A 72089-nucleotide genomic window follows, 5' to 3' on the forward strand; every position below is an offset into this window, starting at 1 on the left:
AGGCAAGCTACTCCCACATTGGACAAACAGAAGAGCAGGGACAGCATTGCCTTTCAAAGCAGAGCACTTTATAAGGTTTTAGACCTGAAATATGATTTAATCTTAAAATACCTGGAGGTCAGAATAGGTGTAAATCAGAGTATTTCACTGCTTTCTTCAGGAGCTGACAGTTTGTCCATGCCTTTTATAAATATAGTTGAAGGGAACATTCAGTAAAAATAAGGTTCAGAGTTCACCATTTAGTTTTTTCCACAGCTCAACTCAGAGTGTCAGTTATCTGCAGGTCTACCTAACACCCTTGCGTTCGGAGGTGCCAAATCCAAATATAACCCATTCAACTCATCTTTGATAATTACCCAGTAGGGATTTAGCAGGACATTTCTCATTATGCCAATCCAGTATTTCAGTACATTATATCCCTACTGAGTAGGTGTCTTTTTTTTCACCCTCCTTTATCTTTATCTCTCTCTAGGATTTCTTCTGCCTAAAGCCTTCAAATCATATTAGCTGACTGCTATATTTATTAGGCATCCTCAATACATTAAAACATTGTTCCCTGTGAAATGTGCTGTTAAGTATTACCTTGGTTAGTAATTTAATTTAATAGGATAGTGACAACACATTGACATTGTGCAGGTTTGTGACCTAATGATTTATGAGACAAGTTACATTTGCAGACACATTGATTTTGGTAACTGTGCAATGAACAGAAGTGAAGAACAATTTTCACTTTACTTTTTTTTTTTTTAACATCTTTCTTCCTCCTTTCCCAGTATTGCTTTGTACATGGAATGGCCGCTTTAAAAGCTCACTGATACTTTGAAAGAGGTTTTAGGTCATGGCATTACTTTTATGAATGACGCTTAAAGCCTTCATAGACTTGAGAAGCCCTGTGCATCCCAACAAGTGCCAATTAATGTGTTGCACATTGCTGGGCCTTAAAAGTGGTATGATAAAATGCACTGACTGTAGTAATCCCATTTAAATGATAGTGATAACTTTGTGCCTTGACGCTCAGATGAAATAAGGAGGACAAGCACCGCAGCAACCCCATCACATGCAGAGTGCTTTCCTGCATCAGCTGGCAAATGTGGGTGGCCACGTGCAGGAAAAGCTGGCCCTGATTCACTCGGACTAAACCTACTGGGAGCATCTGGTAGAAATCACAATCCTTCAGTGCTCACAGGAGCAGTGCATTGCGACACCAGCCTTACAGAAATCCCATCAGGTAGATCAGAGAGGGTGAATGGAGAGGAGTCAGGACACGTTACGGGAGATAACTCTATAAACAGAACAGGTGATGAAATTGCCCTGCTTTTTCCTCATCTGGCAGCTGTGGGAGCAAAGCCCGTGAGTTTTGTAGCAAGGGAGAGAATACACAAACATTTGCCATCAAAAGTATGCTGCCGTGAAGGGGAAAAGTTTGTGTGTGCCACAGCCAGAACCCGACATCCAAAAGGGGGAGGTCTGAGAGTGGAGATGGTGTCTGCGACAGCACTGCCGCCAACACTCAGGTTTTTCCACAGATCAGAAGCAACCGGGGAGCAGCAAACCTCAAGTGTAGACCCACCAGGGAACACCTTACCTGGATGCTGCTTAGCTACAGCCCTGACACAGATGAGAGAGGGGGCCACACAGCAGCACAGGTGGTACGTGGTTCCCCGAGGAGAGGGATGCTGTGGCACCAGCAGGCACCAAGAACAGAAAAATCAGGAGTTAGTCAAACACTCTCTTCCTCTGGTGGTGTATAATTGAACTCATCCACAGCTAGGAAACCATGTAAAAGTCAATTAATACTGGCATAGTACAGCCAAATGGTGAGCATCTTCCTCTACTACATGTTCAGTGACAAAAATCACATGTTGCTTGACCAATAAACTAAAGCTGAAGTTCATGGATGACACCATGCTAAACAAGACTGCAATACTGCAGTACCTATCTTAAATCTAGAAGATCTATTTTGCTTTTAAAATTTATCCCAGTCTAAATCTTCACAGCTGATCCACATTTTCAAAAGGATTTATCAAACCTCTCCCTCTCTTCTTCTCCCAGCTCATGTCCTCATCGTGACACCCCTGCATGTACTTGCTCAGCAAGTCATTTTCCTCTGCTGTTAGCAACTCAGTTCTGTTACTTACTTCAACCTGCTCCAATTTATGTCATACAGCCTCACATTTATACCCACTTCACATTTATTTAAAGATATGTTCTCTTCTTCATTAAATATCTTTTCTAGCTTCAGTCTGATATGGATTTTTTATGTCCATGACAGCATTTCAATATGATTTTAAATATAGGTTTGTCCACTTTGTAAACTCCGTCAGATTACTTGTACCCTTATCCTTTTTCATTTCTGCTGGCATTTCCTTGTTAAACAATATGGTTTCTAAAACGAGAAAACAAAAAGATTTGGGATTTTTTAGAGATGTATCTTTCTATGCATTTGCACATCCCCAAATAGATGCATCTTACTTGCACAATGCTATTAAGAGGATTTCTACTTGCCTCAGTATCGCATCAATCAGAAATACTAGAGCCAGCTCCGCAAGAGTCCTAATGAGAAGCAGAATACAACAGATGACACCCAATAAGTGCAATGCTGTGGCCCATTATTTGAGCTAGCTCATTCAGAGCTACCTTGAGTATCTTTAACAGATACTTTAACATTGCCCTGCCCAGACATAGCATAAAAGACACTTTAACGCCAACGTGTGAGACATAGGATTAATGATGGAGGAGATATAAGAGAGAAAAAACTCTCAGGAGCAATAAGAAAAGGGGAAGACAATGCCAGAAAAGCCTTTTGACTTCGCTACTCCGTTATAGCACATTTTCTCGTTAAAATCACAAGAAACGTAATCCTAATAGCAGGGATTGGGATCCTTTTGCTGCAAAAGCATAGGACCTTGCCACCAATCTGGCAGAACCATCGATTCCCACCATCACCCATGTGAATTTGACATGAGGTTTGTAATGTTCAGTTGGCTAAGGAATAAAAGTTTATAGAAAATGTACATTTCCATTACCTCAGTATAACAATCTTATCCCTCTTATATCATTAAATTAGATTTTGAAATAAAATTGTTTTTAGTCTTCTGTGAAGCTACTGGTGGAATGAAATGCACGTGTCACTGTGATGCACGTGCCTCTGTGAATGGGATGATTATCCACATTAAGAGAGATCTGCAGAGGTCACCAGTGTTAAGTTGCTATTCAGTTAAGACTGTTTCAGCAAAAACTGAAAAAATTTAATTTTTTTTTTTTTTTTTGGGACAATAAATGGAATTTGAATAAAAGTAGTCACTTAGCAAGTTTATCTGCTTCCAGCTCTACCAAACACCACAACCTCTCGCTGGTTTATGTTGGAGGATCAGGGCTCTGTTTCTCTGTCACAGATTCCCCGTGTGAATCTAAGTGTCTGTCACTTACAGACAGATCTAATTAGGTGCTTACAAGTGCTGTAATCTAGAACACAGACCGAGACACCGTGGGCCCCACGGGGAAGGAGGCATCTCACAGCAGTGGCTGGAGTGACAGCAGCCACAAGCAGAAGGGCTGCAGCCTGTTTTAATGCAGTAGTCTCATGGCTGGAATATTCAGATACAGGCAGAAGACACCAGGATTTTATTTCTTCTCCCACCCTGGGGCCTTTAAACCCTGATCTACTTAAACTGGCAGACTACATAGGTTAAATTGGTTTTATCCCTTTTACATGCTTCTCCTCTGGCCCTGAAGTCTTGGTTATTAGTTTGTACACAACTTCTATAAATAACATTGAAGAATTATGAAGGGATGAGAATAATGAAAAGAAATTAATGCTAAAAAATGCCAAAAGAAGAGGATATATTTGAAATACAACTCAAGAAAAATTCTACAGAAAGTCCCATATTTGCCAAGAGGGAATAAATACATGGGGTTTATTCCAAGGGCCACAAGTTCCCATCACATATATGCAGACAATATATTAAATGTATTTGCAGAGGAACAACCAGATGCTCTCATCCACCATTTTAGTAAGATGCAAAAAAGCAAACAGTGATGGAACTGCACATCCCTTACAAAGGAGTCTTTCTAAGCTGCGCACAATTCTTAAATGATTGCTAACCTCCTGGTACTGTGATTATCACTGCAGTGAAAGCAATAAGCTAGTCAAACATATGGAAAATTAGAAATCTGAACATTTACAACTATGGTTATTTCACTCTGAAATAGTTTACTCACTTCAGGAAAATCTTTCAATTTTCAGACTTGTCAGTTCTATTGCAATTCTCCCAATATCCTAGGAAAAATCCTATATTTACTATTTGGTTGTAAGGTATGATTGTTGAATATTACAGAACTACTTTGATTTTCCTTCATTGTTTTTCTTGTCAGTGTACGGCTTAAAGATGCTCACAAATAATGGAGAAGGTAAATGCTAAAACATATACATACAGAATCAAGAGTGGTCAAAATTAGTTCTGAGAATCTGCTACTTTTACTATAAATTAGTAAAGACCAACTTAATGGGTACTTTATGATTTTCTATGTTAGCACCACTTTAACTCCTCACTAGAATTTTCCATTCCAGTAAAAGAACTCACATGTTTTGCTTTTGAGATCATGGGTTTCCTCAGAACATCTGGAAGCCTATCACCCACGGACACTGCATTTCAGATATCCCTTTACAGAAACACCACTGAATTTTATGGCACACCTATTTATTGATTTATTGTTTACAGAACTACGAATTGCAGTAGTACTCAGTTCACATTAAAATGAAGTATTGTTCAGTACTCTTACTGTTTATTTGGGGGAAACTAATGCTCAAGCTGTCCTTATCAAAAGGGCAGCGCTGTGGTAGGCACACATGCACAATAAAAACTGTTGCTGCTAAAAAAGACATTATCTTTACACACGTCTGCGCAACGCCTGGGTTTTATTTCCATTATCTCCAGTGTAATTAAACAAGGCAGAGTGACATGAAATATGACACAGAAAAACTCAGGGATTTCCCCAACATCAGTCATGAAATCTTCGACTGATCTGGCAAGAAAAGACAGATCTCATTTTCAGCCCAGTGACAAAACAATCTTTCTGCCAAATGCCAAAATTGATAAGTAGTCTTCTAGGCCATCATATGAGCCCTCAGAAAGAGGTTAGTCCATATTGCTGTGAATTCCTACATTGTTATATTCTATTTAAGAGAGTCTTGTTAAAGGTATATTAACTAAGCTTACAATACTTCTTCCCAGAGTCAAGTGTTCAACTCATCAAGTTTGCAACAGCCTGGGGAAGAATTATACATCAAGAAAACACCATATTTTTTTTCAAAATATACAAACGACTACTGTCAGCTATAAGATGAAATCTGCGTAGTGGACATGATCTATTCAGCCTTTCTGGAAATGAATCTTCTTGAAATACCTTAGGAAAACAATACTTCAAATCTCCCTTAATATATATGACCTGACAATGGGTTCTTCTATTTCTTTTATTTATTTTTTGTTAAGCAAGCAGCCAAATCCAGCCAAATCTTAGCTTTCAGTCTAAGATTAATTTTGCAGCCCACTACCTAAGGCATCCTTTCCACAGCAGAGGCATATCATATCTTGGGCACACACTGTCACAGTGCATCTCCCCTGACAAAAATCAGCACCAGCAGAGGTGATCCATCCATCCCAACTGTCAGGTCAGGCAACGCAGGAGGGCCCACAGCATTGCACTGCCACGTACGCACAGACACGCACTGACTATTTTCTGAAGCAGCGAGAAGACAGGACCACTCCTTGTGCTGTGTGATCTCAGGCAAACTCTTACATGACGGGACAGTGGAAAGATGGAAAGTTTAAAGATAAATGTGCAATCCATGGTACTTTAGTAAGAAACATTCAGAGGAGTTTGATTGGCTGCAGATGCACAGAAACCAAAATAGTCACCATTTAGTAAAACAACAGATGAGACTCTCAAACATATACTCAAGACATCAAAGAATTATTACAATCTTTTTCTGGGGTTTTGGGTGTATTTTTTCTTTCTTTCTGAGAGAAATACAGTCTGAGAAATTAATCTGGAATCATATCCCCAATAGGTAAGCATCACAAAATTGCCAATCAAAATTACTTTACAGAAATGATAAACACCAATGACTATGTTTTGGAAAAATATGAAAAAAGTAATTATGAAAAACACTTCTCTTAGAAGTCTGATCTAGTCTAGTGGAAAAGTGAGAATAAAAAAAAAAAAAGAGGTGCAAAACAAATCAATTACAAATCAAATACTCTAAAATGGAAATTACTAATTTCTGCAGGCAGTGCAATGTAATTTAAATACTTTTTGAACTTGATTATTTTTGGAATTACTTGGAAATGAAAATGAGTGTTCCTTTCTGTCTAACTGCAGTTTGTTCTTAAACTATATGTAAAGTTGTAGGATTAGATATATAGAAACTAACACGAAATCACAACTGATTTACCTGTGTTCTAGATGTTACAATAAAACTCCATATTACATCAAATGAGCAGACTGGAATATCAATGTACTGAATTTATGATACTACTGTGAACATAGCTTAGCAGTAATTGATCCAACAGAAGATGTATGTGTATAAAATCTAAATATAGGTTTAATAAATTAGACTAGCTTACTAATTTTCACTTTAGATGCCCATTTATAATCATAACATCTCAAACATGCAACACCACATATCTTGAAAACCCTATTTCTGAGCTGTCAGCTTGTTCTGCAAAAGTATATCTGCTTGGCATGTACCAGAATGCTTCCATTTGTTATTAGTGAAATAGGCGTACACTCACAAAATTAAGACAAATTAACTGTGTCAGTTTTGTAGAGCAAAACACAGCATTTTCCTATGGCTTTGTTGACAGAGCAGGGCACAACTGTGACTGCTTAGTAAGGGAAGCAACAAACTGGGGCAGGAAGGGGCTGGGGAGGGAGCCCGGCACCAGGCAGAGAAGCCAACTTCATCCTGGGGAGTCATGTCATGCCTCCTATTCATTTAGTGGGGTGAGACGAGCTTCTCCAGAGAGGAACTCAGATCAGGACCCTTATGTAGTTGTTTTGAATCACCTATTTCTCCCCACCAATTTGAGATGGAGTCTAAAAAGATTAGTTTAGTAGGGTAGAGTCACCCCCAACAGTGCCTAATGGACTAAGACATATGTTCAGACTCATTAAGAGCTTAATTCTCCTTAATTCCTGCAGTATCAGAAAGCTCCAACACCTCCAGATAACACAATATTCCTGTTGGGCTCATTTAAAATATGACACTAATTTAAGACACTCAACACTCTAGGCCAACAGTGGACTGCTGGGGTGCTACAGAAATCTGCTGTACTACTCCTTTTCCCATCTGTTGGATTGCCACCATACTCTCAGTGCCAGGGGAAGAGCTGAGAGCCCAGTTTGCAAAACAGATGCACAAGCAGTAAGTTCCTAAATCTTCTGAGTTGACTTGTTTCTACGTCATGATGCCATTTGTACCCAAGTGCATAAGACGATCGGGCATCCCACGCAGAAAACACACTGTTGTTCCTTTAGGGATATACTTGATGGGAAATGTCAGCAAGCAAAGAAAACAGTCAAGTCTAAGTTCAGTTCTGTATGCAGAAATGAATAAGAACATTACGGTTTTTCTGGGTAAATATGACCCTCAATGCTGGATTTGAACTATAGAAAGCATATGTAAACTATCTGTACAGTACTTGAAGATTAAATCAGATATTAGCCTCTACATCTACAGCGAAGATGAAGAGAAGCTGCCTTGAGGGAAATAGTGAGAAATCATTAGTGGTGGACCTGCCTACCAGTTCTAGGACCGGTATCACCTGCCTCACTTTCTGAGAGAGCTGGCAAAGTGCAAGCTTGGGGAATTGCAAGAATAGCACAAACGCTGGTAGAGAAACTGCTCTGTGGGTTGGACACTAATTTCCTGTAAATAAGGAATAACTACAAACACCAGTCACACTCCGAAAGCTTTCATCAACTCAGAATCTTTGGTTTAAAACTCAACTTTGTCAGAAACCATTGATCAAAAGGGGTTTCAGGAAGGCTAAGCAGGAAAGCAGACAACAGAGGAAATATGCCAAAGACATTTTTGGAAGAAGTGCTTATTCCAAATGAAACTATATTTTCAACTGCAGTAAATGACAGCAATTGAAAAAGTGGAAAATTCCATTCCTGAACACTTTTTTTCTGAATTTTCAAAATTAATAATGATAAGTAAGTGATATCATACAAATCGGAGTACATCCTTAAGTAGAAAGATAACTGATGAAATTGAACAGCTGCTGGGACAAGTTTAACTAAAAGCCTAGGAACGGTGTTCTTCCAACACTTTCATTGATGTATTTGGGTTTGTATCACTGGCTGACAACAAATGAATATAATCCCATCTGTTCTACATGCCTTTCAGTCATGAATTACCAGCTGTCAGCTTTATTTTTAGTATTTTGGGGCAAAGTTAATAGTTTTTTTAAAAAAAACATTTTAAAAGAATATCAAATACCTCCATATTTATCTCACCCAGTACCTCTGCCTCCACCTAAGCAAGTAGTCTGAAAATGTCTATATGCCTGAACTGAAATAGAACAACCTATGTATTAGCTGTGAAGTTACATTTAACATAGCTGGTTAACAATACATGCTAAACATCAGCTAGTAACAAACAGTTTACACTGTTCAAGCATTTAGAAGAGATTCCCAAAAGAGATGAGCAGAAGAGCATCCATTTTCACACCATGGCAAATGCCTTCCACGACTTCTCAGTGCTGTGAGTGGCACCAAAGCTCAGGAAGCCCGCGAGGATCTCGTGTTATCAGTGCTGTTTATTGAGAGATGTATTACAGAGCGCTGTAATGTGCTCTCTGACATCCAAGGAACTCGGGACTTTTCAACCAGAGCCACTGATATGTTGCAATTGCTAATTCTGTGCCTTTCAGGCGAGGAATAACCCTGTGATATTGCTAAGGAACAAAGAGAATTGTACGCACTACTATTCATCCTTTTGTTTCCCTCTTGCTCTTTTACTGTCATGCCAAAAGGGTACTGGACTTTGATGCTGGTTCTTCCGAAGCCAGCAAGGATGGCATTTCATAAAGGACATACAATCAGTCAGCAAGCAACTTCTGTAGTTTTTAAATTATTCTTCTTTCTCCCAGTTCATCTGTTGCTTCTTTGGTTCTTTGATACTATTGAAGAACAGCCAGATTCTGCAGTGTGGATTGCAAAATACAAGTGCAAATTAGAAATCACAGAATAGGGTCTAAGTAACACAGCAGGCTGATCTGAAAGCTTTTCATTCAGTGGCCTTGAATCAAATCCTTAGCTCAGAGCCACCACTCGATAAGATTGTAGATGTCTCACCCTATTCTGGGCCTGACATTTCATTAGGGCACTACATGTCTCAGCACGGTAAGGTTCCTCTGAGCAACTGTAGGTTTTGACAGATTTAAGAAGGAAGGTCCAGTGCTTAATGCCAGAAAGGCAGTATTTGCTAAAATACTTAGTTACTCTACTCTCTTCAGTGAAACAAGAGAATGTGGTATTTCACTTCATCAGAGCAGCAAGTAAAAGCTGAAGACTGACAAAGGTGGGAGTGTTTGGGAAGCCTCATGTGACATGGGTAAGGCTTATACTCCATTCATGAGTATTTTCTTGACTTTCATAAACATTGCATATACTCTCAATTTTAAAACCAGACCTGTATATTTGCAGAGCAGATTTTTTTCATCTGATATCTATGGACAGAAGCAGAGTTTGCATTTTGTAGCATTCAGTGCTCATTCATCTGAGCAACTGCGCAATGGGGAGCCTGGGGCCCAAGAAGTTCAGCACTACCTCCCATACAAGGATCTTGAATCCATTACCAAATATGCCTGGTTTTATTGTGGGAGATAAGAGCAACCATGGAACAAGAGCCCTTGTCCCTGGCTGCAGAGAGGAGGTTCAGCAGCATACCAGGAGCAAAATCTGCAATCTCCCTTACTTGCTGACCATTGCAATCCTAGGTGAGAACTACTCAAATGTTGTGTGATCCTCACTCTTACCTCTGGTCAAAAAAAATAGTAAAACATTTTATATCAAAGACCTAAATAAGCCAATACTGTAATTTTACATACATAACTTCATTTATAAGGGGTGTGGCAAAATGCACATTAAACCTGCTCTTTAGTGTGCTGGTTACGTGTCCATCTTTCTGACTGTTTTAGGTGCTTACAAGCCTCTTGGTATTGGAGAGATTCATAATCTTTTGTGGATGCACCCTCAGAAGACCTTGATAATAAAGGTAATGTTATTACCTCCATTTCAAAATTTGTGGAAATGAGGTACAGACAGATCAATGTTAAAGCTAATGGATGAATTCAGGAGTTTCATATCAGATTATTCCAAGACATCGATAAGAAAAGTCAGAATTCCAGATAGCATGAACTTTGCGAAGAAACATCAATAAAATGAAGTTTCCTTAAGTGCAGGAAGAGACTATTGATTATATATATGAGCTCAAACTTTAAGAAGAAAGATGTTCTGGAATAGACTGCCTGATCCTAAAGGCTTTTAAGGAGAAATTTAGGAGATAGCGGCCTAGGAAGGCCAATGAAGTTGACAATGAAGTTGCTTTTACTTTTGTGGAAGACGGATGGACCTGCTGCCCTCGGGAGGTACTCACTGATGTAAGCTGAAATTCTCTCTGTGCTTCAGAGAGATTTGAGTTCAGATCTAAGTGACGTAACCCATTAAGGATGATCTCAGTGGGAACTCAGGACATGCCAAAGTCATCCTTTTAAACTCAGTACAGACTATTATGGTAGTCGCTGGGGTAGGTGAATCCAGGCTCATCCCATGCAGGCTTTTATAATTCAACAAAGCTCAAAGATGTAGGCCACTACTGTTTGTAGGTAATGTAGATAGACACTGTAATTATGCTACACAGAATATATTAAAAACAACAGCTGATACACTGACTTGTTTTAACATTAGGAAATAATAGTCATTACAGATCCGAGTCTCAAAACACTGAGGATCTGCAGATATCACTGAATTCTGCTGGAGTTATTATAAGCTCACTGCATCTGTAAATTAGACTTTTACATGTCTGGCCACCGTGGTGATTATTATTATTATTATGAAAAGAGAGTGCAGAAGAGCTAAATAAAACACAAAATTGTGGTGATTATTATTATTATGAAAAGAGAGTGCAGAAGAGCTAAATAAAACACAAAATGATGCTCTTGTTCATTCACTTATTTCTTTCCTGTAGGAGCCTACTGTACTGCTAAGAAAAAAAATAAAATACAATAATTCATAATAGTATAACACTTAATTAGCTCTACAAGAAGGCACTAAGCAACATACCAGATGCTAATGAAATCCTGAAAGTCCATTTTGTAATGAAGCACATATGTACTAACATATTTTAATTTCAAACCGTTTTAGAGATTACAAAGAGAAATTGGAAGTTGCAGTCTCTAGATGCAGTCTCAAGACTGCATGCAGACGTGCAAAAAGCAAATTGACATTATTGGGAGTAGGATTTATAGTTTAAATAAAATATCACTATCAACAATAGAAAAAACCACACAGCCAGTACATTCATCAGATTAAAACAACCATGACAGCTGGCAACACTATTAGTAAATTCCCTGAAGATAAAAAGCAATACCAAGTCAGAAATCATTGCTAGTCTGAAGGTAGCCTAGGAAAGCCTCAAAGAAAAAGATGTGTACCTCATTTGATGAAAAGCGAGTGAAGATCTGCAAAGAGGGAGACATGATCAAAGGATTAGGCCAGGAAAATTATCTATTTAAAATCCTTTAAAGCTACCAGTGTGAAGCTCTAAGTCTCTATTTCTGCCCAAATGCAAAGTATATCTCCAAGGGCCCAGGTTCAAAGCCAATCAAAGTCACTGAGAACCATAAATTTCAGATAAGGCCTTTACGAGCATCCTGAGGATGTCTGTAATTACTGTCATTCCATTGCCCTTTTAGAGGGCAGGTGAAAGGAGTACATGGTATCTGGCTCTCCTATGCTCCCAAGGCCCAGAGGCAGGGATTTGAGCCAGACTGTGCCTTCTCCCAAGGACTCCCTGACTGCCAGACCTGCCAGCAGTAAATGAAACCTCTCTTGCTCCCCCTGTCCATGCATGGAAAGCTCCAGAGTGGTGCTTCTGGTCATACTAAATAGAGAAACCCAAAGAACAAGTTTTCTGATGACCTCACTTTGTGTCAGGTAGGGCTTTGTTGCTGGAGTACCATGAGGCTTTGTGTGTCTTTGAGTTGTTGTGGTACTGGAAAACCAGTAGAATCAGATGCCTTCAGTGGTTGCGAGCAGTCGAGTGGCCTTTTCAAGGTTGCTGGTGATGGATTTACACAGCTAAAGTGTCTGCTTCATACTTCTGAGTGTATCAAAACTGGAGTTCTACCCAAACGGAATAGAAATGGAAGCAATAAGGAATTAGTATTTGAAAATGTAATTCTTTAACTGCTGGGACAGCCTTTTATAAGATACAGACATCTCTGTTGCCATATTGTGGCACTGCGCAGCTGTGTTCCTGTTTCTTTACCTTAACACAGCCAGGAAAGTATCTCTATTCTTAAGAAAAAAATCCAAAACTTAAGATATCTGACCACATTTTACAACAATCCTCCAGAACACCCCACCTAATCCCAGTGATATTACACCGCCTAGTGCATTTAATATTTTTAAAGGACTGCAGTAATGCAGCAACTCTAGCAACTGAATTGATGCTCAACAGAACAATTATTTTTTCTCTTTACTATTTGAAAACACTCAGTTTCAACATCTTTGAATTAACCAGAAAAAGAAACTGCTACAGGAACTCGTTCTGTGACCACTGTCAAAAACGTTATTGCCAACAGTAAGATTACTGTGGTGATTGGGACAACTCCCAGTTCTCTACAGAATGCTTAACGGTTGTTACACATCTTATCTAATAAAACATGCATTTTTTCAGGCATAGGTGGAACATAAAAATTCATCTAAGAGCTTTATGTGAAGCTGAATGAATGCAAAATTGAGCAAAATGAACATGATACATTTTTATTAACTTAATGAAAACGAAACCCAGCAAATTCTCCCTCATTTTTAAATCAGCATTTAGATCTATGTTATTATTATGCAGTTCTCCTTCTTCTTTTCCTCTCAATGTATTGATTTTTCTTTTCTGCTAATGAACTAGACACTCTGACAAATGTAAACATGCCAGTGTCCAGTAAATTCCATACACAAACCTACTAGGAAGCATTTACTGAGATATTCTGCAGTAGTCACGAAATGCTTATTCTACCAGTGACTTGTTAACAGCCATTGCATAAATGTATATTATTAAGCTCAAGTGCTTCTTAAGCCACTGTCACCTGGTTGAAGAAGTTGGACAAATTGTTTGACTTATTCCGTACTCACATTCTCAGCACGAGTTGGAAACATGCCAGAGGAATAAACTGGCCAACAGATGTTAATTGTGCACTAGACAACACCACACAACTCCACATTGCACACCATTTAAAATATTGCAATTACTCAAAGGGACAAGGGCAGGCTCTCCAGATAGCCCTTTTGCACCTTCAAAATTCTTTCTGGAAATATGCAAGGAAAGAAGACAAAGTTGAGAGCTTACTGTAAAGCACACAAACAAGAGTGCTGCTTTCAAGGAGTTCTCCCAAACTTTCCATATATTACAGTAAGGGAAACAGAGGGAGGTTCAGAAAAATGGAAGCAAAGAGTCTTTGGGAGGGAAGATAAATAAAGACTGGCAACAACTGAACAAACCTAGAAAAGCCAAAAGGCAGAAGGGTTTATGTTCCGCAGCAGCACTGCTGTGGCAGGGACCCTCTACACACCTCTGGCTGCTGAAGAACTAATTCAGGTGCTTGAAGGGAAAGGGGAGGAATACCTATGGCTCCAAAAACCCACAGTACCAACTGTGTATTTGAATCCTAAACTGCAAATTTCTCCACATTAGGTATGAATGAGTACCAAAGAGATATCTTAAGTCCCAATCTGTATTTTCTGGTGAGAAATCACTTTGTCTCACAGCATTTTTTTGCTTTAGAAACCTTAGAAAAAAGCTGTCTGATTTACATTCTCCCTTCCTTCCATGTACAGCATTCATCTTGTTGGAGCTGTCAGTGCTTACAACATTTATTTGAAGACATCTTTCTCTCCATGTTTATACAAGGTATAAACATATGCATAATAGGACCCTGACCTTAGCGTGGGTACCATTTTGATTTCTCGCTTCCGTTGCCTTTTAAAAAAAGTTTCAATAAAAAGATTGAAAAATTTGAAAGAATTAGTTTTTTGGGTTCAGATATTTCTCTTCTCAGCCTTGTTTTGGTTGCCAAGGAAATATTAACTTAAAAGAGAAGACATTTTTCAAACATGTTCATTTCATAAGGAAAGGAATTAATCTTCTCTCAGAAACTGCTATCAAAATATAATTAGATAGGTTTACAAATTATACTCATATTTTATTTTTTTTCCTCAAACAGAAACCATATTTTAAAGGAGATTCAAATGTGTAACTTCTAAACAGAATCAAAGGAGCTCATCAACATACGAGTCTTTTATTGTCTGACAGGCATGAAAATTTTGTCTGACTAGAGACTGATTTGATGCCAGCTTGCTGCAATTAGAAAGTAATTAGCATTCTTTCAAAGTGAGGACCAGAAGACTGGCCTGAGGTTGACATTCAGTTCAATGAATGAGCAAGAAAATTTGTGTCTTCTGCTTTTGAGTAGGTGATGACAGAATTTGGAAATTGATGGTTGTACTGTAAACTCTGCTACCTCTAAGGCCAAGCTCAACGCATACAAAAGAGACCTTTTTAATTAGTGAACACAGTATTGTGACTTCTGCAAAGAACTCTGCCAGTAGATTTCTCCAATTAGCCAACATTTCTTCTTTGTCTTTTAAGATGCTGCCCTGCAGGCTTATTGACTAAGAAAGCTCAGCTCACTTATGCAGTAATGTTGGTAAAGCTACTAAAGACCTGTCCAAAGCCCTCATATCCTTTAAGTTCTACTTCAGTTCCCTGTAGAGTATTTGGTGTCTGTTTTTCAGGACTTTTTTTCATTTCAGCCTTTGTTGTGAACATGTGGCAAAAGACTTCTGCACCTTGATAAAATACGATGAATCTTTAAACCAAATAATTTCTGTTTACATAAATACCAACCTTAAATTTCATCATGTGCTCATACTGAACCAACCGCAGTAAAGGCAGAAGTAAATACTCTGCTTATATCATCACCCATTAATTTTATTTCTTTAATTGGCAAAAGGAAACTTTCTGAGAAGTATAGAAACTGAGAACACAGAAATATTTGAAGTTTTCAAGAAAAGCTGTTCCATACTGGAAACAAAGAAAAATGAAAATTAGTGATATGCTTTTTCTTGAACATTATATATTTTTATGCCTAAACCAGGAAAGAATTGAGAAATTAGAAAATAATTGTTCTCTGATTCTGCATTAAAATTAGTAACCACAAGGCCATCCTTTCTCTTAGTGTCATCTTTGAATAACCATTTCCTGGAACAAGGTGATTAACAGAGTGAATTATAGTACGCAGTGCAGGAGAAACAGATCTAGACAGGTCAAGATACAGGAAAATTATGCACATTTTTCTCTTTTTCTTTTACATACCTGTAAATATCATGTTTCCTAATAATGACACTAAATTCACTGGAAATAGGCATGTGAACTAGCTGAGGACTTTTGACACCACCAGCTTTACAGGGAACTAGCTATTATTTTATGCCTGTCATTAAGAGCTCTGAATTGCTAGTAAAACAGAAACACAAATATTTAACAAAACCTCAAAACAGTAGAAATAAAGAAGAGGAAAGAGACAGGCAAAAAGTTGAAAGGAGAAAGAGAGAAAGAATTTTTTTTCCTGATTAGGAAAAATCAGTTTACAAAGTTTGCAGTTCTAATTAGAACCTTGTTAGGTTTGTGTTCCATGCAGCAGCATGGAATCATGGGGGAAGTTGTATATACACCTGTATTAATGCTCAGCACCAACCACAATAGATAGGCTGTGACCAAAGGGGCAACTGTTTCTATTTCTTTGCTTGAAGTACTGAAGGCAGGAAAACTTTAAGCATTAAAGAAAAAATTAACATCGCCAGGAATGAAAGTTTTAACAAGTGCCAGGAATACACTTGGTCTTACAGACATAACAAAAAATAACTGATCTGAATACAAATATAAATGACTTGTAGTGTGGTTTCCCTTTTTGAAATCCCTCTCCCCCAAAACAAACAAACAAAAACAACCAACTAAACAGCAAATACAGCCTAAAGGCCCTTGGCTGTAGACTGATGTTCTGGCAAGATCCCAAAGCGTGACAAAATCTCATTCAAGGGAAGAAAACAAACAAACAAAACAGGAGAAGAAATTAGGAGGATACTCAGTATAGGGAAAAACTGTATTATTGTCTTGTAAAACATGCTTTTAGGAAGACGGTAAAGGCTGCTATAGCAACTGATGGAAGCCAAAATCAGTAACAGCTTTGCTATGGATATTATAGGTGATGAACCCTTAGAGCGTACACACTTCTGAGAATTGTATGTGGATCCCAAAGGGAAGCAATACAGTGAACTAAAAGAATCAAATGAACCAGCACATGGAATCACAAAACAGTTTGGGTTGGAAGGGACCTTTAAAGGTCACCTAGTCCACCCTCACCTGCAATGAGTAGGAACATCTTCAATTAGCCCCGTCCAACCTGACAGTGAATGTTTCCAGGGATGAGGCATTTACCATCTCTCGGGCAACCTGTGCCAATGTTTCACCACCTTCACTGTAAAAATTTGCTTCCTTCTGTCTAGTCTGAATCTACCCCCTTTTAGTTTAAAAGCCATTACCCCTTGTCCTATCAGAACACACCCTGATAAAATGTCTGTCCCTATCTTTCTTATAAGACCCCTTTGAGTACTGGAGGGCTGCAATGTCTCCCTGGAGCCTTCTCTTCTCCAACAACCCAAATTTCACCACCTTCACTGTAAAAATTTGCTTCCTTCTGTCTAGTCTGAATCTACCCCCTTTTAGTTTAAAAGCCATTACCCCTTGTCCTATCAGAACACACCCTGATAAAATGTCTGTCCCTATCTTTCTTATAAGACCCCTTTGAGTACTGGAGGGCTGCAATGTCTCCCTGGAGCCTTCTCTTCTCCAACAACCCAAACTCTCCCAGCCTTTCCTCATAGGAGAGGTGTTCCAGCCCTCTGATCATTTTTTGTGGTACTCCTCTGGACCCACTCCAACAGGTCCATGTCTCCCCTGTACTGAGGGCTGCAGAGTTGGATGCAATACTGCAGGTGGATTCTCACGGCCATTACCCCTTGTCCTATCAGAACACACCCTGATAAAATGTCTGTCCCTATCTTTCTTATAAGACCCCTTTGAGTACTGGAGGGCTGCAATGTCTCCCTGGAGCCTTCTCTTCTCCAACAACCCAAACTCTCCCAGCCTTTCCTCATAGGAGAGGTGTTCCAGCCCTCTGATCATTTTTTGTGGTACTCCTCTGGACCCACTCCAACAGGTCCATGTCTCCCCTGTACTGAGGGCTGCAGAGTTGGATGCAATACTGCAGGTGGATTCTCACGAGAGCAGAGGGGCAGAACCACCTCCCTTGACCCGCTGGCCCCGCTTCTTTTGATGCAGCCCAGGATGTGGTTGGCTTTCTGGGCTGCAAGCACACATTGCCAGCTCATTTCCAGCTTTTCATCCCCAAGTTCTTCTTGGCAGGGCTACTCTCAATCTCTCCATCCCTCAGTCTGTATTGATACTGGGGGTTACCCTGCCCAGTGTGCAGGACCTGCATTTAGCCTTTTTGAACCTCATGAGTTTCAGACAGGCCCACTTCTTGACCTTGTCTCTAAATGGCATCCCATCCCTCAAGCATGTCAACTGCAAGCACTAAGCTTGGTGTATCTGCAAACTTGATCGCACTGTCTATGTCATTGATGAAGATATTGAACACTATTGGTCCCAGTACAGACTCCTGAGGGACACTGTTTGTCACTCATCTCCATCTGAACATTGAGACACTAATGCATCCATCTAACCGATTCCTTGTCCACCAAACAGTCCACCCATCAAATCCATATTTCACCAATTTAGAGAGAAAGTTGTTGTGAGGGACCATGTCAGAGGCCTTACAGAAGTCCAGGTAGATGACATTCATAGCTCTTCCCTTGTCCACTGAGGTAGTCACTCTATCATAAAAGGCCAATAAGCTGGTCAGGCAGGATTTGGCCCTGGTAAAGCAATGCTGGCTGAATTACCTCCCAGTCCTCCATGTGCCTTAGCACAGCTTCTAGAAGGATCTGTTCCATGATCTTCCCAGGCACAGAAGGGAGGCTGATAGGTTGATAGTTACCATGGTCCACCTTTCTACCCTACTAATTATAAAATTAGTGCAATCTTTCCCTTTTCGCTGGGGACTTCACCTGACTGCCATGACTTTTCAAATATCGAGGAGAATGGCTTGGCCACTACATCAGCCAGTTCCCTCAGGATTCTGGGATTATGTTATCAGGTCCGATAGACTTATGTATCCAGATTCCTCAGGTGCTCATGAAGCTAATCTTCTCTTACAATGGGAGGGAGACTTTTCTCCCCCAGTCCCTGCACTGCAGTCCATCCACTTGAGAGGTGTGGGAGGAGCAGTTGCCAGCAAAGTCTGAGGCAAAAAAAAAGTAGCTGAGTACCTCAGCCTTCTCCTTGGCTGTTTTTACATAAAAAAAGGGAAGTCAGTGTTACACCCTTGTGCTTATCCTGTACCTGGGACAGCTCTGGGACAGCTCTAGGGTTTCACACAGGAGACTACACCTAGAGAAATTAAGAAAAGCAAATGTCCGGTCGCCAATTTTTTCACTTGGTACTTCCTTGCTATTTCTCTTTCACCTAAGAGCACAGTTTATAATGTCATGTCAAGATGAGCTTTCTAGCAAAAACTTGGTCGGGATTTGTATCTACACTGAAGTTAATGACATTGCCCTTCAAGGGTGACAAGCAGCTCAGTAAACAATTACATGTAACCATAAAACAAATTAATGCTGAACCTTCAGTCATCCCTCACTGTCACAGGGATGTACTGCAGCCTCAGCATTCCTCCATGCAAACACTCTCTCGGAAGCTCTCTGGTAGAAAATGGATCTCTGAGTAGAAGGGTAAGAGTGCAAAGAGGTCTGAAGTTTAGCAGTGAAATTGGGGACCAGAGTCTGAGGATCAGCATAAATAAGTATTTAAATGGATAATTAACTATTGAAGCATGTTACCATAAAAAAAACATATTTATGGTGTCTTGTTGGCTTCACATCAAGACATCTGTAGAACATATACCATGATGAAACTGAAATGAGCAAGTTCGACATAAAATTCCATTACTTCTGTAACACAATGTCAGAATAAATGATCAAATGTCCCACTTTGTCCTTAGAAGCTATAGTCCCATAATTAGAAAAAATATAAAGCAATGGAATAAGGGAAATTTATAAACTTCCTGCTTTGATAAGGGTAAAAGGCTCCTTTTCCACTTATTAGAGCCAATGAGATTTATCTTCTAAACTAACCTTTGAATCAACACAAATGGCCCCTTTAATGTCAACCCCTTTCCTGATAAAGTAACAATTAGACAGTTAAAAATAAATGTCCCAGAACTAATGGTTTAAAAGAAACAAACAAAATTATTATATGTGATGTTACAATAACTGGGTACTTAATTATTTTCATGTTTCCCACCAAGGAAAATACTTGTTACAACTTTTAAACGCCCGCTTTGTTGACAGACTGTTTATCCCTCTGTGACTGTAGCAATTAGGTTCACTTATAAACTTCATTGACTAACTTAACTTGCACGCAGCTTTAAAATAAAAACAAAACAAAATAAACTGCAAGAAAATGAGGTGGATCTTCCTGGAATAAATGATTACTGATAACTTGACTTGTTTAATAAAATATCACAAAACCTAGGTGAGACTAGGATATACAACCAACCATGAAGCTTTTCTACTCTTTCCTGACACAGACAGAAACTAGATTGAAAGCAGATAATTTTTGGTACAAGCGAGGGAACCTGCAAGAGTAGACAGAAAGGAAAAAACCTTAGGTAACACTGCAGATGTGACAGAGAAAGATTTGGAGTTCAAATAGAGCTTCAAAGAAGCTGAGAATTGCAAGGGATTAATGTGTCTCATGTTTGATTCTTCTTGTGTTCAGAAGAACAGGAGGTTTTGCATGTTTTTAATTAAATAAGATTGCACATGAGAAACAACCAGCTCCCTCACCAACATAACAGAAACAACCTGTAAGATCCAGAGATTTTGACTAATTGCCCATGTCAAATGGAGAGAGAGGATAACACAGCTATAAGTTTAAGTTTTAATAACTGCATATAATAGTAAGACTGACATCTCTGAATGTCCTTGGGATCACAATTTCTTTTGGCAATAAAACATTCAGAATGGTTATGGTAAGCATTATGAATGTTTATTAACATTATGGTGCATCCTGGTTCCACAACCTGCGTGATGTGTGTAATGGTGCTACATGCATTATTCATTTTATGCAAGACCAAAATAATTCCTCACTTCAGTCTTACAGATTCATAATTTAAGACGAAGAGACAGTCTCTCTCTTGCAACAGAGACGTTTATTTTGCTCTTATTCAGGTTCATATGAGTCTTGAGCAGACACAAAGCAGAGAATGTGGCCTAACAAAATCAATCAACATGAAAAATAGTTAACAGCATTTCTGAGCACCCTGATAATATCAGAATAAAAAGCAACACCGCAGTCCCTTTTTCTCATGCAAAATATCATGTGTTAAACACAACAGAGGGAAAATAACATCATATAAACTAGCAGGTTGATAAATTCAGAGTAGGAGCACAAAGCAATGTGTGTAGGATTTCCTGTTGTTGTTCCTTTGTCTCCTACAGCTCTAAATTTGGAAACGAAATAGCTTAAACTATTTTGTGAGTGGAGAGAACTTAAACAAGCAGCACTAGTAAAGGATGAAATTTCAGCCTGGTACCTGTGACTGCCTGAACACCAAGGTTAATAAAGGAATTGTTGACAGATCTCTGCATACAATATGCTATGATGCCATTGGAAATGTCACGTTCACCCAGCACTGTCTCAATAGCCCCCATCTCTTGGCCAACTGAACTGTCCTGTCTGAATTTATATCTTTAAAAAATAAAATCAAAAAAAACAAAACAAATTTATTTCAAATGGGGGGAAAGAAGTTGGTGAGGAGGGGGGAAGAAGGAAAAAACAGGAGGAAAAAAATATTGTATCAGACCAAAACAATTCATTTGGAAAACCACAGCAATAATAAGAGGATTAGTGGCAGATAGCAGACATTGAAAGAAAAACCTGAGAAACTGAACATGAACATAGTGAACCTGACCATAGATAGCATTCACATGTAGGGCCTAGTGATCCAAGATCAAGGACTTTCCTGAGCCAGATGATGTAAAATAGACCAGGATATTTTGTAGAAATCCCAAAACTGTGAAATTGTCTAACTCATTTTTAAATCCCTTCACACTTTTGACCTAACAATTTCCGTTATTAATATCTTATAGAATCTCACTCACAACAATTTTGTAAGATATTTAACTATCCGTTAATTTATCCGGTGATATTAAGTATACGTGATGTGGGAATTGACAACCCACATATCCAACAGAATAACACTTTTGAGCAGTCAAAGGAATTCTTAGTGCAGATTTGATAAAGCCATATACGTCTTTGCCTATAGCTGGGCAATCTTAATCCCCACAGTTTGGCAAACTGAGGTTTGCACTACTCAGTAATTGACACAGTTGTTGTTTTCAGGAGGTGCAAGTCAGATGCCAGTTTAAAATCTCTGTGAACAAACACACCTGAAAGCACACTGTAATGCATGCCGTTTATACGTTCCCCTCCAGACTTCTGAAATTTACTTTCAGTCTGACAGGTGTTTTGATGTATAAATCATGCCCATAAATTATGTCTGAAACCGCTTTGGTGTCTGACAACAAGCAGAGAGTAAGGATGACATTTATCTAGAAAACGATGAAAAATGACACAAAAGAAGACCTTGTCTGTCCTTGAGTGAAGCACAGGCACACTCAGAGAGATGATTGCCCTGCATGAGGCAAAGTGAAAATATCTGCCCTGGCTTGACCAAGGCAGAAGAGTTCTGTGTCCAGCTGAGTCCATCACCAATTCTTGCTATGTCACAAGGCTTGCTGTTGACAAGTCTCTTCCTGTCCCATTTCTAAACGATGCCTTTAAACATTCTATTATTTTGTTTCCATTAAACAGAGTTCACAGCTTATATCTATTCACAAAAGATTGCCATCATGCTCATTAAATATCAAGCCTAAACCAGAGAAGAAATTGTGAATCCTTTGCACTGTAACAGCCAGAATACATCTGCCCCATACTTTTATTTTATTTCACGGTTTAGTCAATGTTTCAGTTTTTGGAGCACAGCAGTGGCATTTTTCCAAGTCCAAATCCAATTAGTCTTTTCGTTATATGACTGCAATGCAGAGTATAAAAAAAAATTTATTGGTTTTGGTGCCAGTTATTTAATCTGAGTGTAAGTAAAATTGCTTATTTGATCATTTATCTAAGAATGAACGCTGTGTCACAGTTTTACTGATCACACAATTTGATTTTATTTTCTTTTGTTATTAGAGACTCCAAACGGCGGAACAAAAAAGTATATTTACTACTTCCAGTTAAAACTGAAGAACCGAATTTCCCACCTGAGTTAACAAACCACCCACAGCAAGCAGTAAGCTTGTGTGTACGCTGGTATCAAGACTGTAGTGGAATAAAAGCATGTTCTTAAATAGAAAGGTATTAAAACTTTGTCAGCAGGAACACAATCAAGTAAGTACTGTGGTGTCTGAAAGAAAAAAAGCCAAGTTCGAGAACTGCAGAGGAAATTTTAGCAGAGAATGATGGCAGAGTTGTCGTCTCAATACAGCACTTCTGATCATCATGCAAAAATAGTCCAGATTCTGATGCTGGGTTTTAATACATGTGAGGTGACTGACACTACCTGAGAAAACATTTTATCTGCATGTGTTTATTTTCTTTCAACTCATGAGTCAAGAAATTTTATCTTATTTTCTCCTGAAATTCATTTTCTTGCACAGGAGGTCTGCTTTCACTATTAAGACCAAACATTTCCCCAGCTCTTCAAGACAAGGAAAAAGTGCAATCTGCCGTTTTGAACAAAATTATTGTGCACATTATAAGTTAATTCAGCTTGGACCTGTGGCAGCATTATACAGTCTTTGCAGCTTTATCTCTAAGTAACACAGGCAAATTGCCCATACTTTTATGGAAGCTGAGTGTTGTGTTTGAGATTTTTGAAATGAGAAGCGAAACACTGTTATAGAAAAATGTAACTGCAGCGGTATATATTTTCAGTTTAATAATATTTCGCCCACTTTAAAAAAAAATTTAAAAGAAAAGATATCTTTCTAAGGGACATTGCCTCTCTTGTGAGCTGTACTCCATAACATGCTTGCAAAGAAATCAGGACCCACGATCTGCCCATCCAGCCCCACAAGCAACAAAATTCTTCTTGCTCCAGCATCATCTGTGCTGTTGGAGAATAGTTTGTCACATATGCTCTGTAAGTGTGAAGTCATTCAAATGAAATGAAAGACAGTCTGGTGTAGCTCATTCATTAATTTTCACAGCAGTTGGTGCCCTGTTGGCATTTCAAATTAACGTAAGGAAAAGTTCAAGAGATTTAACTTCATTTCAAATCATGTCTACTATGATTTTCAAGATATGTTACAAATAGATTAAATTGCATTAGTAAAAGCTAATTGCAGAGCAAAAGAGAAGAATATTAAATGCTAAATACCAAACTAATTTCAAAGTAACATAATTTTACCAGCTGTACCATCCCCTATGTGAAAGATTGCACTGGAGGAGCTGTAGCAGTGACTGCGTGTCACTGAGCAAGGCTGAAGTCCCTAAAGGTACTGGTTGCAAGTGTTAAATGACAAATTGAAAAGAAAGGATTTCTTTCCTGTTCATTTCACAGCTCCAGGCCCTTCCAACCTTCTCTGCAATTGGATCCAGGGTCTAAATAAACTTCCACAAGCCTGCAGTTCGTACATGTATAATAAACTCTTCAGGGCTACTGAAAAACTGAAGAGCTTTAAGAACATGCAGAGCTCTTATGATGGGTCTGGAGTTTCCTGAGAAGTGCCTCTGGCCATTCATTTTCAAAATTCCCAGTAACTTTTATGTATTAAACTATCCTGATCTCACCATGAAATAGGGAACTCACATTAAAAAAAAAAAAAAAAAAAAAAAGCAATCTCAACTGTAATTGCAGCTCCATATTCATTTATGCAGTGGTTGAGGTCACTGCCTTTCCTTGCGGTGTTACTTTAAGACACAGAAGTCTTGGGAAATATATGAATTCAAGAAAATTAGGCATTTGCTGATGGAGATCATTAAAAGACACTGGTTTTTTTTCAGAATAATGAAGTACCCAATGCATTTTACACCTTGCTTTCATCCCTGGCTTGTAGGGAATTTCTGCATGAAGACACTGCACCTTCTAATGAAAAACTTGATAATCCAAAAAAAGAAACAAAGGGTGATAACACTGGGGAAACTTGAAAATTGTAGTCAGGCATTATCTAATTACAAATCAGGGAGCTATTTAATGAAGTTGGATCAGAACTGATGAGAGGACTGAGATGCAATCACCTAATTTAGATATTAGCAGTGCAGATGGCTGCATTTAAGCATTTCCTTTCTAAATAATGGAGAAGAATAAGTTTCTTCTATGGCACGGATTATTTTCCCCTGTGAAAGCGCCAGAAGTGCTTATTTTTCTTATTACCTATTTATTTTCCCATAGTCCAGATGAACACACCCAAAGTCAGGTAGGTTGCATCCTATTCCCTGGTACATGGATGCTACTGAGAATTTAAAATGAGACATTGGCACCCTCAAGAAAATGCACAAAAGGTGGGAGGAAAGAAGAAAATTCATCAAATTTACAAACAGAATTTACCTGAGGGCAAGACCTAAGTTTTGGTGACAAAGCATCAGTCAGGTCTGTATGTGTGTCGACAAATGGACAAATTCTCACAGGAATAATGCATTTCATAGAAAATTTTCTGATCTTATTTTTCTCTAAACAAGCATGACTTCATGCTGAACCAGCAGCAAGAGCTGTAGAGTTTCTGTGATCAGGTGAGTTCAAAGCTGAGTTAGATGGAGAAGCAATAAATAACCGGTGGTACTTCACAAATGCTTCATGCCACAGGAGTGAGAGAAAACATCTGTAAGGAAGCCATTTTATGCTTGTTATATTCAAAGCGTGGGAGGAACACTCTGAGTACATTTCTGAGCTTAGTAGACACAGAAGTAGACACACTGCTCTGGTTTGTTTTCAAAGTAGATGCTGCATAAAGAGAATCATTATAATAGCTCAGCACTTGCTAAGACTACAGACCCAAGAAATGAAGCAATAAGTTGTTTTTTTTTTTAAAAAAAAAAAGTAGAAGAGAGATATGAAAGAGAAGGAAAAATACTCAAGTTATACTTTGGTTGCATTAAAACATTTATGTCTGCCCATAATAAGCACTGGCCACAAGGTTGCCTTAAATTAGTCTAAACTACATAAGCTGCTCCTCCCTTTATATAGCATAATAAAAATACGGTATAATATAATAATCTAGTAAAGTGATTATATAATATAAGATAGAGCTTCCACTTCAGCCATCTGCATGTGCTCACTTCCTCAGTGTGACATGGAGATGGGTCCCATCACAAGGCAAACATTTATTTCTCCCTTGTGACATAAAACCCTTGGAGGAATCAGTCTGCAGACCACTGTCTTTTCCTAGTTACAGGTTTCAGAGTAACAGAATACAGAACAGAAGGGCCAAAAGACAGGGAGCAGAAAGTGAGAGTGCTGATCATGGATTCCTGCATTCAAAGCCAGCAGAGCAAGTCTAAGTTCCTAGAATGGCTCAGAAGCATAAAAGCTTGGAGGTGATCAGTTATGGGGTCAACTTCAGAGGGTACAGTAACAAGGTATGCTGTGTCTATACCAGACCTAAGGTTCAGCCCTTGCGTGGCACACATTTTAACTGCTGAAGTTATTTGTTCTTCAGCCCTGGGTAAAAAACCTCTTCCCTTCTAGATCAGTGGTATCAGACTGATGGAGCAAGCTTTACTTGAAACTTTCTGTACTTATAGAGGAATAGCTTAAAGGCAGTTCCTTTCCCCTACCTTCCTCTTGAGTCCTTAAAGATGCTTTTAGATTAATTCTCTCTACTTCCTCACCATGCACATTTATCAAGGGGCACTGTCTCATCCGCAGGTTCACCACTGCTCTTCTGACATTCACAAATTATCAAAGCACCAAAAAAACTTCCCAGAGAGACTCTGTTCAAAGTTTCTCCAAACTTGTAACTTGAGTGTTTCATAGCTATTTCAAAACAGGCAGTGATAAGCCCCAGTCGCTGTGCAAAAGGCAGTAATAATGAACAGTTTTTTTAAGGGTCTTTCCCTCTTTTGCCTCCTCTAGATCTTTGAACTCCATCTGTGGTTTGTTCAGAGGCAAGAGGGCTCTGAACAGGAGTTATTGTTTACCAGCAGTTTACTTGTACTTAACTACCCACATCCATAATGATTTTGCAACATATCTAATTACTTTGATTGAATGCAAACAGCCACAGCCACAAATTCTATTTGGGACACAGAGTCGTTGGGGTCACAGCCATCCTGCAAATTCAACAGAGCTTCTACAGCTGCCACTGGGGTGAACTTGTAATATGTATGGATGAACTTGAGCAATACCTTATGCTTGAACTCAGCAATACTATCACAATCCAAGCCCAAAATCTATAGCAAAATAATAAAACTAGGCAATGGAATGATGGGATGCTTTAAATACAAATCCAAAGAATTAATTTAGGCACATATAATGCAACCTGCTGTGTGAGGTTTCGACCACCTTTCAAATAAATGAGACAGACAAAGCAAAACGGGACTGTAACGAGACTCTCATTGTCTCAAGCTGTTATCTCATCAGTCTGCACAAGCCAAGAAAAGTCGTGCTAAATGAAAGACTGGGACTCAGGATCCTCAATTGCTATCTGACATTTCAGCATCGCAGTTAAAGGTCTGGTCCTTTGGAGAGGCCTCTGTATTTTCCAAATTAAGTGTCAAGAATGTTTTTCTGTTACTTTTAAGAAGGTTACAAAGTAATAAATAAAAAAGTGATGAAAATATCAGACTAAACATTTGAAAATGTAGTATCTAAATCAATGTGTGCATAATGTATTAAATTAATTACATATATAATGCTGAGAGACAAAGCACTGGTGTCAGTAACTTAGTCCCAGATCAGAAAAGGGACTTAGGAATTACCATATCCAGAGAGGAAGAGACAGTGATTCACATCTCACAGAAGATTTTCAAGAGCAATGGAGAACTCTTGGAAACTGACAAATTACCACAGGGATCAATAGTTTCTTTAATTGCAATTGTCTACAAACAAATCATGTATTTTGGCAACTGCTTTTCTGTCTACCAGTGAACATGATAAAAACAGTAGTAATAGCACAGTCTCAGGAAATGTTTTGGCATTTGGAGTATTTTCACAACTGCTACAGTTTAAAGAGCTTTTCATTAGAAGACAGTGAATTTGCTGATACCTAAATATTTCCTGGAAACATACTGAGTCCCGTATTTTGGGTAGTAAACTGGGGATGAGGATGGAATTTCTGGGAAAGTCACAACATCCTAAAAAAACAATTACTGTGCCAATTCTCTATGTATTGCAATGCTCACAACAATACCTGTAAGAACCTGGACACAGGATCTCACATGCCATTAATCAGAGTGTTTATGATGCAGACATCATACTCTGCACAACACACTGCTCAACAAGCACACTGCTACAATTTCATAGTAGACAAAGTCTCTGGGGAAACTGATCTTTTGTAATGTTCTGTGCAGGCCTGAAATCCGTTTTTTCCCCTGAGGGAATGCCCATCTCCCAAAACCAGAAGAAACGCAAATGGACTTTGCTTTGTTCTGTGAGATAAAAATAACATCTAAGGGTTGCAAATGCTTACACACGCACCCTTTAGGAACACTGGGCAAAAACTAAATCCTTTCCACAACTCCAGAAGGAAAAGAAAAATGAGAGTTTTTATTTTTCCCCCTCCCAAAGAAAGTTTTGGGTTTGGTTGGGTTTTTTTACCTCTGAACAGAATGTACGAGGATATACTGTACTGTTCCATCACACAATCCGTACAGTCATTGTATGCCCTGGTACTTCAAGAACATTATTAGCATTATTCTTAATTCTTTGTGTCCAGAAATAATTGTAGGAAAGCTCCCATAACAGGTTTTCAAAAATAGCACTTTTAAATCCATCTTTGTTACCGGTAAGAACATGGAATTAAATCAATTACTGCCAGACTTATTAGAAATGTTATGATTACCAGGCACATAACTGGTCCTGTTTGGAAGTTTCCATAAAACAGTTTGATAGTCTGAAAGATCACAGACCTTTAAATTTTAGTAAATTAAGTTAAAAGCCAAATGTAGGTTAGTTTGGAAAGAGAAGGATCATCTCTTAGATAGATAGAAGGAAGAAGGATATAATTTGAAATGTTTTTTTCTCAATTGCAAATGCAACTCTGAATCCTACTAATCAAAACATAAGCAGAACATTTATAACTAGAACTTTTCATAGAAGAGGCATAAAGCTTTTAAAAGAGACCGCTTTACCGACAGTGGAAATGTGGGTGGAGGTTTTTTTCCACATTCATTTTCCACATTTCATTCATAAGCAAACTTAGAGACACTTACAGACAGCTATCTGTAGATATGTATAGTTAGGATGACACAATTATTATGAAATGGAGGAATCATGACAGTAATAGAAAACAAAAAAGGATAAGTAAATCAAACAGGTCAGAAGAAACATAAAAGTCTGATTGCAATGCTGTAACATGGTAGCAGACCATTATATAAAAATTATATAAAGAGCGATGGTAAGATTTGTCTTCCAGTCCTAATGAAGATGAGCAGAGAGTTGGCACTGAGGATCCATGCAGGAGGAGCAGAGGCCTTCTGCAGCTTTGACAACAATTTACATCCGTAACAACAAACTACATTGCATAGAATGTATATTTAATATGATAAATAATGCTGCCACCTGACTTTCATCAGTAGCTTTCAATGTGTTTTTTTTTTTTTTTTTGGATTATCCTGGCTGTCTTACAGATGGTGAAACAGAAGCAGTGCAAAGTGAAATGATTTGCTGGAGATCATCTAGGAGACAGAAATCCCCTGAAACTCCAGACCATTGCTTTATACTTTCCGAGTGCTCAGCACAGCTGGTTGCAATGCAGTGTTGTTGTTCTAACCCAGCTAGACTCACTGCTCCTCATTAGTCCTCTGCATTACAGAAATCACTGCACCTGTTTACAAAATTATGGCTCCCTGTGACTCATACAATCTCTTTTAAATAACAAAGCGGGATATATAATGGTTCAGATTACTATTTTTGTCACTCCCTTTTCTTCCTCTTTTCCTGCAGAACAAACAGTGGGGATTTGACATAGCCCTGCTCGCATAATCTTGTCCTTTTTATTTTACCAAATTTCAAGAAACCATAGGCAGAAGAAAATGCATGCATTTTCTTCTCTGTTCCTTAGAAAAATATCTGAAAACCACTTCATTAGACAATCATAAGACTTACACAGAGAACAGAATTCAATTGTATCATATTTTCTCTTCATTACAGTGGCACTGAAAAGGTAATTAGAGGCAGTTTGCCATCAAAAAATGCCAAAGAACTATGTTTATCTCTTGTTTACCAGAGGAGTTTATAGACTCCTCACTTGGGGACAATCAGTTTGTCCTTTTTTATCACATTTCAAACATGCTTTTGACCTACAACAATTGTACACTCAAGGCAAGAAATTTTAAAAATGTTGATATAACTAAATTGTGGCACAGCAAAAACCAAAATGAGTCCCTGATTCAGGCAGGACAGCAACACACACGCAGGGAGCAGCCAAAAGAAACAGGGAGGCAAAGGACAGGAATGGGGATAAATTACCAAAACATGCTGTCCCAAGACGATGACCAAACAACTCTTACCATGTGAGATGGGCAGGCAGGAGCTGATTCTTGTACTACTTATGCCTATTTTCATCAACCCCGGAGCCTCACCTCCGTACCCCAGTGTTATCCCTGTCTTGTTCTCCCTTTCCATTCCATCTGCTTCCACACTTCAGCTCTCTTCTCTGCACAATTCATCCAGGATCTGCACACTACACACAAAAACACACACTCCCCTCACCGTAGCTCCTACCTATAGGATTTTCACCTCTCTCCCACTCCTCCAGTAGGGTCACAGCCCCTCAGTCTCTTCCAACACCTCCCAGATCTGCTGGGTCACACAATGGAAAGGGTGCAGCGCCCCTGGTTTAAGCGTACTGTTGACCCCGCAAGACTCTTTTTGAAATGAACACTAATTGTTACCTTCCTGGCTTGCTCTCAAGGCTTTAATTGGCTTCACTCATCTGTGCAACTATTAATTTGCTTAAGTTTGGAAGAATCATATTTTTGCAGAAGTCTGGCAAATGGATGATGTTTTCATCCTTGTGAGAAGCGGTATTTAAACTCCTTGTCTGCTATTGCTCATCACAGGAACATCTTCAAGCTACTGACTAGAAAAATGTACATCCTACTTCAGCTCTTAAATAAACCCCCCAGCAGTGCAATACCAGTTCCACTAAATTAAATGGAAAAGCTCAGAACTAGTTCAAGATAAGCAGGCAACATTCTGAAAGATTAATTTTATATTTTTCCAAGAGTAGCTAGAATCTTTTTCCACCTATTCTCTCATTCTGTGCAGTATGCAAGAAATTTTGCCATAATCATACAGATCAGCATAGCTTATATTTATTGCTTAATTATGAAAGAGTAATAATGGAAATGAAAAATGGCAATATAGATTTTCAGTCATATAACTCCAATGTTCCACTTTGCTAAAATGATGTAAAACACCTATTCTTATTAGCCAGGAATATGCTGAAACAGCATTTAGAGAAAGACAAAACCCACAGCCAGGCAGTAAGCAAATATGCATTGGACATATTTTACGGTTTCCAATTAGCTGTTCACCGCAAATAAGATATCAAAAATATACATTTATATCTCCATAACATTATATGATGCACAAGTATCTCAGATCAGCACTTGCTACATAGCATCAATCTCAGAGCAATATTTTGACATCTCCAAATAGAAGTACAACTTATGAATAGATTAAAATTATGCTTTGTTTGTTGTTAGATTTGCTATGCATCTTCATTTGTGGTAAAAAGATGCCATTCCCTGCCTTCACAGTTATACGAAGTATTTTTTACACAAGTCAAAAACCAAAGCATTTCTTGTCACTGTGTGAAATTGTAGCGCCTAAGATGCTGCAGTCATTTGGTAATCTAAGCATCAGACACTACTGTGTTTAAATTACAGCAAATGCTGGTATTTTGATACAGAAAACGACATACCAAAAAAAAATATCAAATTAAAACAGCAAATATTAAAGTAGCATTAAGGCTGGGAGTTTAATTAACTTCCCTGAAAGTCAGAATACTCAATACATTGGAGATCCTAAGATGGCTAAACATCTAAGGAGCAGAGAAAGGGAGACAGAGATAAAAGAGTAAAATCATCTAAATCAAAGTCACAGCATTCTGTGGCCACCAGCTTGGGAGAGGGGCTTGCTCAAAGCACGAACAAGCTGGAAGCAACTATCAGACATACACTGGCAACAAGGTTTCCACTGATTTAACACCAAACAGTAGATAAACAAGAGGTTTACTGATTCCTGCTACACTGGGGAGAAACAGCAGCGGGTCTGAGCAGGCTCAGGAAGGTCAGGAAGCAGCCCCTGGAAACCTGGAAATCACAGCATGAGGCAAAGCAACTGAAATTTTTAGAAAGAGCGAGTAAAATGGTTTTACAAATCTTTTTATTACTGTGGCCGTGATGGCAGGTGGTCTCCTTAGCAGTTGTCTCTCTGACACACCATCCCTTCGTTCACTTTGAGCCATCTGTGCTCCCTCAATGCCACGGTCTATACACCGGAAAATAACTGCAGAAAAATCCTCTCTCTGTTTCTGACATACTTTACTACAGAACTCATTCTCACTCAAAGGTGTTTCTGGAGGCCAGAGAACCTGCTACTTGCTGGATTTTAAGAGCAAATTTTCATGGAGGGTTGTGAATTTAGAGAGGAAAAGTAAAGTAGCAAAAAATTCCCAAATCATTCTGTTGAGCCAGAAAAGTGTTATGGAAAGGAGTCTTTATTTTATTGTAAGTACATGTTTCTCAAAAAATATTTGTAGACAAAGTCCTCCCCCATACCTCCCCTTTAAAGACTTACATTAACCCTCTGGCCTTGCCCAAGCCTTATTTTTCTCATATCTTCCTTCCCTTTCCTATATTTTAACTTCAGAAGATCTTTGTGGTGTGTCTCTGTTGAGCTCAAGAGAGAGCACGCACCATTTCTGCTCACAGATGGCAGCAGATTATGGAGTTCAGCAGACAAGGTGACAGCTTCCTCATGGCACCCATCAACAGATATAAGGATTTCACAAGGCACACAGCGCCCTTGGGGCAATCTGTTGACACTGAGGTGCTCTCCACGCACCCCCAACATATGGCAGCAAACAGTCATTTAAACTGCTTGTTTTTAAGCCAACCTAGTACGTGCACCCAGGAGGACTGCACGTGAAACTTCATCAAATGCTCTTAACTAGCTGGATAAATTCCAGCTCTAGGAATTGCTACTTTTTCTGGTTTTACCATATGTTTACTTTAAAACAGTGAGATATATAAGGTTGGAGCCGTGGCCTCTGCATATGTCTACCCTGGAGCCAAAGATACAACTGCAACTCCTCCAAGTAGCTTTAAAACATCTAGCTTGGGTACCAATAGCAACATAGACGCAGTGACACAGGGCTCATTCGGGCCAGCTGCTCTGAATATACACCTTAAACCCTGCACAGGTTTCTCCAGCTTTTCCTCAGATCCTCACTGCTGTGCTCAGTACTTGCTGTACCCGAACAAGCTGCCTTAAAACCTACTTTGATGTTTCATACTTCTTCTCCATTGGAGGTGGACCCCCACTGCCCATGCCTGGCAGACTGACCCCCAACCAGGGTGAAGGACTGGATGTGCTCTTACGGTTTCTGTGTGGACAACTGAGTTGGCCCTGACATCAGCTTGGAAGTACCTCTTTTGTAAACCACTGCAGTTCACAAAGTTTTTTGTTAGATGGATTAGAGAGGTGATAATGAAGAATAAACAGAAAACAAATACTTTTTTCTTAATCCTTCTTCATTATTACCAAAGGAGGGAGCTTCTGATTATGGACGCGTCAGACAGGAGCTAGGCTGTCTATGGGTATAGATGAGGTGTTTGGGAGCATCTTTTCATCATCCCTGTTCTAGCCTACACAAAATGTTTATCTTTCATACCTTTGAAAACAGTGATTGCATGTGTAAGATTTTTAATGTTTCTTATCGCCATGATATTAACAGCAGCACACGTAGCAGGAATATCTGTGAAAAGTATTGCTTACATTCATTCCCCTGTTTACTTTTTTAGCCTTAATTTAGCAGCAGAGACTGTTTATCAATATTTTAGACTCAGACTGGCTACACTGAAAAGGAAAGGGGAGTTGAGCAGATGGCTGTTGCAAGCTGCATACCGTAAGTGGGTAATGCACAGATAAGCCTCTTGATGTAACACTGAACAGACACTTTTGCAAAATTATGTGCTGAAGAAGGCTAAGCTCAGGCTGTGTGATGGAAACTGTGACTCAGGTTCTAATTTAATTTTTCATTCTACACTCTCCAGATTATTCAATAAACAAAACAAAGGCATGAGCTGCACTGCACCATGTTATACGAAGACACATTTCAATTTAATGCATTAATTTACTGGGACGTTATTTTGACCTTATGCCTACATAACTGAAATCAGAAAAGTCCCAACAGCTAAAAAGAAATAAAAATAATAAAAAAGCCTTAGACGGGCACAACAGAAACTCTTTCTCTGAGTAGCAGGACTTCCAGAAATCGTTTTAGTTTACAACATCATAAATTCTTATTAGCAGCTCAAGTGAAAACAATGGCAACAAAAGCAGAACAGAAACATGAGCTCTTCTCTGTCTCCTTCAGCATCAAGGTGGCTGGCTTTGACATAAGGATGGGTCACCTGGGGCCACTTTTTTTCTGGTGAGATGCAGGCACTGTGAAATCCTACTGTGTTTTAATCTGTTCCTTAAAACAGTTTAGCCAGCCAGGAAAAGAATAATTGTGTTGAAAATGTGCTGGCAAAGGTGAAGAGAGAGGTGGGGTGATCTCGGAGCACTCTTTCACCTTACTGTTAGTGGAGTAAAAAGATAAGTGCAGCCATGGGAAAGTTTTAGCATGTCCAGGATTCCCTGGTGTCTCCAGTATTCAAGCCAGTTTCACCTCTCTGTAGGCATTTTAACTCATTTTGAGGTAAAACAGCTCTTGGGCTGCTCTTTTCCAGGCCAAGGGCATTAGCTCCCATGTAGCTGCTACTGGGCTCCCACTTTGGTGGCAGCTGTGCTCACATGTTCTGCTTGCAGTTGAAACACTGGTATTTTATCTTTGATGCATCTTTAAGACTCTCACTGATTTTTTTCGTCTATGGACAAGTATGAGGAATCAGACTGGTTTCCAGTTTTGCTATTCAGGGTCAGAAGTCCCACTCAAAGTCTTCAAAGTCATGAGTATGGTAATTACAAGATTGATCCTTGCCTTTACTATAACTACCTGTCTCATGAATAATTTTATTCTCTGGGGCTGTCAATCTAGCCTCCTCTGTGAACATTAAATTTATTATAGTAACTTAAAGAAAAAAATGACATGGTTTCAAAGTTGTCTCTGAGATGAATATTTCAAGAAAAAGGAAAGGCAAGGGTGAGACACCAAGGACACCCATGCCTGTGCCCATCTCGAATTATAGCTTTTACACCTCTGTTGCCCTTAGACTGAGGTCAGGATTCTGCCTCAAGGTACTGTGAAAACAAGGGTGGGAGAAAGGGCAGACACGGTTAGCTAAGAAAACTTTTCCAGAGCTCCCAGGACAGTCCATGGCTGAACCAGTACTAGGACCAACCTGTCTCACATGCTATGCTGACCTATCGCAGCTGCATGCTTCTCCTTACTTTTATTACACTTGCATTTGAGTTGAATTTCCAAAGCAACTTATAAGGACAGACTGTTTAATACATTCTTATCATAGCCTTTAAAGTGTTTTAGTATTATTATGCCAGGATTTTAATTTTCTTTTGCCTTTTTTTTTTTTAATGAGTGCTAGCAAGCTAAAATCAGATGCAAAGAGGAACATGCTCCTTCCATAACATTCAAAAATGTTTCTAAACTGTTGGGAGAAAGTTTAGCATATTAAAACATGAGAAGATGTCATAATAAACTATCTATTCTTATCTAATACCAGGACTCCTGTGAACGCAAAATGAATTTCATATTTTCTTAAAACTCCACACGAAGCATGAATTTACTGAAACTTATGGAAGTGGTATGCAACTGCATATTGTTTAAAAAGCAGACCAAATCTACAGTTCATAGCAAACCACCATGACTCCTGTTCATTCATAAAAACACCTGTCTCCCATCTTCAGGCACATGCTCTACCTTGAGTAAATTGTCTCTGGCCAGACCACCCGACTCAGGTGAGCACAGGACATGCAAGATACTTTATCAGTTTACTTTTGACAGCACACTCACTTTTGGGGCAAAAGACCCAAACAAAAATGTTTAAAAACCCTCTCATCCCCTTCTTAATTTAACCCAAGAGACGTAATTAAAGCTGAAAGGACACAAGCAAAAGATGTTTTGAAAACATTGAGGGATGGGAAGGCTTTTTTGCAATAACAATCAAAGAATCTAGAACTAGAATGAATTGTCAGAGTGCTGCAATTAGGAAAGGTGAAAGGTTTGCTTGTGTTATGAGGAAGAAATTCTCTAAATTGCTTTCCTATGACTTTTGCTTTGGTGCTACAATGAAAGCGTAAAAGCTCTTCAACTATTCATTAGACATATAATCAAAATGAAAGTATCCTAAAGTGCGTGTTTCTATCCAAAAGTGACAAGCAGAAACATCTTCAAAGGAGTGACTCATACCTCAGCTATATTCTTTTCTCACATCTGTCTTTCAGGCTTTGGAACGTACATGATTTAAAGAATCTCTCACTTTTGTGTTCTTTTCACATTTTAGCAGCTTGAGTAGGATAATATACTACTATTATTCATATTTTGCAGATAGAAAACTAAAAGAAATTTAATCTTTAAGATCTCAGCAAGTTAAACAAAATCTGCTTTAATGGGAGCAGGGATTCTTAAATATTTTTATGAATCTGGAAAGAAATGAGATAGGTGATAAAGGACACTGGAACAGGGAATTAAGCCAGGAATCTGCAACGCCACCGAGCACAAACACTCCATTTCTTGTCACCAAACACAGCCTGTCACTTTCTGGAATAAGGTGCGAAGTTATATTCTATATTTTTTTGAGGTACATAGAATAGACACCATGAGATATCATCTCTTCCCATCTGCTAGATCTATTCCTCTGCATCACCTGAATTCCTGTCTGCTCTGACTGATATTCACTTCCCAACTTTCTCCTTCTTTAATGACTTTTACATTGGTTGTTTCAATTCATGTTTTACTGCCAAATAAACCAACCCGCCGCCTCTCATTACTCACGTAGCTACAAGCACAATACACTCAGCCTACAGAAAGTGGTCTTGTAACTAAATCTAAATCTGGCAGCATGTCATGTCTCTTCTACCTTTCAACACAGCAATACCTGCATTTGGGTAGGACACCACATACTCAAATAGGAAACCACTGACCTTAAACTATAATTAGTATAAAACATAACAACCTATCCATTTCATGAAGCAGGTCACTAAAAGCTCTTGCTGACTTACTATAGGTCAGTGATGTTTTTTGTCAACCTCTCTTTTATTTTTAAAGCCAATGTTGAACCAACTACCAGAGGGATGCATCCACATTGGGCTGGTCTGCTGGACCATCAGAGTGAAAGGAATCGCTTTCCCAGATCTTACTACTACAGCAAAGGCACCTTCAAAGCAAAAAGCAAAACTCTCAGCAAGAACAGTCCAAAACAAAATAAGAATAAAAAGCTGCAGAGGATGGAGGGTATAGGGGTAGAGTATCCCTATCCCCTTAGTAGCCAGCAGAACATTTTGCAGCCCGCGTCTCAGATTTGAGGGAACCTCAATTTTTCCATTTTAACAGCCCCAGATTTTTTTTTCTGTTCATTTTGACACTGAAACAGCTGAGGCTGATCACAAGTCTTCTATTTCAGGCTCCTGCTGAAGAATAATTTGGTCTAAATGTTCAGATAATAGCTGAGAGCATGCCAGTGAAAAATCACTTCCTGCAGCTTCAGTTATGCCAATTCTCTTCTCCAAAAAGGGTACTTTGTGGAACATTCAAAGTAATACTTTAGTGACTGCTAGTGACAAATATATCTCAGGCTCAATTCTTGCAGTGAAGCTGCTGAGAACAAACTTGCCAATACATGAATATAAACATAGAAAGAGAACAAATAATTCATCACATAAGGCATTTGATTGGGTTATGAACTGGTTTAGGCAGAAGAAATCTTCAGCTCCTGGTGTATTAGCAGAACCATATTAACTGCACAAACCCATAGGCTATCAAGAGCAGAAAGCAGAGGAAAGGCTGGTTTATTTGTGTTTATATCTGAGGTTGCAGCTGATGTTGCTGTGTAAAGGTGATGAACTGACAGTATGAAGTCCTGTTAAAGTTAGATACCGCTGCCAGCTCAGGTACCAGTAATATGATTTTCACCTCTGGACTAACTCAGGATGGATACTTGGACACATTTTTCTAATGTGCTACCAGCTCAAGTACACTAACTGAGGATGGATACTTGGACACATTTTTCTAATGGTCTTGAATCTTTCATGTAGAAGTCAGGCACATAAATATTCAATAAACATAGGCTTAAAATCAATATGCACTGTGCATAACAGGAGTGTTACTTTTATCCTAATTGCTTCGCAAACACATACCTAAAATAATCTTAAAGGATGACTGGTGTTCTCCACTGCAGTATTTATCTTAACAACTGTCTGAAACTCACATGTCTTGTCTAGGAATCTATTGCCCTTTAGTCCATATAATACAATACTTTGTCAACAAGAAATTAACACTATTTACTCTCATGTTTTTACCAAACCTGGCATCTTTCAAAGATTCCATACACAAATGCACACAAGGCAGTAGCTGTGACAACAACCCCATGAAAAAGGCCTGTGCAACAGAATCTTTGCATTGTGTGGCTTCATCTGAGCACTGGGATCTGTGCAAGCTCTGCTCAAGGTACATGAACAGGAAGGACTGCGTAACTGCCTGGGTAAGGGGAGGAGAACCATAATCACATGGCTTCATCTGAGCACTGGAATCTCTGCAAGCTCTGCTCAAGGTACATGAACAGGAAGGACTGCGTAACTGCCTGGGTAAGGGGAGGAGAACCATAATCATCGCCCAGCTGCCTATTTTCCTTAGGGATATACTAGCAGGATAAGGTTAATTGTGGTTCAGCTACCAACTGTGTGATACTCTCACAGCAGCAGAACATTGAGCTGTGCACCTGGACCACGCTTTTAACTTACTGAGTTAAAATTCTGCAGAAGGCTTTCTGCTATGAAGACTGTTTATCATTATTTCACTTAGTGGCTCTTCATTGACTTCCAAACTCCTCTTTTATACCCACAGGGGAAAATAGATCTGGACTGACATGACAGTTGTTTTGATTGGAGCCATCTCCAGCCATCTTCTGCCATGAGAAGGTATGCATGCTGACTGTCCATCCCTAGCCCTAGCAGCTAGGAGTCATGGAATTATTACTCAGATAGTGAATATAATCAAGCACACGACGAATTATTACAGTCGAGCAGGATTCCTTGCTATACTTACACCTTAAACTCAAGATCATTTCCAATCAATGAAATTGCAATGAACCATTTCCAAAATCAACAAAAATAAGACTTCTGGAAAAGGGAGTCCTTCTAACTTGTGCTTATATTACTATGTATTGCAAGTGCTTGTGCAGAGGGAAAGGAATACATTTCCTGGCTTTGGAAGGGTTTCATCATAGAGGATATCTCACTAAAGATCTGGTCTGTTGTGCCATCTTTTCTATTTTCCTGATCTTTTTCTTGTGGGATACTGTTGGTTGTTAGGTAAGCCTAATATTAAAGCGTTAATTACAGGTTCTCTACAAATAACTACTTCACCCCTCTCATATGCAGAGCTGATTAACTTCTAGGTATGCATTAAATTACGTGGTATATTAATAATCATTCTAACAATTTATATTATGCATTAACAATAATATATTTAATTGCAATAATCATAACGACATTGAGTGTGGGTGGCACTACAATTTAATACATTTACTTTTTTCAGCCATAAGACTTATGATCTAAAGTTCAGCAACTCCTCTTCAATAATTGATCTAATTTTTGTGCTTTGCTTCAAAGGCAACCACTAGCTATTCTGCAGAAATTCTTCAATTCACAAAAGGAAGCTGCAAGTTTAAACTAAATTTCTTTTTCAGATGAGATTCCTGCCACACACAGAGATGAGATAGAAGGTCACCGACTATAAACCGTGCAAGCTAAAGGAAAAAACCAAAACCTAAAAACAACCTTGCTTTTTATTGTTAGTCTACTGTATTTCATTGATAGATCTTTCATGCAGTAAATGTTACTGATGTCTAGATATCTTATCTTGTTTCTGGCTTATTGTTACAATCTTTAGTCTTCCTCTGTCTAGTGTAAAACTACCACAACATCCTACAATAAAGGCATGCTTAGATGTTCATCTGACCTAACATCAATACTTCTTGCTTCTGTTCCTCCTCCCACAAGATCTTCCTCTGATACAGTATTATTTAGAGACTCACTGACTCTGTAAGTGACCCTAATCTACCACATTCCATCTCTGAATGTAAAATACCACAGGTGGTATCTCAGCAGGCACAAGGACATTCCAGTTTGGCTCTCAGAAAAGTGAAGTATGCCATCAATACCCAAATGTAGCACACACTATTTTTTTTTTTTACAGTTAATAAAAAGAGACTAAAAATGACATCTTCTTTCTTTACAATGAACATAAACTAGTGAAATTTGGATTAAAAGTTTCCCTATGTGCAATGCACAGATCTTTTAACAGTGTCATCTTCCACCAGTCTGATACGCAACTGCCCCCAGGATGAACTAAAGGAAGATGTCCTGAATACACAACATGAAGCCGAGATTAATTTCATGCATGTGAAGGCAGAAGCCAAGTCGTACCAACATTGTGTCTTTCATGTCCATTGTCTAAGGCTCCTTAGAGCCTTCACCTTACTGAACACCTTTACAGCTCCTATCACTGCCTCATGTCCCCTTTTGTTTTTTGTCCTGCTGCTTCTCATACAATCTATGCGCTTCATCATTTACAGATCACCACTGGAATTCAAGCATGAATTATTTCATTATTTTTGTCACAATGTTCAGTCTGAGGGAAGCAGCTGAACTCACCCAATGTCTCTAAAACAGTTTTCTAAAAAAGTTCTTGAAAACAATCTTAGTCCAGTTCTTGATATTTATTTGTGGCTATGTTTGCATGCACACACGTTTGTTATCTATTCTACTGTCAGCACTGTTCTTCGCATAAAGGTCACATGCCACAAAACCATAATGATAATAACGTGTTATTGTTTCTGTCTGTTTTCTCTCCTAGGCAGGAAGAAAGGAACAAGTGACCATAGGGATTGTTTTAATTACTGTGAAGAACTGCAGAAAACCACATACCCTACCATAGGGAGGATGTAAACCCATAACCCAGCCTGCCTGGAATCTGGCAGTTCAGGAATGAGAGAAACCATCACTGGTGATGGTCCACAGAATCCTACACTGCAGGTTTATCACATTGTAAGTCAGCAGCTAAAAACAGCATCTCTGCAGTGCAGAGTGCAAGAACAGCCAGGCAAAAAATCAGGAGGTGAGGATATAATCCTTACCTGCAACACTAGAACCTCTGGACCAGGGAGAAGACAACATCTCATCTCCCAGGGGTCTGCAAGAGTTGATAATGTCTGTGATACCAGGATCTTATTCATGTATCTGAACTCATCAGATTCCTCACATTCTTATCCTAAATTAGCATTTTAATCTGATTTTAAAAAAAAGAAAAAAGTGAAATCTATTTTTCTAAATGCTTATTCTTTGAAATTGAAATTTTTTTACTAGCAATTAATATAAGATTAGGTTAAATACCTGATCTGACAAGAAATTTTTCCTGACGTTTTCCTATTTAATATAAAAATAAATGTGTAGGTGTTTTTGTGAAATGAAAAATTACTCAGGTGCCTTAGAAGCCTACTTCTTTGAAAACATGTAAAACGCCTATGTTAGCTTCAGAAATTCAATTCAGTTCTTTAACTCACTTGGGCACATTTGAAAATATTACCCTTGATCTAACTCTTGATAGAAAAAGATTCGTGTTTTCATCAAACAGCCCTATTGAAATCAAACTTCTGCCAAGTTCCCTGTTTTGATGAAAAAAGCTATTTTTCTCAAAAAAAAAAAAATTTCAAATGACAGTTTTCACTTGCTTGATTAAACACACCTTATGGATTAATGCCAAGACAAGGACAGCTTTAGTTAAGCTCACATCTCAAAATTTTCTATTTTAAAGGGTTATTATGTACAGTCTTTCCCATACATATTACTCTTATTTAGCCATAACAATTCACTCCTTTTCTATGTCTAATTTGAAGACAACTGGTAATTTAGGCAGTTTAAATCTGAGGGTATGAACAGATCCCTAGCAAAAGAGTCCTTCTCCATATGAAGAGGTTATTAAGTAATTGGCTAACTCTGTTCAAGTCATTGAAGTGATTGTTCTTTACAGTTATTACCGTCTGATTTTAGTTTAAACATTTTTTCCATTTAATACAAGTAGAAGGTAATTTACCAAGTTGGCAAACAGTGTTCTAATTAGCAAAAACATTTTCAGCTAAGACAAACTCAACACAATTATTAGTTTAATCTTATTACAACAATAAATCTTTAGATAAAGTTCAGACAGGAGCCAGTAGCTTCTATATACGATACTAAATTTAATTACACCTAGTTAGACCATTAAATGAGAAAGCCTGTGAGCTTGTGTATATGTAAGCAATGGCCCAGGAGAGTTGACAGGTATTAATCCCATCCTCCTTGTCTTCCTGCACAGGCTTTGCCAATGATGAAAAAAGGGCTTTGAAAGGGACAGAAGGATGACAGAGATCGGTTTCTGCACTGTAATTACAGCTCCCAGGACATATCATTTAATATATTTAGTGTCCCTGGGATATGCGGCCAAAGCCCCTCCCCAGGAGAGTGTCACTGGCTGTTGTAGGTCATAGTGAGACACAGACATTTGTCCACTCCCAGGCACAACCCCATATACCCAACACTGCTCCTGAGCCAGCTCTGTGCTGTGGCACATGTCACTCAAAAGACTCAACTCAGACCTAAGACAACCCAAAATCAATTTGTACAGACTCCTTTGCTGACCAGCTAGAATGCTAACACTGGTAGCTAAATGAACATGTATTTTAAAACACTGCATTGCATACCAGTTACCAGTACTTTTGCAATCCTTCTCAGCCTTTTCTTCTAGCAGGTTCCATTTCTGATAATCCAAAACCAGAAAGACATGAAAGACACAGCTCAAAGGTTTGCTCTGCAGAAGCAGATGCAAAGTGATCACCTTGCCCCAGGACTTGGGCTATGCTACTGCCTACTTTACTATAGTAGTAAGCTGATTCTCTCAGATGTTTACATGTTTATTTTAAAAGGCCTTGTTACAATCTGCTTCAGTGGTGATCTACTCTTGCTTTGCAATCATCTGGCATAGAGAGTGATAATCCTGGCTCACCACAGCAGAGAACTAGGCAGGATCTCTTTTTTCTGCTAATCTGAATTCTGTAGAGGCAAAAAGAACCAAGTCCTGCCAGCCAGTAGTGGTGACTGTGATTTACCACAATCACAATGCATGATCAATGAAAATAATGAGGAAAGAATATTGCAGATGGGACTCAATACACAACCTCAAGTAGTACTGAAGTATAGGAGATATGAATATCTAGGGCACCCAGCTCCTAAATAACTGATGGAAGCAATGGGCAAATATTTGAAAGAACACCAAGGACTCAAAAATACAAAAGCAAATCCAACCAATGTTTTGATCTTGGATCTCTGTGTATTCAATCCTTATCTATGACATGTCAGCCATACTGAGAAACTTAAGAACACATTTTGTGGACCAAGAAGTTATTTCTTATTGTCTAAAGAGGTCAGTAATGTTATTTGGCTCTCATTTGGCTGCTTTGGGTAATTTTTTTATTTATTAATACAAACTGATGGTTTCAAGATACAATATTTTTCAAATAATCCAAAATAACATTTTGGATTTGTGCATATCTGTAGTTTTCCATTCGTGAAAAAGTCACTGGGTGCAGTGACTATTTGCAAAATCGTTGCCATTCTGACTGCTGCACAGCGTATAAATTACAATACTCTACTTCATAGGAAATCAGTCATTACTGAAATTAACCACCTTCCTTATCACCTCATGCTTTTAGCTTATCACATCATTGACTAACTGCTTATAATGAGTAACACTTGGAGATTATTGCTATATATACAATTTACAGTAATTATTAGGTCACTGACAATGAAATGACTTATTAAAACTAATAGTGCACCTCTGTTTCTCCAGGTTCAATTTAAGGAACTTTGCCATTCTCACTCCATTTTAAAGTGTCAATAAAGCTGTTTCCAAGTTGAACATTCATTTTCATTTGTACATAGACCATACATTTCAAAGGACAGAAACCCATTTTCATTTTAGTCACAGGAACAAAATGATTTCTCATTCACCCTCAAGTTTATTGAAAACAAAGTGCTTTTAGTGTTGGATGAAGATGGATTAAAAACATACATTAGCTTCTGAAATTAAAAAGGAGTAATTTTATTTCTTTATTGCACAGTCTGAGGCAGCATACTATTAGAAGTGTAGAGTTTCAAAAGATATCTTTGAATTTCAATTACTGCATTAAGAGGGAAATCTGGATTCCAAGCAATTAATGCATTAAGAGATGGATATAGACTATAAAGGTGGATATGTATAAAGGTTTAATTATATTTTTTTCTTTTTAAAAATATTACCACAAAATACTCACCAAGAAACAATTTTCCAGACATCAGTAATTATTTTTTTTCCTGTTTTTCTACCCTGCACTAGGAGGACAACAGAATCCTGAAAGTTAATATGCGACAATAAGAACCAAAGTGTCTCAACCCCTTAGCAGAGTTGCCCAGCAGTAAAAATGCTCCTTCATGCACATAATTCTCAAAACTCTCAACAGAAGCACATCTAGGTCCACTGCCTTTTGCTGCCATCCCTCCCCTCTAAGTATTCCCTTGAGACATTTGTTGCAGCTCCAGGGGAAACTTCGACCACAGCTCCTTCTACAAAGAATGCCCCCCTCCCTCCCTGCTCCCACCTTAGATGAGAGGACACCTCAATGCCTCTGTCACCCTGTACCACCAATCTGCCCCTGGAAAGATCAACCAATCAAACCACCCTGCTTTCTCTTGCTCTTGCTAGCAGTTGCACTTTAGCTGTAGCTTCTGGAAGTAAGCAGATGCTTTTCCTTGTCCAGGCTTCAACATATTTGACAGCCCTTTTTCAGCCCAGGACAGCTCATCCCACCAACCATCTTCTACCCGATATCTTTACAGCTCTCAGGACAGAACAAATAACTGCTTGCTCTCAGCGATTCCCACAAGATCCCAAGGAGGCCAAGCCAGCTGGCTTCCCCTGAGAAACCATTCACATCAGCTGTGGTTCCCCTTCCTCCCTCTATTGGCTTCTGGTGCCAGCTCCTTCCAAGATGGCCTGATCAGTCCCATAGGCTGATATGTCCCATAGTTAGAGCTCATTTATTTAAAAAAAAATAAAAAATAAAAAATAAAAAAAAACCCAAGCAATAATTAATCTGACACTAACAGACTCAACAGACACGTGATAATTTTCAAACCTATGTTATTATATTCTCATAAAAAGAAGAATGTATGGAATTAGGATCTTTATTTTTCTTGGCTAGAGATTGATTATAGAGATTAAAATGCAAGATAAGTCTTGCTTTCAAAACATATTATTATTCAGATTAAAATGCAAGATAATAATATGTTTTGAAAGCAAGACTTATTACCCAATTGTATACATGAATTAAAGCAGAGGAGCACTGTTTGGTTTTAAACATGCCAAATATTAAAGCAGATGAGCACTGTTTGGTTTTAAACATGCCAAATAGTTTGCGTGCTTCAACATTAAATTGGAATAAGTCAGGTATTTTTTTTTTCTTCTGCTACTAACCAGATCACTTCTCAAGACTCAATAAATCAAGTCTGCTGGTTATCTGCAAGATCAGGCTGAGTGACTTTATTTTTGATGCATCAAGGACAATGAAAACACAACTATATGAAGTGCAAAGATGAGAATCTGGTCAGAATGATATGCTGAGGTCAGGGAGACTGCAGTTCGAGTCACATGGTGGAGCAGGGGCATACAGAGAAGGGGGTTCAAGTGGGTTAGGCTGCAGATACCCATTACCAGGCACTGCTGGCCAAAATAGACTAGACGGTATTTGCATGGAACAGCACATTAATACACAGACACATGTTCTGCAGGTGCAGATCCTCAAGAAATCTCATAGATTAGGTTTTAAAAAGAAATAATTACATGTCATCTGAAAGTGGATGCAAGTCAGACTCTCTAATAGCAGGCTGGGCAAACCCACAGGGAGTCTGTGCTCTTGCCCTGTAGGACACTAAGAACTGCCATCCTGGCTAAGACCAAAGTGAACAGAATCCAGACTCATGTTTCTGATGAGTAATGAACAGAAACTGCTTAGGGAAAGAGTATGAGCAAGAGAGCATGGATAATGTCAGCATCCCCCTCACATCTTCTGCCAAAATCCAGTTAATAGATCTGCCGAATTAGAAATGTAAATAAGACTCATCGTTTTAAATAACTGTTAATGGACTTATCCCTCATGAATTTATGCAGGCCTCTTCTTAAAGATAACTGTAATTTTGACTTTCAAAACACCTTGTGGTAGGAAGTTTAACAATTTATTTATTAATTTTCTAAGAAAAAAAAATAGTTTCCCGTTGCTGGTTCTGCATTTGTGACTTAATAATCTTATTTTGTGCCCTTCCAATTACAAATCCATGCCCCAAAAGTGTTTACTGACTTATGTATCTGCCACCTCAGTTCTTCCGGATTTGTCACCTGGTAAGGACTGGGAGCAGATAGCCTTCAGTAACCTGACTGTACCACACAAATAATCCTCCTCCAGTTCCTTGACATTACTGCAATCTTGTTGGTGTAAGAATTTGAATGAGTTTCCTGAGTGGTCAATGCGAAAACAATCCTCAGGAACAAAATCTGGAGTCAAATCCTGAGGGCATGCAAATTAAGAAGGGTGTATCAGAGCTCCTAAGGCAGTACTGTTGTAAACAGCCAATGGAGAATTTAGGAAAAGTTTGGCTGATGTCAAAACAAAAAGCTTTTCTATTCTAAAACTTCATTCACAAATGTAGAAGGAAAAAAAAAATGGATTGAGGAGCCTAATGCCAATAAAGTGAGCAAGAAGTATATGAATAGCAGCATAAGGCACAGTTTACACTTATTATAATACCACAATAACACCAAGCTGTTTAAAATGCTCTCTTTCAGTAGAACAAAAGCCAATTCTACTTTTATAATGGAATATTCATCCTTATTTCTATTCATTTTTAAGCGCTTGGAATGAAAACAAAGAAAATCCAATTATTCTTTCTATTATGGTAGCACATAAGGCCCCCTACCAGGGCTTTAATAGGTGAGGCATTCTTCAAGCACAAAGGGAAAAGACATCTTGCTTGAAGTTTTTACAAAGTAAGTTGCTGAGAAAGCTGACATGAAGGAGAGGAACTGAAAGTGAGACTGCAGTCATCAGTTCTGCAGTTTTTTTTCCACAGCATTTGAGGCTGTTTACTAAGTCAAAACCATTCCTGTTTACTCAGAAGAGTCACTTCTGATGCTGCCTATTTCAATAGATATGCACTAGCCCAAAATTTGCATTCCTATATCTATATAAATATATATATGAGTCAGTTCATGCTTTTCCTCTGCTCTACATATAAGTTATTTTGAGTAGCAGTTCTACAAAAACTTACACTTGCTTGGTTGCCACAAATTTTGTGACACTTCTTAATCAAGTGACCATAAGGACCAAGAGGGACTCTGAGTCAGAGAAGCGGGACACAACGTCATTCCTAGAGCATGCCCCTACCCCAGTAGACCAAACGTGTGGCCACATTCATTCCCAGCTTAAGGATACCATGGATTTAGAGACAGCATTCCTAACATCATATGTATTTTCTTCAAAAAAAAAACCAAACTTTTAACATCTATAGTTCATGTCCAGTTTTTAAAAAATAAAATACAAAGCATACACAAAGCAATGAAAGATGAAGTATAAAACTCAGCCAAAGTACATTACAATGACTGTGTTTGGACATCGTAAGAAAGGGCAAAGTCAGATCCCATAAGGCACTATACAACTTGTAATTAAACTGTCATTTAAGAAAAAAAATATTACTAATTTTTCATCTGAGACAGCACTTGCAAATCTATGTAAATCCACTCAACCAAACTGCAAAAGTGCTTTGAAGAGTCAGACTGATAAAATGAAGAGCTGTCAAGTGACCTGAAAATAGGCAGACAGAAAATACTATTGTAAGACTTTTATTCTGAATTTGTCTGTGAAGACACATTCAAGGTTGTGATTCCCCCGTGAATCCACTCTGCCGTCAACAGTTACAGCAGCATTACTAGCAAAATAGAATAGGAACTACAATTTCAGCAACATGTAAATTGGCAATGCAACATTCAAAGCAAATAGCTGTCAGAAACTGCTTTCAAAGCATCTTTCACCCTTTCTGTTATTGACTTAGTAAAACAGGTGATGCCATCTAGTAGCCAGAGCACTGCAATGTGCTCCTTTACGATTGCTAACATTGATTCCACACCATTTACCACTTCTCTGGACAGACCATAAATAGACCAAAATATGTATGTAATATAATAATACGCAGTGTCATGGACAAATCTGAACAGTGTCTTCTGAGCCATGCAAATTCATTGCAGTCAACAGAAGTGAGCCAAACTCATCCTTTATCTTAGGACTCTTCAATCAATGAACTGGCACCAAGAGTGAATTTGGGCCAATACCTGTAGTTATGTGAATCAGTCTGTCAGGTGTGATTTGACAAAAAGCACTGAACCAAAGACCATGGGATCCAACCAATATCTTCAAATTCTAATTGTTGGTATTCAAGAAGCTGAAGGAATGGGGAAACCAAATGTGGTTTGTACAACAGCCTTGTGTTGTTTCCATCAGAAGTGACAGAACTACTCTTTTTCCCCTTTGCTTAAAAAAAATACAACTGCAGAAACTTAAACACAAAAGACAACTGCAGTGTAGACCTTAATATTTAAGTTTTCTTTCTTGTATTTCCAACGCAATCAGTGGAAAGCTGATTGTTTTGTGTTGGGGTCAACAATTAAACATATTGAGACCTCTAGTGCTTTCTCAACTAAATTTGTATTTTGCATCTTCCTAGCTTATTTTAGGAATCATAAGATGGGTAAGAATTGTTTTCCAAAATGCTTAAGCCATGCCCACATTACAATGTTACTTCTTTCCTACATAATCTATGCTTCCACTCAAGATTCAGAAAAGGTAAATCGCTGGAAGGAAACACAGTCAAGCCTTTTATAACCAAAGATTTATATCTACAGCAAACAAGTGTGCTTGGATAAATTCATGGACTGTACACTGACCTCAGACTCTTGGGTTAATATTAGCATCTTCCTAATGGACTAAAATAGAGAATAAGATTTCATGGGCATTACTCCTGAGACGCCTAATCTTTACTGGCATCATCAAGCAATTACAACATTATAGCAACTCAACCAAGGGTGAGGGAAGGAGACACAGAACATCACAATTTACTGTAATTAATATTATGTTAATAACATGCATTTCACAAGCTCACTGAAACAGGAACTATTACTTTATCCCTGGAATACAATGCAAACCGGGGCATTGTACATTCAACGCGCAGCGGTAGGTATTGGTATGCAGTGCTGCAGCGTTTCAGTACGTAGGCAATAAAGGGACAGATTACTATAGTCAGATGAGCAACTTGTGTTTGCTCCTATTATAACCATCTCACTACTGAAGTTCCTGATCCCAAGACTAAAGCAGCAGTTGTGTTGTGCTTTGCAGGGACAGATACTTTCCTCTGTCACTTCCAGATAGCTGTCTGCTTTATTTTGAAACAAACAAACATGAAAGGTAACACTAGCCACTGAAATAATGAATCTGGTCAAGAGTAAAGCATGTTCTTCTACACGTTATCCTGTATTTTTGGGGAAATAAGCTAGTTCTCTAACACAGGAATCAAATTTTCTAATTGGGACTAAGACACAAGTATACAGATGGTTTGAATTTGCTTCATTTATATCCATCCTGTAAGTCATTAATGAATATTGATAAGATAATTATGAAGTATGATAGTTAGTTCTAAATATAAAATTATATATGTTGCCCTAAGGACTGAAATGAAGGAGCCTCCACTTCCCCTTCTCTACCATTTTCCTAATATCCTGCCCAGCTCCTTCATTCTTCATCCTTTTTGTCTCTTCTATTCTTTAACACCACTTCTGGAACATTTGACTCGTATGCATTCTTGGCAAATCTACAAGTTTCTGCAGGAAGCTTTTTTTTTTCCCCCCCCCAACATATTTAAACTAAAAAAAAATAAACCCAGGCAAAATGACAATGTTTTGGGGAGAGCCTTATAAATATACTGTTAACAGAAAACTGCGAACCTTAGAGCTCAGAGGCAGGAAGCCTACACAAAGGACTTCCACTTGAATTTCCAGAATTCTTTTAGAAGTAGTTAAATGGAAGATGCATTCACAAACCAGGTTATGGCCATACATTAGACCTAGTGCACAACAGACCATCTCCTGGGGCAGCACACCAACAGTAAAAGAGCCACAGCCTCCTGTCTGCCACGCTTACTCCTGCAAGCTGTACTCAACTTTATTCTATATTAGGAGTTATCTATATACAAGTACACAAACATAACGTTCCTTATTTTTAAAGACATATTAGAAATCTTTCTCATGACTTTGTCAACTTGTTATGAACACGTACTCTTTTCTCTTTAAGTAATTAATAAGGCTCACAGCTATAAATTGACAAAGTTAATTTACTAGTCTGATTCACAGCCAGACACTTAAATTTTTAAGGTGAATTGAATCATCTGCTAATCTGTTTGCTGATAAGTGGGAATTAGGCAAGTTTTGATTTAAGTGAGAAGCAGGCTGATCAGAGGTGAAAATGATATTAAATGTTCATTACTGTAACAAATTGATGCAACAGTTTTCTAAGTCATGTATAGGACTGAAGATTTGATTCCCTTTGTGTGCAAGGTTTGAAGACATTCATTAGCTAGCTTGAAAGAACACAGAAAAACAACTTCAAAATCATTATTATAACCAGCCAATGTTCTTTCTAATGAAAAAACATTATGCCTGATGTAATTTTAATTACAGAATTATTGTATGTTTATATCACTACGCATTTTTACAGTACACTAACAAAATGCAGTGTGCTATAGGCTAGGAGTTTGCCCTGCAAACAATTACACACTCGAGTAGCCTTCCTCTTAGAAGAATTTCCACTTCAATAGCTTTAATGAGACAGGTTGTATGAGCAAAATATCTCTTATATATATTAGAAAATTTCTCTCCTTAGTATTTAACCTTTGGTAGTTTTTTGTTTGGGATTTTTTTTTGTTTTGTTTTTGGCTTTTTTTTTTCCTTTATTTTAGGTTTTTTGGGGTTTGGTGGGGTTTTTTTTGCATTGTTAGATGTTTTAAATTTGTATTTGGGAGGGTTCCTCCAAAATTATTATTTTTTTTCCTTTATTTAGCTTTGCCTATTTTCAGTCAATCTGCACAGTTAGCAGATCTGTTTGAAAAAGACTTTCCAAGAGGAAAAGAAAATATTTCATTACCATTGTGTTTTAAAACAATATTTATGTCATAATAAACCAAAATAAAACAATTAAAATAAAAAGCAGATTAAAAATAGAAGTCTAAAAAAATCAAAATATTCTTTTTTACAGTAATAATATTTCTTTATGTCATTTCTTATTACTAAAAGATTCAGAGTTAAAATTTCAGTTTTTTAATATCATAATCATAGATATATAGTTTGAAAGAAGCTGAGCAACCTTGTGTTTAAACTACTCAAGAGAAGCTGATGTTCCAATTTCTCCATTGGCCTGACATCCAGCAGAGGACCAAGATCCGGAACACAGCAGCTATTTTTCCCCTCTCTTCCCCAGCTTTAGCCTATTTCTTTCAGTACAGCAAGCATCCAGCAAACGATGAAAAATCCAGCTGCTAATCTCAGCATACAGCAGAATAAATCTTAAGATTACATTGGAAGTGACTAGACATCATCCTTGAGAGAGTGAAGATTTATGAGGACATGGTTGATTATTCCAGCCCCCCTCAATCCTTCCAACATATGATTGAAGAGATGAAGCACAGTCATGAGAGGTGTTTGTGAGCAGTGGCCATAGAATTCAGCCAGAGTCATATCAAGTCTGCTCTCGTATTTGAACAAGACTGCTTCTGTATGGCAACAGCTGACAAACTTTTTTTTTTAAAAAAAAAGAAAAGACTAATCTGAGGACATGGTTCATTTAGGTACATTTTCAGTTTGCACTGTAATATACGTCTCTTTAACCAAGTTGCTCAAAAACTACTAAGTTGATCACCGTAACTTTTCCAAAATCCATCCAGAAGGTCCAGCCCTGGGTCTGAAATATTCCTGTAAAACTCCAACTAAATTCAGTAAGATTGGAACACTTATGTTGGCTGAGAGTATGATATTTATATTCTAAATTCAACATTTATAATGTCAGGCTATTTATTTATTGTTGCCCATAACTTGCACTGCTTTAAAGGTGTTGTTATTTATCTTGCATTCCTGATGCCCTCTCCATTATTGCTTATTTATGAAAAAAAAACTTGTGCCATCAAGTATTCTGTTCATCTTTAATAAAAGTCAGCAAGTAAAATCACAACTATAAAGAGAGATCAGACTTGCTGACCTGTGACAGAGTGCACTCCTAGGGAAAATAAATACTAGTTTAAAATTATCCTGTGTATATACAATACAAGCTAATATATTTACACAGCCTTGTATATTTGTTTGAATGAACTTGAGCAGCACTTAGGGGCAGTTTATATTAGCCTCTAAGATAAAACACCTGGGTTAGCATTGCCAGAGGACCTGTAATACTGCACAAGGTGTACAACTAGGTCCACACTGGACATTGTGAAAAAAAGTATTTTCCTTTATTTGTGTCTGCCAAAGAGTAGAATTGATTTAGGGGTTCATGAAGTGCCAGCTACTAGATGCACCAAACGTAAAGCAGACTTTAAGAGAGCAGGAACTGGAAATACCAAAGGCAAATCATGTGTGATTTGGGTCTGAGAGGGAAAAGGAATCAACTGGCATTCAAAGCAGAATTACTGAATTGGGAAGCAAGTGACTTCTTACTAGAGGAACTGAGCACGAAGCTTTGGGAACAAACTCAACAACACCCTCAAGGAGGGGCACACAGCTACCCAGTGAGCTCTTAGAACCACTATAAGACACAGGCATTAGCAGAGCTGTAAGAACAGGACATAGAATCCGGCAAAGGACAAAAATCAGTATATGTTTCCTCTATACAATGTGTGGATGGGGGGGACAGGGCGGGGGGGGGCATGTGAAGTCATTTTTTTCAAATCAGCAGTGTTGCACAGGGGAACACCTGCAGGATATCACCCAGGCATGTCAGAAGACTTTAGAAGTCTTCAGCTAGCAGAAGGATTAGCAGCACAACAAATTTGAAGTTATTTTCCTAAGGATCTTTTCTGAGCAAAACAAAAGCTGGATGTTGGACCGCCATCTTCATATAAAACTTGATGGAATTTTTAAGACTAAAAAGCTGCACATTTTGACTATGGACTCAGTCCAGTTTTCAGGTGAAGGAAAGACTTGAGGGACCTTTATCAACCAGAAAAGGAATTAATCTCTGCTGTGGACTAACTGGGGTAACAAGGGAGATTTAAAATGAGCAATTTAAAGTCAAGCTCATAAAGGAAATAAATGAAGCACAGTGAAATCCAAGATTTCATGAATGAGCTCAGCTGAAGTAAGAAGGAAAGAGAAGAAACACTTCAGTTACCACAGTATCAGTGACAGGAATCTGCAAAACAAAGGAAGAGGAATTGAAAATTCACCGGTGGGAAGAAATTTCATATAATTAGCATTAGTAAAGCCAGATGGGATGGTTCACAGCATCACTGATATGTTAAAAATCCTGTTTTATAACCTGCTTAAGGGCAGAATGGGTGATAGAGGTGGAAGTGTGTATTAAAGACATCATTACTTGTTTTACGGTTATTGATTACTGTGCAGTAGAGTGTCTGGAATGAATACATAGCAGTGTTTCCAGCAGCAACCTCCCGAAAGAGCCACCGGTATTTTAAGTGGAGATTGTAAGAACAAGCATCTCCTTCAGCACCAACCTACAAAACACAGAAGGAAATGTCTAATAGGGGGCTTCAGTTTGAGGTGCCTGGCAAAAGTTACATGTGCCTTGTAGTTTAAATTTGTGCAAGTTACTAAAAGTTATGCTTGAGGACTGACACTAAAATGAAGCAACCTAATATTAGCTAACTAGTATTAGTTAACTCTATATGCAGCTACCTCCTGATATAAAGAAGTGTGCTTAAACATGGCAATGAAGTCTGAATTCACTTGGGGACAGATGATCACAGATACAATGGTTGATGTGAGCAAACAGAGGAAGGTAGGTAAATATTGGCAAAACATAAATAATTCGGAAAGGCCTGAAATACAGTTATTCCAAATGAAAGGCATGGAAATGATGGATTCTTTTTTTCCCCCCACATCATCCTCTCAAGATGGTAATTGCTTCAAGAAAACTAGCAGACACCTGCAAAGTATGCTCTGTCTGAAGTAATGGACTCGGAACAAGATGGGATGGATGAAGCTGCTGTTCTTCCTTTCTCACCTCGCCTTACATCTATGGAAAACGTCAAAGTTCAGAAAGCATGGTCTTCCTAGACTTGTACTGTATCATGGTCACTCACATCACCCAGTTGTGCCCAACACAGAGCATCTCAGGGACTTGTTTTAAAGGCAAAATCCAGATCCAGGAGCAGAGTTCAGAAAAATAATCTATTTGTTTCCAAGACATTGCATAATCTAGTTTCATATGTTCATACCAGAAAATTTCTAAAGCTAATATGAATTGGGGTTATAGAGAATGCACTGACACACAGCTGCAGTGTGTTCAGCCTTTCCGGAATGTTCAATGACACATGTATTTGTTATTATAACTAGAAAACTTAATTATTTAGTAGCTTGTTTTAATAAAGATATTCTCCTATGGTTATATAAACGACACAGGATTTATAAGCAGAAAGAGTAACTGATGACAAAAACTTTAAACCTTTACATGTCCTGAATTGTAAAACATCCCAAGGGAACTCAACACATAAAGGTTTTTATGAACTATGACAAAGCACCCCACACAGCACTTACTCTTTGCATTTCAGATTTGATAATCACCATCATCAGAAGTCTTATCTTCACCAGATAAATGCATGGAGTTCTACAGTTCAAATGTCTATGAAATCTGCTTGCTAAAACAAACATTTTCAGTCTAGTTTTCCAATATAACCCCCACAGTGAGAATTCAAATATAGCATTGCATAAAAATGTATTGTTAAAAATTGTTAAAAGCTATTGTTATTGATTTATTCTTTTCTAAAGAAGGAACTGAGTTACAGGACTGACTCTTAACTGGAAACCACAATGTTAAGGTCATTGCTTTAAAAAAATCAGGTTTTGCTAAGCAGATATTGCAAAATACCTATTCAACTCTTGAGCACGTATCAGAAAAGTTTATCTCCAAGGTTATTTTGAAATTGATTTTAAATCAGCTGAAAACACCCTATTTCAATGTCAACAACTGTGATTTGGTATTCTGAAGGGGGGTAGGAATCAATTTCTTCAGAATTGAAGTTGCTCACAAACACCAAATTCTAGGGTCTTTTGCTTCTTTGTCAGTCCACCTCTGTCTGTTATTCCTGTAGTGATAACTATAGGAATTCCATAAGGTTTTTATGTGGGATGTTGACTGAGAAGACATGCACAGCCTTTCCCTTGGACTGCTAACCCTTCTAGGCAGGACACAAACCACTTCCAGGGTTGATACAGAATAGAATTGTTCAGTTGGAAGAGTCCTACAAAAATCATCTAGGTCCAGCTTCCTAGTCGCTAGGGAAGTTACTAGGAAAAATATAACACAATAAACTGGAAACATCTAAAATAAGAAAAACACTTCATCTGTTTGAGAGAGACTTTTTGTTTTACCCACATTTTAAAATGCTTTAAAAAGCAAAGTCCTTGTCCTTATAGTTGGAATAGAGGAGAACAAATAAAAAAGGAGCAAGTGTTCTTAACTCGGATTACAAAAAGGGAATTTAGGCAATGAGGAGATTAAATGACTCAAGATGAGAGAAAGGTCTGTGGTTTAATAAGAAACTATCACTTAAGATTTCCCAGGTCCTAAGCTGATGCTATAACTATATTCCATCTGTTGGAGCTTTTTTATAAATGCAGAGTTTGAGAGCAGCTTGGAGCACCGGAGGTTATACTTAAAGAAATAATCTGCCACATTTTTTAACTACTACCATTTTAGATAAGGGAAATTAAGTGGAAATATAAGCATATTCAGATTGTCAGAGGGTACCTGATGAGATTTCACATTCAAAATTGCTTAGCAAATTAGGAACCACCCGGTTAATTAGAACATTTGGCTCAACAGGCAATGGTTCAAGAGCAGGAAGTCATGTGTTAGCAAGTCAGAAAACACTGGAAAGTATGGGAAATCACTTGAAAAAGTCTAGAAAGTAGGAAGGAAAAAAAGAATACATAAACAGGCCACAAAAATTTGTCAAGAGAAAAGCATAGAAGAAATGTTTAGGTTTCGGGAGGTGAGGGGTGTCATACTATAGGGTATGAGGCCACACAGCTAGAGAAGTTGTGTAGCTTCACAGCTAGTGTAGAAGAGCTGGTGGCCTCTCCTGTGGCTACTTCCCTCCCAAATCTCAGGAGCAGGAGTAATGGGGCACATCTTGGGACAGTCACCACTCACTCTCACCCAGTGCAGTCATCAGAACGAAATACCCAAGTGGGAATACTAGCAAATCCTTTAAGTGTAGCTATCACTGGGTCAGCATCAGCCTGGAAAGAGATATCAAGCAGTGTCCTCTGAGATTGGGGCCTGCCCGCTCCTTGCATTAACAACCTTTGTGGCATGGTAGAGAACACAGTTATTAAATTTCCATATGGCACAAACTCTTAAGAGCTGTAAGCATGAAAGGGTGAAGATGAACAAAGTCAGAAAATTGACATACTGGGGTCACCAAAGAAAGGGAAAAAACAATACACCAGAGAAATATGCATCTGTATGAAGTTGATGGTGAAGAGCTGCTTGAACACAGTGTTTTAGAAAAGGACTAATTATGGATAACAAGCAAGCCTGAGTCACCAATACCACACCATCATGGGGGGTGGTATGCATCATAGGAGGCTGCTCTCCATCTTCATTATGGATTACTTGGAAGAAACAAGCTTACACCAAGAAAGGAAACATTTAAGTTGGCCATCAGGAAAAAGGACAGTGTAATTAGAACACAAAAATCAATAGTATGAGATACAGTCTTGTCATCAGTGGAAACTGAACATGTTGCTCAGGCATTTCTTAGGAATGGCTGATACTTCATCCAAGATTTAAGCAAATAAATTACAAGAAAGGTCTCCCTTCCAACCTCATTTTCTCTGATTCAGTCAGTGGCCCACACAACCTACTTGAGAAGGTTTCTCTCCCCATTCCTTACACATGGCAAGTGGAGAAAAACAGCCTTCTACAGGAGATGGCTTAGAGCCCTTATAGGCTTTTACTCTGAAGCACTTCTGAAAAAGACTGTCTCTCTTACCTACAAGAAGCCTGGGGAGACAAGCTGTCTAATTTAGGAAATGTTGAATTTAAAGAATAAGAATACCACACTACGGCTCTACCTGGATGGAAAGGGGTTGTGTTTGTAGCGCAGTAGTTAGGTAAGACCTCAATAACTCCTTTAATATACTTCTAAACTATAAATTTGACTGAAGTTACCAGGGAAAGATAAAAGTGGTCACAATAAACAGAGGTAAAAAATCCTAAGCCTTACTGTTGGGGACCTTGTCGCAAATCTGCATGAACTACTGAACACTATAGACAAAGTACTGAGACCCTAACAGGTTGTAAGTATCTCAGTAAATGGTTCAACAGAAGGAAAATGCAGTTCAGCACAAGTTGATTTAGAAGCAAACAACCCATCTGCCTGTGCACTAATCAAAAATGGTTTGAAAGCTTTTGAAAGAAAATAGTAACAACTGGTAATCAAACATCCTGTTGCAGTGTTGTTGATGGTGTGTTTTTAACAGTGGAAGAGAAGCGCAGCTGTCAGGTCCATGACATCCTGGACACACCACTATTACTGGCTTAGCACCATATCACATCAAAACTTCACAGCCTCTGAAGAAGATAAAGTGTGAAAAATATTTATAGGGGCTAGATGCTTTCTTATTGGTTAAAAAAAATCAAAACCAACAAGAAACAAAACCTGATCTGGCCCAACATGAAAGATTTATTTGAAAATTGAAACAAAATTTAAAAAAGGTCAAAAGAAAAAGTCAGATCATCAGATGGTATCAACTAGCAGAACTCCATTGGCTTTAAAAATAACTGCACTTATTATGGAAATTGAGGGTTTTTCTGGCCCTTAAAATGCTCTGGTAGTAAGTGTCTATTTTTAAAAATAAAGAAGGGCAACCTGTTAGAACGAGTCACTATACTACATACGTGGAAAGCATAAGTATTTGGAATGCAACTGAAGCAAGAAAAATTCAAGATTTACCTGTTTGTTGACAAATAATGTTGCATTTTGATAACAAGACAGAGGGGGAAGAGAGAAGAGGAAAACAATACAGCCAAGAATATAAAGAAAATTTACAATTATAATGCAAATATTTTACATCTGTTTCCAAACCAAACACAAACTAATATTATTTGATATGTTTACATTTAAGTCAGCATTTGTCAAATTTCTCCCTGCCTATTTGTTGGCATTTTTAAATATCCACAGTATCAGTTTTATCTTCCTTTTATTGAATTTTATGGTAAAATTTCTTGGGCCTCTAGTAGGAAGATCTTATGCTGAACATATCCGAAAGGTATTCCCATGGCAGAGAAAACTGTTTCCTAAGAGTATTCTTCATTTAGCATTTGTCATCCCATTTTTGGGTTTCTATTCTCTTTTATTCTCAGAAATACTTACTGCAGGTCAAGACGTTTCAGATCATGTTTATTACAGATACAAACAGACTGTGTTTATTTGCTATTAGGGCTCTTCCGAGATGATCAAAAAACAAATAGGTTTTGGAAGAATAAATCTCTTTAGTTTCTGGCCTATCAAAGAGAAAGTGTCCTGAGTTATATATAACACACACTTTGTGCCCTGGACAGATACCATAAAAACAGGCATATCTTAATGTATCTTTATGCCATCATTTTGCTCATACTATATATCCAGTTGAATTCACTAAAAAAGCTATGGTCCTTTTTTTTTTTTAAGCTATTTTCAAATTTATACAAATATTATAAATAATTTGTTACTAAGACCACATGCAATAGATACATTTTTATTGCTATATTAAAGGCCCATTAAAGCAACATACAAAGATGTTGAAAGAAAATTCAACCTTTTCCCAGGACAGAAATGAGCCAAACGAACACGGACTACGATCAGGAAAAGCAATATTGCTGAGTTTCTACCTCCTTTACTTATACTGTACCTTTCATCCACCACTGACAAGAGACAGTAAGGAAGATAGGTGCTATTAGCAACATTTCACAAACAAAGAAACTAAGCAACAGAGCACAGAAACTATTTGCACAAGTAGGACAGAGTCAGACATTGACACTGATTTCTTCACTTTCAGCTTTATCCTGCATGAGATTTATTTTCCAATTTCCTCTTTATTGCTTATTGCATCCTACAGCTCCATCACAGCGTGCTGGTGAAAATCAGGATAGGACTTAATAGGACTCCCAAGGCCATACAAATAGTGAATAAGTTAGAAGTGACTTTAATCTTTAATTCGTTGATTTCTAACCATCATAAATGGATATTTCTGGGAGAGACTGACCTCGCTCTTTAAAAGAGTCTTTTTCATCCTTTTCTTTTTTTCTTTTGTCCTTTGTTCTATCACCTCAGCCTGCCTTGGTGGATGGGATGACCCACTGCAGTAGGCACAATAATGTAATTTTCTTGATTATGTCTTTTAAAATAAATTATACTTTAAAAACTTGAAATACCCCAAACCAGCCACATACAAGTCATCCCTTCCCATTTGTCACACCCACACACAAGCTTTCCACACACACACACACCCCACACCCCCACCCCCGCTTTTTTTAAATGAGTCTTGGTAGAAACAACTCTCCCCTAGAAATTTTTTTTGCATAGAAAGATGCTCTTTGCCCTGGTCACCAACAGATGTATAAAATATTAGACTTGAAGTCATAGGACTTCACAAGCCATACAAGACATTTGCTATCCTTTTCATTGAGTTGCCATCTAAGCTGAAGATATTATTTGTGTCTCAGAGTAAATTCTACTGAGAATTATCTAGTTCCATCCAAAACAGGACTCCTGAGAGTCATGTGTATCTGAAAGAAATTAAACAGGGATATTTTTGTGCTTATGCAATCAAAGTGTCAACTCAGCATAAGAAAAGCATCTATATGTGACAGGAAAGATTCCTATGCCTGATTTTATTCAAATTTATATTCATATCCAAAACACTAATCATAGCTACCTCTATATGAGCTGACAGACTGCAACAATATTTGTCTCAGTTGATTACTTATCTTTGCCATGGTTCCTCTGCTAACTTCCCAGCTCTGTCTGCCTGTTTGTCTTGAGAGTTTAAGATTTTTATTTGTTTTAATCCTCCAAGATTTGCACTCACCATTGAGATGCTGGTTTGTTTCTGTTTGTGAGTTTGCTTGTGGTTTGTTTTTGGTTTTTGTTTTGTTTTTGTTTTGTTTTTTTTAATAAGCCTATCGAAGCCTGAGAACAGACATGTCCAAACCAGGTAAAGTGACAATACACAGTAACTATGTGGTCCACAGACAGATGAACTAACAAGACGTGGCTTCAATATGTTAGATACAACCAACAATTTAAGATCCATAGGAGAATTACTCTGACATCATCAAGAACTCACTTGTCCAATTTCAAGATAAACCACAGTTTACACTTATGTGTAAGTTTTTGCATAGTTTCGTGCTCTAAATTTTTCATTTTCTATAGCAGAAGAGATACATCCAGAGATGATGCTTTTGCTAACTTTTTTTTTTTTATTTCATGCATGGTTTGATCTTCAAAAAGAGAGGGAAATGATACTCTGAATTCAAAAGCCATCACCCAAGCATTTTCAGTCTGGTCATGTCAGTGAGAACTTGTCCCAGGTGAGAACCTGATCCTGTCTGGAAGTCAAGTGTGGGCTCTGTGGGGCCCTATTTCACCTACTATTCACCTTGTTCCAAAACTTGGCCAGAGTTTTTCCTCTGCTGAATCACTGCACTGTTTCTTATATGTATTTCAAAACATTTTTTGTATCCTGTGCTATTTGTCTACACCAGGACTAAGTAATTTATAATGAAAATTGCACCAATGGGATTTCAGGTCTTTTTCTGTTTGTAAATTGGCTGTGAACAAATTGCAGAAGCCTCCAAGAGATTTATTATTCAAAAGTATTGACAATTTTTCATACGAGTAATTAATCGGATTTGCAAGCTGTTCGCAAATATTTCACTGAAGCTGCTATACATTCCCTGCACTGCTGGTTAGTTTTAAAAAGATATATCATGGTGCTTTCACTCTTTTATTGGGTCTCCTACGTGTGGTAGGCTCAACATCATCTAGCTTGAAAACTGCATCTAGTCATGAAAATAAATTCTGGATCATGTACTTGAACATCAAAATTAAAATCCACGGTTCAGAACTGGAATTCTCTTTCTACTTTAAAGCATATTGCAGTATTTGAGGGTATATTGATTATTTGAGTATACTGCATTTCTGCTAATCATTTTGCAACATTTCCACACTATCACAGAAAGCAGCGCCCAAAATTACAGGACTGTAGCCAAGTCAAAGTGATCTTAAAGTCCAAATGCATATTTGCTACTTCTATCCTGTGTTACCTCTCACCTTTGTTTTCAACACCTAAACAAGTATGTGATTAATATGTAATTCATATCATTAAATTGTTTTTCTTCCTCCTGGTTGATTAATGACCATGTTAAACAGACACTTCATTTTCTTTCTCTTAGAATCTTTAGAAATGTTTTAATCCACATTTCAGTTCCTGCAGCCATTATTTTTTTCTTAACTAACATCTTATAATTGTTTGCTAAAAGCAGGAAATTTTATTTCTGTCACGTGCCTTAAAATCAGTGATTTTCATAACTAAATTGTAAAAGTCATGTTGTTTTCAGTGATTTACTCCTAAAGTGAAACTTTTCATAAAATTTCTACAAAACACTCAAGTAAAAGTAGCAGCTAAATCATTAAAAACCCAAACAGGTATTCTAGCCAAAATGAAGAAGAGATCACACTCCCGAAAAGGAGATATAGCTGCTATATATTGTGGCTAAAAGTTCTTTTTCCTTCCCCAGTAGAAAACAACCCACTTTTCACTCAGGCGCAAGGAGCAGTGGCTTAAAATTACCTTTGTGCTCTTCCATTCTACTCTTATCTAGGTTTCTTCAAAGACCCAGAGATTGACCATCAAGTCACCACTGTCACGTTTCGTGCAAGTGCAGGGTATCTCAGGCAGAAGTGGCCTAGTTATACCCAAATCCTGGTATTTTAGTTTAACAAAAAAGTTCCCAAACTAATTCATTCATACATTTCCTAAATATTTTTACACTCCACTAAAGTTGCATGATCTGTTTTACAAAAGCCTTCTTCATCTGTCCCATGGGGCCAGCTTACACCTCAGCATCCACAGCATTACGAACACCACTACCGACATCTCTCCAACAGCTTCTCTGAATTTTGGACAGACCCTGTATTTTGGCAATGGAAGATGGATGTGCAGAAGACAGCTGCACAGCTTTCTCCTGCACCACACGTTAGTTGTGATGGGAGTCTGAATTTGCAGTATCCTGACCTATTGGAGCAGGTGTGTCAGATCTTAATTTTTCTGAAAGAGCTGGAGCTCTAATGTAAGAGGAAAAAAAATTGAGCTTAACTCAGAATTAGTCCCACTGATAATTTTTGCAGTTCAGAGGACATATAACAGAGAAGAAAAATGACTTTTCCTTCAACATAAATACTTTTAAAGCCACTGCTGTCTGGAAACATTTCTTGCACATGATTGTAGGCAGTCTGGGGAGCCCATAAAAATAGAAGCCAGTCATGAATAATTTTCCAAATTGTACAAGGACAATGAGGATGGAGAATTAGATTTAATAAGCAATGCAATGGGGTCCCTTCATAGAACAATACCTCTACATTATGACTGATAACATCTAATGCTAGCAGAACTAATGAAATCCATTTTCTCGTGTATTCTTCATTGCTACACAACTCTACGACACCAGACTCCACACTCTCACCAGGCCACAGCAGTACTCCATTTACCCCTCTACAGACACCCCGTCATCATCCCATCCCCCACGACAGCCTTTCTGCCCATGCAGCATCCTCTGGTCCCACCAACAGACCCCGTTTGCCAGCAGGTGAGAGCAAAGCTGGCTCAGGGCTGTGCAAGAGCTATTTCTGCACACAGACACAACCTGACCCCGGCCACAGCCTCATTGCCTGGGGAGCAGGCGCTTCAAACTCTGCCACTGAATCATCAAAACTTGGGAGAACTTACTTGTCTTTGAGATTTTCCTCTGTGTCCAAAACAGATGACAGTTCAACAGTTACAGCCAGAAGGAGGGACAAGATCTGATCAAGTAAACTTTGTTGTCTAAGGAAACCCTGTTTAAAAAAAAAAAAAAAAAAAAAGAGAAAAAGGAAAATTAGCCATTAGTATTAAGAAATGCCTAGATTTTACAGCCTATTGTCCCAAATTTCAAACTAAATTGTTGAACAGGGCAAATACTAGAAGCACGGGGAAGTGACAACAACTTCAGATCAGGAAGACCAAAAAGAAAAAAAGCTAATTTGGTCAAAATCAGAGCAGCTATATTGTGACCTAAGCTATCCAACAGCTTCATAGCCAGCAACTTATGGGGATGTGGACAAATGGACAAATATATAAGCAGGAAGTGAGTTTATATGTGCAAGTACCATAGGAAGTGAGGTTACAGAGCAATCTAGTGCTTTACTCAGAAATAGAGCATGTGAAGAGCTTACTGAACAGGACATTTAAAGGACTAACAAATTAAAGTGCATTAGTCAATAGGGAAAGAAATTTCCAGCATTTTTCTTATCTTGGGAGAGAACATAACAAAATAGGATGATTAGAAGCTGGAGTTCAGACTGAAATAAAGTATGAATTTTAAATCACTGGAGCAGCTATAGAAAAATACTTCCAGGAGACATAGTAGGTTCTCCACCTCCTGAAATATTTAAAAAACCTGTGGATTATTTTTAAACAGGTAAAGTCTTATCCAAGAACCAGGTTTTGGGGTGTGTGTCATCCCTCCATCCATCCCCCCTGCAATGGATATCAAAATTATTTGACTGGAAAAAAAAAAGGTCCAAAAATTTACATTTGTGTTATCTTTCCTTTTCAGGTTGTGGTCCATATATTTACTCTTCCTTTCTGCTACTGAAGTTATATAAAATACAAGACTGGGGGTGTAGGGAAGTTCCATTTTGAGCATCATTTATTCCCAAAGAAATCAATTCACAGAATCATGGAATTGTCAAAGTTGGAAGGGACATCTAGAGATTATCTAGTCCAACAATTTATGTAAGTACTAAATGCTGAAGGCATTACATTCTCCCTAAAAGCAGCAAGAAGGATGAGCTCACACAACAGCATGATGTTGATGGGTCCTGATGAGCGAGGACAGGTCTTTGACCTGACCATAGTTTCCAAGGTAACTCTCTTTCCTAAATACGTCATGTTTTCTCCCTATTTTGTATTAACTGGATCTAAAACACTTACATAAAATAGTGCAGTATTAGAAGTTGCACACAAGCACAAGGGAAAAAAATAGCTATTTCCATGAATTAGGATTTCCAGCACGCATCTAATTATTTTCTTTGCATGAAGGAAAATAACGTTTGTCCACTTAATTTCTGTGGTAGCTATATAGCAAAAAAGTATCTTTTATGACATTTTTAAATCACTTAAACCACCATTTTATTACTACCTGACAATTCAATATTACATTGCTTAGGAAGTATTATTCCAATTCACACTCAATATACTTAATACAGTTTTTAAAAAGCTTTTATTTCCCCATTGGTATTCAAATTTTTATGTGTTGATTTTTCTCTAACAGAAAATTAATAAAGGATTATTCCTTTTCAATTATGGTCTATATGGTAATGTGGAAATTGTAGGCTTGACACAACTAAAAAGCCTGCAGTAAGAGAAAGCTAAGTTTGGCAATAGTGAGAATAGATAATACAGTCTTTAGATGAAAAGGAAGCATCTTATTCAGTTTGGACTGGTTAATAGTTACATGTCTTAATACATTCTCAAGACAGAAATTCCCACTGAACATCTGCACCAGTATTAGGTTAGACAGCAACATAATAAAGACTAGAAAAAATAAAGATCTTACAAGCCTGTATAACAATTTCGTAGATAAAAATTTCTGTATTTTATGGCTGCATATCACTTCTGCTTCACTAGAAATATGTTACTAACTCTAAGCTGTAAATAAAACAAAGTGATTGTAAGGATTAAGTTTTTTTAATGAGATAAACATATTATTACTTGACATAAACTTTGTGTAAGAACAGCAGTCTGAACAACTGCAAAGCTTCTGATAACAGTGACAGAAACACTTCACATGTCTTCCAAACTCAGATGAAAACCCTCCTTAAAAATATCATTCTTCATACGTGGTAAATGGCATGAAAGAAACTGAAGGGCACGACCAGTGAAGACACACATGAAACAGACATCAAAAGAGGGTACGGCACCCAGCCACACAAGTGGAGTTGCATAGCTCTGTCCTGGAGCTTCTGACAGAGTTTGGGCATCAGGGTCCAGCCAGGGACCTAGGAGTTCCTTCTCTTTGCATACTGGGAAAGGAGCATGGGTGTCTGCAGCATGGCAGACAGAAATTACTAGGATCATGGTTATTCCACTGAGAGGAAAAAATCATCATTGTTCTACAAAGCACAGAAAAAGTATCAATTAAAATATGTGCAGACACACATACACAGAGACATTTATATGAGTGCTAAGGCAGCAACTACTTTAGGGTCATTAAATTGCTTTGATTACTCATTGTTCCAGTAACACAGCTAGGCAAGCTAAGTTATCCTATCAAGTGCCAAATAATAACACAGAAACTTATCAATTAATTTGCTAGTTCTAGTTTCCACAGGTTCTGCCATGTGTACATGTATTATTCCACTAGACATTAGAAGAGATAGATCACACTCTATTGACATCAAATCTGGGGCAAAACCCACTGAAGTAAAAATGACAACTAAATTATGTAGAATATTTATTTACATGAACTGAACAAAGTTAATATTTGTTTCAAATATCTGGTTATTTGGATATTACATCAAAATTTTTTCTTGCTTCAATTCGTATGTATGGGTCAATATTTTAACTTCAAACTTTCCACCTTAATAACTAGTTATTACTGCATATTATATAGATTTTGTTAATATTTTTTTACTATAGGAGAATTACAGTAATTAACTTTGTACCAATTACCAGGGTGCATATTAATATTCATATACTTTTACAGAAAGAACGATCTTGAAATCTCACAGCGGGGATGGTTAAAATGATTCATTAATGTTCTGCACAGGTTTCTTTTCTAATTCATTAAGAAAATATTAACATAATCATGTGAAATTAATTTTCTTTAAAAGGTTGATATAAGCAAGGGATTAAGGGGACTGGTGCTAATATAAGAACCATGGCTTGCACCATGCTCTTGATCTCCAGAGGCTGACTATCATATTTGAGGTATTATTTGCCAGTGAACTTCAATAATGAAGAAATCGGAGACAAATAGAACCAGTTGAGCTGAGGATTTCATTTTCACATGAAAAAAAAAGAAGCTTTGTTCATCCCATTCTTGTATTTCTTGGTTTTGTGAAAAGATAGAGGGAGAAAAAAAACATTACTCAACATGAACAAGAGACTGAAAGAAAATTATAAAATGAAGTGATAGGCTACAAATGAGAAAAGCATCCAGAGAATGGATTACCTAATGATAATAAAAGGCAAAGAGGAAGTTCAGTAAAGAGAAAAAAAGGGATCCAAACAGAAAGGACTAGAGAATGAAAGTTAAACAGCCTCTCAAAAAAAAAAAAGTTTCAAGGAAAATGAAAAAGCAATCTCTATAATAAATGGCAGGGAGAGAGTAATAGAGCTCACTCCTAGATTCACTTAAAAAGGCATTTAAGGTAGGAAGACATTAAGATACCTTGTGCTATAACCCAAAGTGCCTCTTGAGGATTCCAACTCTGTTACACCCAGGAAAAAAAAAAAAAAAAAAAAAAAAAAAACCACCAACAAAAGAGAAAAAAGTGAGTTGTGGAGCCTACACTGCATGAGAATAATGTCACCAAAACAAACCCAGGAAAATGTGTGCCGTGAGCCAAGTCGAGGCTTTTTGTCAATACTACATTACATCTGGCATTGCTATTCCATTTTCCTCATGGTGACTATTCTTTCAAGTCAGCTTTTAACTCTGTAACAAAACCAAGATCAATAACACTCGAATGTGCTCCAGAGACAATAGAGAATTGGTTCTCTACAAAGAAAAACAATGAAAGGTTTTTAATCTTCTTTGCAAGGACTGTATCAGACTGTATACTGTAACCAGAGAGTATTCAAGGAGATCATTATAAAGACATATAATTCTCCCCCTCAGTGTGTGTTCCTCACATCTGATTTCTGTCTGGAATAGGCCCTGGTAGACCACAAGTCAGCTACTCACAGGATGGGAAGTCTTGCACCAAGTGACATTTGAAGTTGGGTATTAATGACTTTTTGGTACTCAAATCTGATCTACCCCTCCATAATTCCCACAAAATCATCACATGCACGGTTTCCTCCTGAATAGCTTTACGGCTTGAGAACACATTAGAGATGATAATCCAAGGATGCAGGAGTTGTTCAAAATATACAAATATAGACCTACAAGAACATCTGCACTTTTGGGCTTCCTTTCCTCTCCAAAATACAACATTAAGCCTTTGGTTTCCTTCAGAGAGCGATTGCTTGTGCAGAAGAGACAAGGCTCTGTGTGTAGAACTGCATGCATGGATGGACCCGCACGGTCTGAGACCATCTCAGACCTGCTGGCTGCCTGCCCAGAGTAAGAGCTACCAAAATCCCAGCAACACACATGCGTGTCTTCATAAGCAAAATAAAACACAGGTATCATGTAACACATTGAGTGCTGTAGAAAGAAATACTCACAGAGGACAATCTGGGTCCCTAATAGACCCAACTGGCCTTCATGACTTCAACACATGAGCTCATTTGTCCATTAACCCTATTTCCCATCTTCCAGCTAAGCCAACTTCCTTACTCTTTTTCACAAAAATACCATATTAAACACTAAACTAGTGGAAAAAGACACAAACCAATTATTTTTAATAATAATTTTTGAAGTTACATAGCTCCTGGATCTCTGAAAAAGTGCAACTTAACTCTAACTTTGACATCATGAAAATTAATATTTTCTAGTGTTGTTTTGCACCAGTGACGTAATAGTTAAACCTTGGTACAACTTCGCAGTGCATTCCATTATTTATTATCACCGAAATTATTATTCTAGGGCATATATAGTCCAAACTTTCACAAGTAAATTATATGCACATAAGTTACACTGATTTATGACAGACATCAATTAATTCTTATATGTGCTCATATTATTCAATCCATTGATGTGAAAGGGTCATATCTCACTTCACAGAAATCTATACATATAGACAAGGAGTGTAGTTGAGTTAGGACCCATGGCGTGGCAGAGGGTGCAGAGGGAAGGACACTGTTGTCTGAACGTAAAATTGAGAGAAGGGAAACAGACAAAGAGTGGCTGGTGCAATTTATCCCTGCTCCATACTAATGTAATTTTAAAAATATTTTATGAGCTTTTTTTGACTTATAAATATTGCTTTAAGTCTAAAGTCTTCCACTTTAAAAAAAATCTTTATTCTTAAATTTTAAAATTTATTCTTTATTTATTAACATGACAAAATCACACACACGTCCCTTCGTTTCAACTTTTAACCATTTTTTCCCCCTCAACAAGCATTATTTTAAATCAGTATTTGTAGATACCAATTCAGAACTCCTGTATTTCTCCAAATATTTAGTATACTATTTTTTTTTTTCTTTCTCTTATAACTTCAATATTCTGGTTACACCCACTACTGAGCAAAGTCATTAAACTCAGATATTTTAGTTCCCCACGTTCTGTAATTTTCTGTCAGTTTAAGTAAAGAAAAACAATAAAAAAAAAACGATTGCCTCCCCTAATTTGTTGTCCTTATTTATCCAAATTACAAAGGCTTCTTAAAAGCCTCATAATACAATTTTTCTTCTAAAGGTTTTTTCTCATCCAAATAAAAGTCACTTACAGTAGAGCTACGGCTCTGAAGGTTTTAGATTTATATGGATAATGTTCAGTTCAAACCTGTAACAAAGACCCTCATTCTTCTATTGACATCTCTATTATTTATGGTTTCTGAACGAGGAAGGGGAATACACTCAAAATATACTCAAGGGCACCCTTCCATCTTTTTTCCACATGGTCTTTTCTCCTGTAATGCTTTTTTCTTGCAACTTCACCTGCCTGCTGTTGGGAAAGTATTTTTACTGACATGAAAAATTTCTTTAACAAAGGAATGAAAACCGCTTTCTGAAAGCTTTCAAGTTATTATTGAAAGATCATCAACAGGAAAAGCTGCATAGATTACTTTTCCTCATTAATAAAATCAGAAGAAGTTAATAAGACCTGTGCACACCAGTTTTAAACACTTTTTAATGAAAGTGGGTCGTTTCTTTTATTTTTCTAAAGACATTAGCTTTCCCCATTATTATTAGCATCTTATTGCTTTTTGTCTCTTTGTTATAAAACTCAGGCTTTTAGCTTCGTCTAATAACAATGTTAGCAGGATTTCTACCCTAATTCATGACTCATTAACTGCTACTATATAGAGATTTATTTCAAATTGCTCTTGAAGAACTAGATAGCTTAAAAGGAAGGAGAGAAAAAAATAAACTAAGTCCCACATCACATACAGAAAGGAGACATTTTCAAGCAGTCTTAAAGAATTAAGATTAGACTCGGTTGCTGTGCTGGCAAGTGGGCCAGGCAGCCACAGAGGTAATTTATTGTTAAGCCCAAAGCGGATCTAAACTTTTGTGTTACCTCTTTAAAGCCTTGTGAACAGTTTAATTATAGCCATTCTATGAATAAAATTGCAGCAAGTCAAGGGAAGGCTGTAGTTTCAAGGACAGGTAACAGAGATAGCTTCACCTGCAAGGCACCACCATAACAATAAGCTCTCAAAAAATATATTTTACTTTTTTAAATCAAGCTTTTCACATGCATGTGCATACATATATGCGTCTAAGGATGAATATTAGTAATAAAGGGCCCAACTTTACAGAGAAGTGTTTGATGTTATGTCAATATCCTGTAGTTAATGTGATTACTGTAGTCTATACACGCAGAAAGGTATTCATCTACCTAAATATGCATAAAGATATAATTTCAGGGTTTATATATCACATTCCTTGGCCACTGCCAAGAATGCAAGCAATGGCAAGTAACAGTAGTGAAATGCCAAGGATTTGTACTTCAGTCACAGCACCCAGTGCTACCTAGTGCTCCTAACACTGTATAGACCTCAACGGGGTTTAGCTTCATCCAGCAGAGAGCTATGGCATCCTGATCTCTCTCATATTTTGAGAGCTAAGAATTGTTTAGCCATTCTCGGTTTTGATTTGTTTGTTTTTACAGTGGTAGCCCAAGGTGAAGACACTTGAATTTTGTTAAAAATGCAAAAACACTGCATTTATGGTTACTATGCCTTGGGTGCATCTTCCTGAGTCCCAGGTGCCCAGCACAGGCAATCCCTGTGCTACTGGTCTCTTAAGGTTTTGGGTTATCTCACCTTTAAAGTTTTTTAAGTGGCCATACTGAAGTGCTGGCGTAAAAACAAGGGTAGCGGAACAACTCAAATAATCTTGTGGTGTAGAGTCTGCAGATCTAGACTACTCATTTTCCTCATTTATCAGGACCAATGCTTGAAAAATTGTGTTCTCCCATTCATTGTTTCTCTGACACCCTTTTAGCCAATTCTCATTTGATCATCCTATTAAAAAAAGCAAACCTGACTTCTGTTTTTTATGTCAGCTCCATCTGTTCCCTTATGACTCTGAACCATTCTTCTTTTCCAACTTGTTATCTAGGGTCAATGTCTCATGTTCATTAAGTCTTTTATGAAATCACAGTTCAATGTCTCTTTCTCCTCATTCTCTCCGGAGGTTTTATCTTTGCTGCACTATTTTCTCCCTACTTCCCTACCATTTGCCATGGTTTTTATATGGTTGAGTTTGATTTTTATTTTTTTTAATAATACATTTCATCCCACATATTGTATGTGAACCAAGCTGATATCAGCTGCAGACACAGCCATCTTCATATAGCTGAAAATCCATTACACTGAAAAGGTAATAATGGAAATTATACTGGAAATGGCTCCACCTAACTATAAAATATTTAATAAACCAGGCTATTGAGGGCATGGAAAAACCACCCTGTTTCAGACTGCATTCGTTCAATCATTCTTCTCCAACAGCAAATAGTATTTGCATCAACAACCACAATACTTTGTTTGTGAGATATTCTTCAGCTGTTAGAAAGTGATATAAGGAACAGAAACGTGTAAGAGATTTTGAAATTGCTATCCTCTACCACTATAAGACAGATGCCCAAACCAGGATACTGGGGATAGGGTGACCTCTTTTAATGCATTTCAGCAGTGCCTGTGTACAAAGTTAGTCGGAATTACCTAGGGAATTCCTAATTTTCCTGGAGAAGAGAAGGCTCTGGGGAGACCTTATAGCCCCTTCCAGTACCTAAATGGGCTACAGGAGAGATGGGGAGGGACTCTTTATCAAAGGGTGTAGTGATCGGACGAGGGGTAATGGTTTTAAACTGAAAGAGGGGAGATTTAGACTAGATACCAGGAAGAAATTCTTTACTATGAGGGTGGTGACCTTCATCTCTTGAGATAAAGAACTTCGCAGATCCTCAGGAATATTTTTTTGTTGGTTTTAAATAAAGTGAAATGTCCTATAGTCAA

Source organism: Calidris pugnax, unplaced genomic scaffold (assembly GCF_001431845.1).
Source record: "Calidris pugnax isolate Ruff unplaced genomic scaffold, ASM143184v1 scaffold21, whole genome shotgun sequence".
NCBI lineage: Eukaryota > Metazoa > Chordata > Aves > Charadriiformes > Scolopacidae > Calidris > Calidris pugnax.